Source organism: Corylus avellana, chromosome 4, assembly GCF_965113065.1.
Source record: "Corylus avellana chromosome 4, dhCorAvel1.hap1.2, whole genome shotgun sequence".
NCBI classification, from domain to species: domain Eukaryota; kingdom Viridiplantae; phylum Streptophyta; class Magnoliopsida; order Fagales; family Betulaceae; genus Corylus; species Corylus avellana.
Window position 1 is genome coordinate 3,686,027 of NC_142493.1, and position 60,948 is coordinate 3,746,974.

Sequence of the window (60,948 nt, forward strand, 5' to 3'; positions counted from 1 at the left end):
CCACCCCCTTGGCCAAAAAAAAAAAAAAAAAAAAAGGGGATGGGGTGTTTTTGGGGGTGGCCGAACCACCCCCAAGGGGCTGGGGTGGTTTCGGCCACCCCATACCGGCCGTATGGGGTGGCCGAAACCACCCCCAGCCCCTTGGGGGTGGTCCGGCCACCCCATATGCACCCCCCGTTTTTTTTTTTTTCTCCCTTTTGGGGGTGCCCGGACCACCCCATGGCCAAGGGGGTGGTCCGGCCACCCCCAGACCGGCCAAGGGGTGGCTCTGCCACCCCCTTGGCCAAAAATGGGGTGGTTCGGCCACCCCATTTTGGCTAAGGGGGTGGCTCCAGTTTTTTTCTTTTTTTAAATTTTTAAATTTTTTCTTTTTTAAAAAAAATAAAAATTAATGCCTAAAACGACGTCGTTTTAGGCTGGGTAATTTTAGGATACAAAACGACGTAGTTTTGTGGAAGGGTAAAATGGGTATAAAACATTCAAAACGACGTAGTTTAATGTTAAAGGGGTCCAAAGTGAGAGAAAATAGAAGTTCAATGGGCTTAAATGAGAGTTTTGGAAATTCAGGGGGGGTATTTCAAATCGGCTGGAACTTCAGGGGGGTTTTCTGAAGTTTCCCCTAAAACAAACAAGCAAAACGGGGTCGTTTTGCTTGAAATTTGGGTTTCCTTACATTTACCAAAACGGCACCATTTTGGTAAGTGTTAGGAATTAAAAGAAAAAACCCTAGACCCCACGCAGGTGACCCACGAAAAAACCCCCAACCCCAGTTTATCTCTCTCCCCAAAACCGCCGGCCACCACGTCGTTCTATCTCCGGCAACTTGTAAATCTTACCCATAACTCAATCTTTTTATTGTCTTTCATGGATAGATGTCGGATCGGTGTTGTTTATCTACGAACGTGATTTTTTTTGTTTGATTTCTACAATAGGTAAGAATTTTTCGGTGGCGCTTCGTAGCCACTGGATGGTGTGGCCGGCGGTGATGGATGGTGGTGGCAGGGGCAGCCAGTTTTGAGAGAGAGAGGGGCGTTGTGTTTTTTTCACTTGAGGGAGAAGTTTGCCAAAAATAGAACGGCATGGTGGCCGGCGGTTTGGGGGAGAGAGATAAACTAGGGTTGGGGGTTTTTTCTGTGTGAGGTCTAAGGTTTTTTCTTTTAATTCCTAACACTTACCAAAACAAAGCCGTTTTGGTAAGTGTAAGGAAACCCTAATTTCAAGCGAAACGGCGCCGTTTTGCGTGCTTGTTTTAACATGATTTTTTTTTTTCTAAAAGGGCATTTTAGTCACTTACCCTTGTCAAAACGACGTAGTTTTGAATTTTTCATCATATTTGATAGTAATAACTAACGGAGTGGCCAAATTGCAACTGTTTGGTAGTTGGGAGGCTACTTTATCACTTTCTGAACATTAGGAGGCTAAAATGAAAACGGCTGGTAGTTTGAGGGGTTTTTTTATATTTTTCCCAAATTTTTTTTTTTTTCATAAAAGGGCATTGTAGTAACTTACCCGTAACAAAACGACGTCGTTTTGCAGTTTCCGTCCAAACTGACGGTTTTGACTAACGGAGTGGCCAAAATGCAATAGTTTGATAGTTTGAGGGGCTACTTTATTACTTTTGAAACATTAGGGGAGTTAAATCGAAAACGGCTAGTAGTTTGGGGGGCTTTTTTTATATTTTTTCCTTTTTTTTTGACATTTTTTATATTTTTATTAAAGACATATCGCATATTTTTATCAAAATAATTGTAGTATTTACTTACCTTGTTCACTCATTTATAAACTCTGACATCTTAGACTCTCGCTATTGCGAAACATAATCTATTATTATACACAACATTTTGAAAGGCTAACCTATGTACGTTAGACTAAACCATTATTTAAAACCACAATTATCCATTCTGGACATTGTCGAACATTCGGTCAGATACCATGGAACCATAACGCATGCAAAACTCTAAAACTCAAACCTAGTACATATCAAACCTAAACTAAAGCTTCTAACAACTCAATAAAAAAAAACATGTTAAACCGTATCAACGTGATAAATCTTGAAAAAATAAGAGTAAAGTCATAACTTTTTGGAAAGTCATTGCCTTTTAAGAGAAATAAGTTATAAATTCATTATGTCATACTTAAGACTTGTAAAAATCATGCTAAATCACATGGTTAGAGTATAAGCAATATGAAAAGCGATTATGGTTCAAGGTTTACCTTAATCAAGATTGATCAACACCAAAAATGCTTCTTTCTCTCTCTAGAATCTCCTTCTCTCACTAGGTTTAGGGTGGGTGAGGTGCATGCTGGATGAATGGGGTCTGAAGGGTCATGACTCGTGAGGGGTGTTTTTATAGAGTGGTTGGAGTGGATAAGATCGAGTGATGTGGCTAATAGGTTAAATTTGTTTTTCAAGCTTCATTGAACGTTTGGTGTACTACCTTCAAACATTTGGTGTACTGCTGTACTAACGGCTCTTGGGCTTTACTCAAACATTTCAAATAATCCTCGAACGTTTAAGTCTAGGGTTTCGTCGAACATTCCAAGGAGATATCGAACGTTCGACCAAGGTTAAAAATATTTAAATTGTTTTGGGGGTTTTCTTTTTGAAAAAAAAAAAAATTGTTTGGGACATTTTAAATTACGAGTGTTGTTTTATAAAACTTGACTGAGTCAGATTAAATAATTTTTACTTTATATTATTATTTCGGCGTATTACACTCGCAAAATTTAAGTTTAGTAATCTAAGTGTTCGTGTGAATCCTCTTTCTCTACTACGACTATATTTGTAAAATTTAATAATGTTACAAGTGGAAATGATGAGTCCAATGCCCGTAAGTAAACACAATTTTAACTAATTATGTTCATGGCATGAGCCTTTATTTAAATAATAATATTATGGGGTAATTACTTTTTACTCCCATGAATTACAGCGCCTTGGTACTTTCTCCCCATGAACTACCAACTATGACACCTGACCCCATCAAACTACCATCTTATGACAAAAAGCCTCATTCCCTCAATCAAATGAGTTAAAATTGACGGTCAACAGTCATGTGCAAGCCATGTGCCATTTTAAAATTTTTTTCTTCCACTTTTACCCTCATTTCAGACCGAGAAAATGACGCTTATATCCTCCTAAACCCTAATCCAACACATGAGAACAATTTAAAATAAGGGCAAAAGTGGAAGAAAAAAATTTAAAATTGCATTTGACTTGCACATAACCGTTAACCCTCAATTTTAACCCCTTTGACTGATGGAAGCGGGCTTTTTGTCATAAGATGGTAGTTTGATGGGATCAGGTGTCATAGTTGGTAATTCATAGAGAGAAAGTGACAAGGCGCTGTAATTTATGAAGACAAAAGGTAATTATTCCTAATATTATGTAGTATACTCTTCTTGTACAACTGCCAATTATCTTTAATTGAAGTTGAGTACAAATGCTCAGCATATTCTCTAGTATTTGGATGATCCTTTTCAACTTACCCTTAATTTATGGGTGGTAGGCTGAACTAAAATGCTTTTACTGACTTTTATTGATAATATTGAAATAATCGATGGAATTTAATATGGTATTGTAGAGTTGGTACTCCACGTGGATAGAATATAAAAGAATCTTCTTTCGAATTTCTTTAATTTTCCTTTTAGAGCCTAGTCCCATAAACAATAATTAATTCTTATTATTATTTCAGAAGAATCTCTTTGACCTAATTAACAATCTTATCCTCTTATTAATTCTTATAATATATTCTTTCTTTTTTGTTTTTTTAATTTCACTAAAGACCCCTGAACTTCCACCGCATTTAACAAACCCCCTCCCAAACTTTAAAATTTTTCAATTTGATCTCCTGAACTTTCAATTGCTCTCAATGTGGACCCCTCCATCAGATTTTAAACGCTACATGACTTTTATACCCCTGCCTTTTGTATAAAATTTCAAGTTTACCCTTAATTCCAAAACTTTTTTTATTAAAAAAAAAAAACAAAAATCATGGATATTTTGGTCTTTTTTCGTATTTCTAACAGCTAAAATTGACGGAAGGGTCCAAATTGGTTGCAATTGAAAGTTCATGGGATTAAATTGAGAGATTTTGAAGTTAATGAGGGTTTGTCAAATCGAGTGAAAGTTTAAGAGTCTTCAGTGAATTTACCCTTCTTTTTTTTTTTTTTTTTTTTTTAAGTACTTGTTAGTGCTTGCTTAAGCTTTGCTAAAGGAAGCAATTAAGGAATTATTTAAAAATTCAGATTTTTTTTCTTTTTATGGAGGGAGGTCACAACTGTTTCTAACACTTTTCAATTATATAACAAATTAAGCATCACTATAATTTGAAGTGGCAGAGACTTGAGCAGGATTCTATTATGCATCTTTATATTTTCACACTTCTTTAAGTATTCCAATGGGATATATTAGAATATTATCCAAAACTTTTCCAATGGGATATTCATATTCTGAATTTTTTCAACTGGATTCCTCTGCAGCAAATCAACTTATAGAGCTTTGAATATTTGACATAATTCATGAACTCCTCTACCACAAAATCAACTTCTAGAAGTTTGAATATTAACCATGCTCTTGCCACTTCCCTTTTTCCATTTTGTATTGCTTAGAACAAATAAAATTACCAATTGGACCAACAATAAACATATTTCAAAGCATAGTAACCCACTAGAAAAAGGAGAGCATATATATAGTAACAAAATATTCATAATATTTGAATTTCAAATTAAACATAATTTATTTGAGGGGTTCAAATTAAACATAATTAAACATACTTTAATAAAAACAAATTCTGATGTATTGAGGGGTTCAAGTTAATGGGCAGCTCTCGATCGAGGAAGCTAGGGGGTTGTTTTCATTGGTGGCGTCGTTTCTTTATTGTTCTGTTAAATTCTATCGCTTAGGAGATTAAGGGTTTTTGTTAATAGGAAAGATTCAATATGGTGTGGATGTAAACTTTCGTTTTGGTGTTATGTGCTAATGTGGCCGGTTTTATTAGAAGGCACAAAGGACATGGTTTATTCCAAGTCTCTGTAGAAGAAGTTATTCTCATATCAAATATATATTTTTGATACTTTTCTTATTGGCCGGATACCATAATCTACTTATGTTGACATGATCACTTGCCATTCATAGACCGTATCGTATTCTAATTTATTTTCCTACATAGATATTTCGAATTAATTCTTTGGTTTCATTCATATTGTATTTCTATTCTGACCAGCATCATTCTACTATAAATAGGCATGGCTTGTGTATAGTTAAATACCATAAAAATATACAGTTCAGTTATATATATTTTCTATAATTACTTCTTCGTGGTTTCAAAGCCACTTTTTTATGGCCTTGCCTTCTATTTTTTTTTTTAATTCAATATCGGAAAGAGGGTTATAAGGAAACAAAAACCAAGAGGGGGTTGGCTCCCTAACAACATGCCTAAACAAATCGCAGTGCTTGAAATAAGTACAGCTAGATAATTGGAAATGGGCCCAAAAATGGTTTGGTCTACTATATCAATGTTAAAATTGAAAAGCAAAAGGAAAGAGAAGGATAGACTGAAAAGCAATGTTAAAATTGAAGAACAAAATGCTTCGATTGATTGATAGTCGTTAATTAGAATGTGTGCCTCAAAGTACTTCAAGAATTGAGATCCAAGAGCTTCGCTCATAGTCTCCATCGCAAGACGTTTGAATAGAGGTCTTCTATTGTCTACTTTTTTATTATTAAAAAAAATTATTTATTTATTAAAAAAATAAAAATAAAGAAATGAGAGAAATATTAACTTCATGTCATAATTAACCCCTTGATATGAGCAATAATATTAGAATTTCCGAAGGAGATGTGTAGTTATGACAAAGCTCTTCACTTCTTTTTATATATGGGGAAAATATATATTTACCCTTGAACTATCCACTCATTTACATTTTTACCTCCAATGTTTAAACTGTGACATTTGACCCTTTCAAACTTTCAAATTGTTGCAATTCGATTATTCTGACTTTTTTTTTTCCCAAAATGTCTCCATCCCTAGTTAAAAAAAAAAAACAAAAAACAAAAAACAAAACAAAAAATTAAAAAAATTAAAAAAAAAAAAACATATTTTATTAATAAAAAGAAATATGCTGGGGTGGCAGAACCTCCCCCGGGTACAAGGGGGTGGTTTGGCCGCCCCTTGGGCCAAACCCTCAAAAACAATTTTAAGGGTTTGGCCCTAGGGGCCCTGAGGGTGGTTCGGTCATCCCCAGGTGGGGTTGGCCATACCACCCCCATGGCCTAAGGGGGGTGGTTCGGCCGCCCCCTTGGACCAAACCCTCAAAATTTTTTTTTGAGAGTTTGGCCCAAGGGGGTGGCCGAACCACCCCCAAACGGCCGGCCTAGGGGTGGCCGAACCACCCCCAACATATTTTTCTTTTCTTTTCTTTTTTTCCTTTTTTTTGGTTTTTTTTTTTTGGATTTTTTTATAAAAAAATAAAAAATAAAATATGTGATGAGGCATTTTGGAAAAAAAAAAAAAAAAAAAGTCAGAATGGACGAATTGCAACAATTTGAAAGTTTGGGGGAAGAGGAGTTAAGTGTCACGTTTTAAATATTTGAGGTAAAAGTACAAATATATAAGTAAATAGTTCAAGGGAGTAAAATATATTTTCCCATATATATATATATATATATAGACTAGATGTGGACTGAGAATGTTACAGATGATAGATTGATGTAACATGGTTTATGAAATGCTTTGTTATTAAAAAATAAAAATGATAATTTTAAAAAGAAAAAAGTGGAGTTGAGAGGATGGTTCGACCACCTCCAAACACCTTAATTAAGGAGATAGTCTGGTCACTCCCTCAATCTTAATAGGGTGATCCGAGCGTCATAATTAATTAACTTCTTCCTAATTTGTGGTATTATATTTTGTGTCTATTGTTGATTTGGACTTATCGTATTGTTGATATGATATATAAAATATACGAGACTAAGACAGCAAACTATACCCTAGTAGCCACTACAAAAAAAAAAAAAAAAAATAGTGACACTTTAATAGGGATGATTTTTTACCAAAAAACGTTACTTTTTAAAAGGCAACGCCTAGAACGCGACGCTTCAGCAATGTCAAAATATAGGGGGTCGCAAAAATTGGAATTGGGATGTTTACTGTTCAAACATCCCTAGTTAAGGGAGTTTTCATACAAGACGACACCTTAAAGCTAAAAGACCACATTTTAGCTATCTATTTGAATCTTCTTCCTTTATTATTAAGGTTCAAGTGTTATTCAATAGCAATTAAAGGAGAGAGGATAAAATATTTTTTTTATTAAAGGAGAGATGATAGAACGAATTTTATATTAATATATATACGTTATGAATTGTTGAACTACACTACTCAACAAATTTGTTGAGCACTGTAACTGCTCAACAATTTTTTGACCATTGTAGCTAGCCGGATGGGGTGTGTCTTTTGGTTACATGACTCAACAAAATAGCCAAAAGCCAAATGTTAATGCTTGAAAACCATCTTAAGGCCTAGCTAAGATCGATGTAGAGCATTCACATCCGGCTCAACAAATATTTAGTTAAAATTTAATTAAAAAATAATAATTTTTCTATTTTGGTTACACTGATCAGCAAACCCTTAGCTACTTTCGCTAGTCGAATGTGAAGCTTTTTGCGAAAAATAATAATAATAATAATAAAAACCTTATAATTTGGCAATTGAGGACTTTTCTTTTTATATATTTGACATTTCATAAAATAATAAGATTTAAAAGCGTGGCCATCTACTTCAAGGAAATGTCAAACAGTTGAATAATTGAAGCAGCGATGTCTAGCTACAAAGTCAGCTCAACCGCATTTGTCCAAAAAGTCATATCTTGTTTGACTTTACACCACTTGATTGGTCATAATTATTTGCTATTAATTCTTATGTGTTAATCACCTCATAATTAATACTTAAATCTTAAAGGTTTAAGGGAATTTTTCAAGTTCTTAATTTTTAATTTATTCTCTATCAATGAATTAACTACAACATCAAGTAAATACAAAATATTCTTGTTCATCTTTCTTATGTCGCTGGCTAGTGCTCATCATCTCATTTACTCTGGTCACTGTTGGTTTGATGGTTGTTTTCCTTGTTTAGTTGTTTTTGAATAAGAGTTTTTCTCCTTAGATCTGCTCTCATAAGCGATCTACAGGGAGAAGGTTGTAGATCTAGACTGCCTAGGAGCAGATCTAAGCCTTTAGTGGCTGTTTTTTTGTTGGTGTTGGGTTTTTTGTTTTATTTATTTTTGTATCTTTGTTTCAATAAGGTTTATCCAGACCTTTGAGTTGTAGATGTGAAATGTTTAGCATGTGGCTTCTCCTCCAAGGCCGAGGAATATGAGATACCTATGCATTGAATTGAGTCTCTTGAGAACATATCTATTGTTACAACTGTAAATTAGTCATGAGTTAGCAGAGATTGGTATCATAGATAAGTTTTGAATATTAGATTGATATTTATATATCTATGATCTAAAACCCTGTAGCTTCAGCTATGATTTTCTCAAAGCTTTTGCTTTGTGATGTGAGAGTGTTTTGCTCGTGATCCTTCACTTAATGAGACTGAGACTGGAATATTTTCTCTTCAGAAAAAAAAAAAAAAAAAAAAAAAAAAAAAAAAAAAAAAAAAAAACGAGGTTTGAATTTCCAATTAATGTGTGAAAATTCTTAATCTCTTAGTATTAATTTCATCTAGAAACTATAGATTAAATTTTATTATCTTTATTATAATATATAAAGCATGGTTACAGTCAACTCTTTTTTTTTTTTTTTTTTTGGTAGAGATAAAAGACATGTACACTATAGTTTGTGCACCCCACTATTTGTGTGAAAGATACATATGCATCATTGGATTAAGGAAAATGTACAGCGTGATTAGCAAGATGCAATACACAATTAGTGCTATCTAATTTATATCTTATATTATAGCATAGGCTTCTTCTCACTTTTCAATTTGAAATTTGAAAGTAAAAGAAGTACAAAACCTAGATCAGATCTTCTTTAACAAATTAAATTGGAGGAATTTTCTTCAACACACGAACAAATTCACGTGACATGCATTTAGACACATGTCAGATTAATAAACCAAGTTAAGAAAAATTTCTCCAATTTGGATGGAAACTTTGTCCTGCCCTTTATAGGTTGGGTTAGGATGAACCACATCCAATGGCTTGTGATATTACTTACTTTAAACAAAAAATTTTGTTGTCAGTTTACTACACATACATTTCTTGTCCATCTCCGTACAAGAAATGTGTAAATCCACCATTGAATCATGCGAGTCCCACAGATTCAATGGTGGATGGATTTAAAAACAAAAAACAAAACAAATCAGATAGATAAGAGATGTGTAGGAGAATGACATCAAAAGCGTCTCTACTTTAAAATTACATATATATATATATATATATATATATATATAGACAAATTGGATTAATGAAAACTTTGGCCAACTAAGTAGTAAGAGAGGAGAATTATATGGAATGTTATTTTCTAGCATTGGTTTCAATCTAAGCATGTCGTTTTCAGGTTGTAGTATTATCTTGTTTATCTACATATTCATTAGGGTTTGATTTGGGGATGTAGATTGATTAAAATTTTAATAATATTTATTTTGACTTTTAAAAAATTTCAATAAAATTTTCTAATTCAATTGTTAATTTATAGACACTCATGCGCTTTTCATTACCATTGGGTGCATAAATTTAATAAGGATATATTCAAGTAATAATACTCTTTTAATTAAACTACATATCAATTGTTATTATTAAACTTTTAATTTAATAAGTTAATAATACATTCATATCGATTGTTGTTTTCTAGTCTGGGTTTGAATTTAAGCACGTCATTTTCATGTTGTAGTATTCTCTTGCTTAATTATCTACGTATTAGGGTTTGACTTTGGAATGTAGATTGATTAATAGCTTAATCATATTTATTTTGACTCTTTAAAATTTCAATAATTTTTTCTAATTCAATTGTTAATTTATACACACTCATATGCCGTACCAATGGATATGAATTTAATAAGGATTCAGGTAATAAGACTCTTTTAATTTAACAATATTATCCAATTGTTATTATTAAATTAATCCAATTGTGAGTATTGACTTTGGGGGAGTGCTAGGGAGCCAAACAAATGAACTCAGAAAAATTTTCAAATTGACGTGGCAAACCGTGAGTGGTAAACAAGAGGAAGATAATTGCATTTTTTTTTTTTTTAATTTAAAAACCATTGCCACGTCAGTTTGAAAATTTTTCTGGGTTTATTTGTTTGGCTCCGTACCACTTCTCTTGACTTACTCATTAAAAGTTTGAAAAAGAAAAGGAGAAAATAAAAATGGTAATGAATTGTTTCTTTCTAGAACATTTAATTAGTCAATAGGAATTTCTTGAATGGGGTTGATTTTTCTTTTTTTTCTTTTTTTTAGTACATGGGGTTGAAATATTTGTGGTATTCCCATATTTATTTATGTTTTTTTGCAGTGATTCCCTTATTTATTTATGTATTTGTGTTTGACCCTGTGAGGTTCAGGAGATGAGTAGTCATTTATTTTATGAGTTTGACTTTAGCATGTCAACGAATTATCGATTTAATCATAATGATTATCAATTAATTTTTTGGTTTACACCTTGAGCACTCTTTTATTTTATTTTTAATTTGGCTCGTTTTTATTAGTTAGTTTGACTTTGGTAATATAAACTAATTAGTACTTTAATTAAATTCTTTGTCAAATATATTTTTTAATTCAATGTTTTTATATAACTTTAATATGTTATTTTGTAGTATGTTGGATTTAAATTCCACGAAACTTGTTTCAGCTTTTAATAATTCTTTTAACTTTTTGTTCGACTTTGGAATGTAAACTGATAACGTCTAATTAAATCGATTTTCACCCTGAAAAAAAAAATATTTTCAGTTTTTATTTGAATGTTCAAAATAAGGTGCGGAATTAGAGGTGGCAAACACGAAAATGGGTTTTTCGCTCTTCATTTTTGCTACTATTAGAGAGTCGAAATGATCTCCAACACCTTTCGGACAGAGACCACTTTCGCCCAGTCGAAGGCGAGATCAGGTGGAAGTTTGAAATTTTTAAGCAGATTATTAAGCAATGTTTAACGCAAAATATTCTAAGAGCATTACGATCTACCGCTCATAAATATTATTAAAACGATGAAGAATCTATAGAAAGAATGACGAACGACGTTGTTCTTCGTCTCAAAAAAGAAAAAAGATGTCTTCGTCTTGATGGTGAGGAACGACAGTGGTGGAGGTTTGTGAAGACCGAGAGATGAATACGAAGTTACGAAAGGACGATGTAACGCCACCCACTATTCTCTAATTTAAAAAATCGCCCCCTCATTTTTTTTTATTTAATTTCTTTTTTCATTACTGATTATTTATTCTTTTTATTATTTCTATTTTATCTCTCAATTATTTAAAGTCTAAAATAAACTCCTGAAAATATCTCCCTCGGTCCAAATAAAATCTCCCAACGGTTATAAATCCTACTTAATAAAATTAAAAGCTAGTTTAAATTCTTTAATAACAAAAATCAAAGCTTATAAACTAAAATCTACCAACCAAACATATTTCCTCCGGTTTCCTGTTGAGAATTATTAATTAATTTAATCACCATAGAAGTGGATTGGGGTCTCTTTTATATGTAGCAATTCTATCTTTATTCTTTAGTTCACTGGTTTGAAAAATGCATGATAATAAGATCAGTGACAGACCAATCAAGAGCGTCTAGACTCCTCATCTGCCATCCGATTGGCCAATCATATTGCATCCCAGCACAATAATTTCCCTCCAAATATTAGCATAAAAGCACCCAGATGACTAGATGCAGTTGAAGCAAAGAGCAACACCAAAAACAAAACCTACAAAATTTTTTAAAAAAAATGATAAAATACCGTTCACTTCCAAATTCTGAGATTGAAAGGGGGTTATGAGATATACTCCACTCAACCTGCAATAGACTCTTAACTGGGTTGGTAAAAGACAAGGAATTAGACACTACCAAATCTACGGGTCTTTTACCAAGAGATAGGTACCAAATTGACGTAGAGCTGATTAATTGAAGAGAATCGGAACAACTAATCAAGATACAATTAATCAACTTAACATTCGTTCGTTTTGGTAGTTATCTATTGTTAAAAGAATTAGTACTGATACCATTTTTCTAACTCGATATACTCTATATATATAACCTTGGTCTTGCATGTTTATTACCAAATAGAAAATTACAAAACAACCCAGTTTGAACAAATATTTTCCTTTTAACTTTCAAGTCAATTCAAAACAGACCTAGAAAACAAGGTAAAGGTTTTAAAAAGAACAGGAGAAAGAAAAAAGAAAAGGCCAAGCAAGTATATGCAACTTATCGCCATCATCGGCACTGAAATGAAATTTCCCTACAAACCACTTGCATGTTTCACTGAAAACCAGCATCATGTCCAGAGAGAGGACCAGAACAATAACACAAAGCAGCAGAAGCACCAGTAACCAGCAGGTCTCCATAAATGCAGAATCACCTGAAATGCATCACAACCTTACTCATATTGACTGCTGCTCCTCATCAGGCAGCAACTCCATGCTAAGACCCCGTTGCACTAGTCTGTAATACAAAATACCCATAGTTGCCATGCATGCCCTGCACAAGATCATTAAACTTGTGTTAGTGAAGAAAAAAAAAAGTGATTTTTGTCTTGTATTCAACTCTTGCAGCAGTTTATTAGTAAAATTTAATCATGACGATGATGGTGATGACTGTCTAATTTAGTTAATGGGTAGGATCGAGAAACAATTTGCTCTGATAGAAGCCACACTCAATATTACAGATAGACATTTTACCATCATTTATTAATGTGTGAAAAAATAAAATTAGTGGTCCAAGAAAATGATATTAGAAGATCATGCAATAACATCACAACTTAGAAACTTATCCTACAAGTTATTTTGGACTACCTAAAGCAAATTTGAGGACCACTAATAACTCAACTACTAAATCTAGTAACTAAACGTCCATTTATCGAGTCCTTCCCCTTTTCTTCATGTTGTTTTCTATTTTTCTACTGTTCTATCTTAGCCTTGAAAAGGTAAAAAATTTTACATGATTGCAATAATGAGCAGGACTTTTCTGGGATCCATCCTTGATGATCTTTGATGTCGCACACGACCTTCAGGGACATCATTGGCATTTGATGCATCCTTCCGTGGGGGTGCTGTCACTGGTAAAGTTGGTAATGCACTTGACCATAAAGGAAGCAAAGCTCTTAAAAACTTGTGTCGAAATGGACCTACGAATGAGAAACCCACAGGAAGATGACGAAGTCTGTTCAGTCCCAGAGTTGGATGGCTTTGTTTGCCACATTTTCTGTGAACAGATGTCTTGATGAAGAAAAAAACAACTTGAATTCAATTCTGGAAAGCTATCTACTTACCCCTTTTAGCATACTTATTACGATTCCCATCTTCATCATCTGCATAATATGAAATTTCAGAGTTTTGCCGTTCAACTTGGAAGACACCCTTTCGTGTTGTAGCACCAGGCTGGATTGAAATTAACACAAAATTATATGAGATTTTTGCTTTGAGTAAGAATGTGTAGGATAAAATAATATACTCAAATAAGAACACACATCATACAGACATCCAAATTGCTTGTATACATGCATATCCATGCTAATTTGCAAATCGAAACATAGGATAAGTTCACAAAGACTGCCTCTGGTTGGCACCTATAAAGTATTTCTCTGCTTTTAGCTTTGGATAAGCCAACATTTGTGTTAGCCTATCTTGCTTGAACAGTTTACATATGACAGTTTCCTGTGATATTTTCCACAATTATCAAACATACTATCGCTTTTGCTACTACTTTATGGCAAGTGGAGAGAATGAAAAAATAAATGTTGCATTTTGAAAATCAAAAGCAAAAAGGAAAAGCAAAAGTTGATGGCAAAATCCTAATACACCTACAGGGCTTGAGGTCTTCATGAAATTCCCAGCCGTGCTAGGACCATCTATCTCCACAATATCTGTCACTAGAAGTTTGGAAGACCCTACGCCAGTTGCAGCTGAGTATCCTTCAATTATGTTTATTTGATCTCGTTCTACCGAGGGCAATGAACTTGCATTGTTCTCCCTGCCTCCAGTAGAAGATGCTGTAACTAGAGGATCTGAGGCGAATGCAGGAGGAGGACCACGAGGTTCTGTAGCTGCTAATGAAACTGGATAATTGCCAAACAAATTCTTCTCCAGACCGGTCTGAATAACAGCAGACAAAAGTTATGAAGATATAATGACAATTAAAATGAGACAGTCAAGGCAAATGACTCTAACGCTAATGCAGAGGATGAAGAATCTACAAACACAGACATCAGACCATTCCTTTAAAAGAAAAACACAAAAGGATCCAATTATCCTGTCAAATACACCGTTGGGTATCAAATTGGCAGCCATAAATACTAAGGGAAAAACCTGCTCCTTAACAAGACTGCAATTGCTACCATCAAATAAATGAGACTGAAATGACTGATCTACATTACTTTCCACCCAGTAGCCATATACATCAGGTCTTAATTAGCATGTCAAATAGATCACAGTAAAATTCAAGACTAGATGAATCTAAAAAGCAATCTCAAATATAAAAGAAATTATAGCATGCTACTTCAAGACACAAAGAATCATTCATAAAAGAAAGAGTTTCACCTTAATGGGTTGAATCCTTCAATTGTTTCCAGAAACTAATGCCCGCTCTTATTGTGTGATGCAGAATAATCCCTTCAATGACTAAAGCCTAGACATGCTAACATAGTCTACACGTGAGAATAGGGTGGGCTGGGCTGGCTTCAGGCCAGGCCTCAGCTCGAATTAAGAGTCAATGAGCAGGCCTCGGCCTGGCTCAAGCCTGGATGTTGAGCCTAATATTAACGCCTAATAGCTCTAGCTAAAAAACCCAAGCCTGGGATCAACAAGAAAAGGAATATGCAACCACAGCTGTACTTTTTGCCAAGGTTTTGTGGTGGAACATAAGAGACAGGTTTACAAGTTTGGGCCAAACACACACGCACACCCAAAAAAAAAAAAAAAAAAGGAGCTTTAGGTTCAACTGTTTGACACTTCAAAGGAGCTACTAATGGGGGGAGAGAGAGAGAGAGAGAGAGAGAGAGAGGCAGCAGGACTTAACATTAGGTTAAAGGCCCAACTCAAAGGGTCTTAAATTTTGACCAAGCCCAAACAGTAGTGGTCAAGCTTTGTTGGGCCAGGCAGGCCACCCAACCCATGATCCGTTCTAGCATAGACAAGCCTACTCAAGGGAAGATTGGAAGGATTCTTAGGAGGCACCTAGCAACTTTGGAAGTTGAGAAGAGACTGTCTCACAGGGATGGATCCATACACAATACAGAAACAAGTGACCCACTAACTCAGCTTTGTCTTTACACACGAAAACAATGACATTTTAATACGGAAAGGATTTTCAGTTTCTTCGTTCCAGATTCCAAAGAACAACTTAAATGCTTCAGTCAAACACAACCAGCAAGTATTTGCTCACTCAACTTTTACCAAAGAAGAGAAAGATGAAGGAAAAAGGAAGCGTAGTTAAATAAGAAGAAATCCACCCTTTGCGGTAAGCTTTCAAACGATAAAACATGGAATGATTCAGTGACTTCAGCAAGTACCATTATGGATTGGAATTCACTTCTTCACACCTCAGAAACGTTCTTTACCATCAGGCATAGACAGAAATTCATTGTATCTCCCCTGACTCTGAGTACATTGCCAAGATATGCCTAAAAGGCAACCCTAGTATCTCACCTCTCTAAAACACCAACATTAGAAGGTCATTCCATATATTTGAATCTTTTCCAAGTCTGAATCAGAGAGTTAACAGAGAAGTGACTCCACCAGAGACAAAGGCAATCATTAAGACCCAGGATCACCTTGTCTATACCATTACCAGAAAGAAAATAAAACGGAACAGAAAGGCAGAGAATAGAAGAACCACTCTAAGCACACATTTATCACAATCCGTTCTCAAGATAATGAACCATATCAATTTAGGGTGAAAAGGAAAACAACGTTAGATTATTCTAGAGAAACCATTGACATAATCCCCATTTCCCAATGACAGCTATCGGCGCGTGCCAATGCTCTCCCTCACTTGCTTTCTCTCCATTCTCTCTCTCATCTCTCTTCCTCTCCCTGGGTTTCCATCAGTAATTGGAAAAAGGTTTGTACTCCTATTCAGCTTGGAGGGCTAGGGATAAGGAGCTTGACTACTTTCAATCCAGCTCTATTGGGTAAGTGGTTATGGAGGTTTACTGAGGAGAGAAGCTTTTTGGCGTTAGATTGTAGATAAAATGTATGGGAGTCTGGCAGGTGGATGGTGTCTAAGGGGGTCACCAAAGCTTATGGGGTGAATCTTTGGAAACACATTAGGAGGGGGAGAGATGTTTTCTCTAGTTTTACTAGTGTGGAGGTGGGTGATGGCTCCTGTACTAAGTTTTGGCATGGCTTATGATGTGGGGATCGTCCTTTGAAGGAATCTTTTCCAGAATTATTTTGCCTTGCAAGAAATAAAGATGCAATGGTGGCTGACCTTAGGAGTGGTAGCAATGATATGATTCATTGGGACATTAACTCACAGGTTGGTGCATGATTGGGAAGTGGACTCTGTCTCCTCTTTCTTCAATCTTTTGTATTTCGCTAGGGTAGGTTGGGAGGGGGGTGATAAGCTTTGTTGGACGCCTTCAAAAAGAAGACCTTTTGAGGTCAAATCCTTTTACAAGGTCCTTCTTCCTAATGTTGACTCCCATTTTTCCTTGAAAGAACATTTGGAGGACTAAGGCTTCTTTGAGGTTGGCTTTCTTTACTTGAACAACTTCCCTTGAAAAAATTATCACTTCGGATAATCTCTGCAAGCAAGTGTCAAATCATAGTGATAGACCGGTATTGTATGTGTAAAAAGAGTAGGGAAACCATGGATCATCTTCTTCTTCATTGTGATGTCGTGAAAGAGTTGTGGATATGTTATTTCAGATGTTTAGGCTAGAGTAGGTTAGGCCTAGATGGGTGGTGGATCTTTTGGCGTGTTGGAATAGAAAAGTTGGCTAGAATGATATCAATATTGTTTGGAACGCAATTCCTTCCTTTTTAATGCGGTGCATTTGGAGAGAAAGGAATGCTCGAAGTTTCGATGACCAAGAGAGAATGAGCTCGGATCTACAGACTTGTTTTCCTAAAACCCTATTTGTGTGGATCTCTTTTACTGTCTTTCTCCATGTCTCTAGCTATGTTGATTTTTGTTCTCTTTTTTCTCGCTATTGATTGTTGGGTGTTTCTCTTGTATACTTCATGTCTACTTGATTGTTGGGTGTTTCAGATGTTTAGGCTAGAGTAGGTTAGGCCTAGATGGGTGGTGGATCTTTTGGCGTGTTGGAATAGAAAAGTTGGCTATAATGATATCAATATTGTTTGGAACGCAATTCCTTCCTTTTTAATGCGGTGCATTTGAAGAGAAAGGAATGCTTGAAGTTTCGATGACCGAGAGAGAATGAGCTCGGATCTACAGACTTGTTTTCCTAAAACCCTATTTGTGTGGATCTCTTTTACTGTCTTTCTCCATGTCTCTAGCTATGTTGATTTTTGTTCTCTTTTTTCTCGCTATTGATTGTTGGGTGTTTCTCTTGTATACTTCATGTCTACTTGGATTGCACCCCTTGCACTTTTAATGAATTTCCTTTACTTATCAAAAAAAGCAAAACTGAATGAGACCACAACTACACGAGACAAACGGCAGCCATTCACACTAAGATTGAGCATATCAGGATCATACTTGCAAAGGAAGTTTTGTAATTAATGGAAGAAAAATTAACCACAAAACATACGTAAGTAGTTTGCAAGACTATGATCACTTGAGTACTTCTCTTTGCAATATGTAAGATCCAAGCATGGACCTACCTGCACAATAGCTTCCTTCAGCAATGAATGAAGGCGGGATCCTGAATCTTTCACAGTCTTGGGAGGCCATATCTGTGAGAGAAAAAATGTGTAAATGAACCATGCCGAACAATAAACATCCCCAGAACAGAGTTCAAACCAATGCCGTAATCATAGAAAGATGTTCTGAACTAAATACAAGTAAAATGCCACAACCAGATGGCACAGTTTATTGGTCACTGAATACAGATCAGTTCTAGTCATACTTTTTTTTTTTTTGATAAGTAGATCATTTCTAGTCATACTTAATGATTCATCACATGAAAATATTTTAAAAGAATATGTAAATATACAGTAACAAACTTCAATTTTTAATTTTTCATAAACCATACTTTAAGACATTGAAAGCAGGAAATAAATGAAATTAAAATTCTAAGATAAATCTATGATAACTTCAAGAAGTATCTTACCGAAGTGGAACATGCAGGACACACATATCCAGCGGGTGCCGTATGTGAAGGAAAACTCTTGATATGTGAAACCAAGCAATTTGTGTGTAAAACATCTGAAGCAAAAGATAAATAAATAAATGTAAATTATGTCATGCAGTAAGAGTTCTACAGGTTTTCTTTCAGAGAGAGAATTTCAATGTCGGAGGCAGTGACTAAATCTGCAAAATCACATACGCAAACAACCCAGTCGAGTAGTTTGAGAACCAGCCCCCTCCTCAAGCACAGCTTGACACTGGGAGCATTTAGGAGGCCAATCATACTCTCCATCTATTACCCATTCTGAGTATGTACGGACCTAGAGAGAACAACAAGATAAACACAGATTAGGCTCTGAAAAACCTTACAATATTGTCGAAGACAAATTTTCATTACAAACAGAAAAGTAAAACACGATGAATTGAATTTTCATCTCTTCCACGAATTTTACACACAAGTAGCAGAAAGTAGATCCAGTAAGGGAAAAAAAAATGATGGCATTAAAACTAAAACCAGTGATGAAGTAACTGATGTTAACTAAGAACCACTAAAAAAGGAATATAATGTCTTGGAAATGCACAATATATTTTGTATGAGTAAAAGCTTTTTCTTAAGAATAGAGTCATTATAGTCATTGTCTTGAGGACAACAATGCTTTATTTTTTGATAAGTAGGATAACAATGCTTTATCAGGTTGATTGAGCAATCAAAGGCCAAAGCAAATCTTTAGAAACAAATGCAAAGTGGGAGAACCACCAAGACAGTTCTCTTCTGCGAACGTATACCTATCACATAGTTTAAATGGCATACTAATATCAAAGCAGAGAAATAATATGTTACTAAATTAAAACAAAAGTACACAGTTCGTACACATGCACAAACTATCACTTACGAAAACTCTCAATTGATTTCAAGTACTCTGTGTCTAAAGGAAGAGATTATCTGGGCAATGATAACAGAAACCATCACAAGCACGATATAACATGAAGAGAGAGAGAGAGAGAGAGAGAAAGAGGAAGGATTCACGCATAACGTTCTATTCAGATTTGCCAAACTGAACTTGGCCTTCAAAGAAAACAGAGTTACACACTGAGTCAAGAACATCATACAGCTGAACCTATTCATCATTCAATATGCTCTCTCCCTCCATCTATCTTCCTCTTTTTCCTAAGGTAGAGTATCACGTTCTATTTCCTATTTCAAACCCTTATAAGCTCTTTTTTGTACAACCGCAACCAATTGTTTATCCAAATCCAAATGAAATCCAATCGTGTGATAACATAAGAAATATGAACTTTTATTGCCCATACAATCAAAATGATTTTTTAAAAAATAAATAATCAGAGTCCAACATAACTACGAGCAACAAATCCATGCCAAAATAAGATTACAATAAAACAACTAACAAAAAAACTAAGATTAACATAAGAACAACGAGAACAATAATTACAATGAATTTACCACGCATATTTGGTGCTCCGGGAAACAGATACATTCTCCACAAACCGGGACCTTGTGCACGAAACAATACAATTTGGTAGCCTGAAACACCAAAAAAGCCCATCACATACATTAGGTGACATACATTGCCGTCCAATTTCTACACATACATACACATTGACATAACAAGCTTAGAAGAGCCAAATTTGAGCTGGTAAATCACAATATATAATAAAATGGAGAATAGAAACTTAAGCAATAAATTAGAAGTCAATACTAAACCAAATTATGCCTTCATTTCTTTTCTTCTTTTTCATTATTTTCCTTGTTTCTTCGAATTGAGCCACGAAATTTAGATATATCAATGAGAATTGAAAACAACGATCCCTACAACAGGGTAAAGATCTCGTTGGATTTCGAATTACGAAGCCGATCCGATCCAAACCTCCGGCCAAAGAACCAGCGCAAAAACTATCAGAAACAATGAAAAAAAAAAAGAGAATTCTAGCGCTTACCTTTCGGCATTTGCAGACCACCATATCATTCGCCGGTTCAGAGCCTCAAATCCCAGCCGATCAATTAGAGATAAAAATGAATTCTAATCTCACGTTGATTTGGTGAACACTATTAGGGTTTAACGCACACAGAGAGAGAGAGAGAGGCTTCACGGAGCAGAGTAATTCTTCAGCTTCTTCTTGTTGTCTAGATTTGCGTGCTCGCCATGGGATCCCGTTCGGTTTTCTCTGGGATTTTTTTAAGAAAAAAATAGAAATTTTTTTATTTTTTATTTTATTTTTTAGATACGTTCGTGTGGTGTCAAGTAATAAATATAGGATTATATGTCATCACTTTAATTCATCTCATTTAATTAAATTACTTAAAATTTTAAATTAGAATACCACCCATTTAAATAAACAGGTAACAAAGCACAACCTAGGTAAAAAATGATTAGAGTACTAAATTTTTTACTAAGAGAACTTTACCTAACTGATATAGTGACATGTAGCTCATTTATTGGTATTCGTTACATTTCTCTTAATTAATTATTTTGTTTATCTCTAATAAATGAGTTACACATCAATTTGGTAAAGCCTTCTTGATAAAAGATTTAATACCCCGAACATTTCTCTTTACTATAAATTGGTTAAATTTACTCAAATACATCTTCAAGGGACATTTCTCTTTACTATAAATTTGTTAAATTTACTCAAATATGTCTTCAAGAGGTAGCTTAATCGACTGGGACCATGCCTCATGAAGTGAAACCGTAGAGGTCACTAATTCGAATCCTCCTCTCCTCTCATTATGGGAACATGCAAAAAAAAAAAAAAAAAAATTACTCAAATGCATCACAAATAATAGAACAATTTCATATCTTATAAAACCTCTTCGCATAGCATCAACAATAATAATTAACATAATGGAAAGGTAGATAAAATTGAAATGTAATTTAAATTTATTCACGTTAAGGAGGTTGAGTTAAGTAGGTTGACTCGAGAGTGACTCATTTATTAATCAGGATGATTCAGTTTGACTCCCAATCTTATCATATTAAATTATAACTCACTAATTTTGTAGCGTATCAAATTCATCGGTCATGTCAAAGGAAAATATATATAAACTCATACAGTTTTAGGGCCTATTTGGGCGTTTGAAGGACCTAAAAGTGTTTTTAAGACTAAAAAAGTCCGTTTGAAAAAAAAAAAAATACTCATTTGGTAGAAAAATTAAAAGCGTTTTTAAATATCCAAAAAGCCTAAAAATTGTCAAAACGCACTTTTGACAAAAGTTTAAAAATGAAGCTTTTGCCCAAAAACTCATTTTAACTTAAAAACTCTATTTTTTAAATGTAATCTCAAATTTAGTGAAACAGTCAAAATGATGGTTGAGGAAGGGCCAAACAATGGACCAAACTAACTAGTGTGGAAAATTCAAGACGCCTAGTATGCATCCAACGACGTACGACGAGTCGTTGAGAGTGACAATGAAATCATGTGGTGGGAATTAGTGGGCTTTGGACTTCGATCAAAACTTCTAGATTTTGTTTCTCAAAAAAAAAAAAAAAAAACTTCTAGAGTTTGCAATTCAAGTGTGGATTTAGAGTATTCTCAATTAATACTTTATATTTTAGCTAAATTTTGGTTTTTATTATTATTATTATTATTATTTTTAGTTTAACTAGTAGTTAAGCAAAAGTATCAAAATAATAAACTCTCTAAATTTTACTCAATCATATTTAAATATAATTTTTATTTTATCATCATTCTTTTTTTATTCTCAAAAGTACCACACAAACCCATAAAAGTGAGAAAGATATTACACTCTTATCTTCTTTAGAGTAAGATATTCAACTCTTATTCCAATGGGTTAACATGGTAATGTTTTTAGTCCTTAAATCAGCTATTGCTAAAAAAATTAAAAGTTGATAAGCAATGGCACATAAGCACAATGCGATGGGGTGTAATATATAGTATGTATCATTACTTATCTTTTTTTTTAATAGAATAATTATAGAAATTACATTTTGATCCTATAACTATATTATAATGTTGACATTGTAGTTATGATGTAGATGACCGTATTACTTACCAATAGGTTTCTAAGGCTTGACTACAAAAAAAAAAAAAAATCTCAAGACTATGCTAGAACCAGGCCCAATGGCTGAGTCCACACCAAGCTCAAGACCAACAACTTGATGCACCTCCATCTCTATAGAATGCACCATGGGTTATCTCCACCTAAAGTTTTAGGCACTCCCTCATTCATACTCTTATACTCTCTTACCATTTTGAGTTAGCTTTCCTTTCCCTCATTCTATTTTGACTGAATCGAGCATAGGAGTGCCTCCAATTTCCAAATCGGCAAGCCTTCTAACACTCATTCATTTCTTTTACAAACATAACTCTTTTGTGAAAAACGGCCTGAGATTACCGTTGATGATCAATGAATTAATACAACCAACTCATCAATTTCTTTCCACAATCACATCATCACTGTGAAATAAAAATCATTATTCTCTCTATCATGTGATTTATAGCATTGCTCTCTTCCATATAAATCATGATTTGAGAATTATCATGGTGGTTAATTTAATGGTCCATGCCTGATTAGTATTATTCGTCTTGAATTCTCATTGATATCCTAATTCCTAATGGGGTTGAGTCAGGCTATGGCCCATTCAAACTTGAAGAAGCGATTGCGATTCTCACCGTCTAGGCCTCCTTAGCCATGTCTGATTAGTATTAGTAGCCTTGAATTCTCATGAGTGCCTTAGTGGAACTGGATCAGGTTATGACTCATTCGGACTTGAACGAGCGCTTGTGATTTTCACCGTCTAAGTTTCTCATGTGCGACTTTCAGCGAGTAAATACTATTATGTTCACGCCGAACTAAAAAATAGCTAATACTCTGGCATGTGAGGGAATGTACAGTAGCCACACCCAAGGCAAAAGGTCTGAAAAGTCCAAACGCTTCCAGACCATTTCCGTCCCGTTTGAATTTAAATTTCCTACCCTTTAAAAAGTTTGAAAAATCTTTGGGGGCTCTCATCACAGATCCATTTGAATCTCAATCAAAACCCAATCTCTGTTGTTATTATTCATTTTTTCAAACTCACCTTCCCTCTCTCTTTCTCTCTCCAAAAACCCTAACTGATCTCTCACTCTCACTCACACCCTCACTCAGTCTCAGACAAAGTCCCAAGCCAGTCAATCGCGCCATGACAGCTGTCCCACCGCCGGCCCCAGGCCGCGAGCTCGCGAACCCGCCGTCGGACGGAATATCCAACCTCCGATTCTCCAACCACAGCGATCACCTGCTCGTCTCCTCATGGGACAAGGTATGCCCTCACCTCTCCTCTCCCGTCCCGCCACCTGCCTCTTCTTCTTCCTCCATCTTTTCTCTGTAATCCTATTCCCAAAGCTCATAAAAAATTCAAATGTAAGCTTCTGTCTCTCTTCTGATTGGTCAGAGCGTCCGATTGTACGATGCGAGCGCCAACGCGCTGCGAGGCGAGTTCATGCACGGCGGTCCAGTCCTCGACTGTTGCTTCCACGACGATTCCTCGGGGTTCAGTGCCAGCGCCGATAATACTGTGAGGCGGTCAGTGCTTTTTTTTCTTATTTATTTTTTATTTTTTGGTTTGGTTGCTGAGAAAGTGTGGGAAAGGAAAAAATAAGATTTGAAAATGTTGAAGCTAACTTCTTCTACTGTACGGAACTCAGAACATGAAAACATATACCCAACCGAGCTGTGTTCAATTAATCGAGGAAGGTGTTGTTTTCTGATCTAATTTTATGTTTGGTTCCTGAGGAAATGAGAGAAACGGGAAAGAATATGCAATATGTGAAGCGTAGATCCCATATTATATATGAACGTACAGGGTTCAATTATAATAAAATGTGTTTGCTGGGGTAAGATTTTAAATATTTAAGTAATTTAATAGACCATAAGATTTCAAGATATTGTTTTCGGTGTCTGTGAGAACAAGAAGTACTTGTTTTTGCTCGTTAGGTGCTTGATTTGTGCTCTATTTTTGTCGACATGGTTTATGGTTGACTTGTCTATTCTACAGATTTATTTAGAAATTCAGCATAAGGTAGCCAGTTGATTTGACCATTTTCGTTTAAAGAGTTTATACTGAGCTTTTGACTTTCTTATCCAACTGAATTTGCCTGAGGCTTTGCATTACTGTCTTTGAGATCTATTTTCTTAGATCATTGCTTCTATCTGGTTTTCGTGATCTAGTTTGTAATGTTGATTATAATTTTGGGGACATTCTTTTGTCTTTCAGGCTTGTTTTCAGCTCTAATAAGGAGGATATTTTGGGAAGGCATGATGCTCCTGTGCGTTGTGTCGAGTACTCTTATGCAGCAGGTTTGTTTTTGTAGTACTCTCATCTCCTTTGCTCATCTAACTTTCTTGTAGTTGTTTTTGATGAAATGTGAGGATTTGGACCAGCTTCTGCTTGCAACGAAAGAGCTCAGGCCATTATTAGATAATTTTAAAATTACCTAAGAACCATTATTGTCTGTCATGCAAACCAAATTGCACTGGTCTAGATTTATAGTAAATCATGTTGAATGTTAGGGATTTCAATTCAGTTGTAGAATTTATCATAAACCCTGTCAAATCTTGAATGACCCTGATATATGCTTGGAACGAGATGCTATTATTACTTATCAGGAAAAACAAGGGTGCTAGTATTACGATAATCTTAAGATAAGCAAAAACCAATTGAGACTGCAAATGCAGACATCTGTCAGGCACTTTCCAAGAAAAATTGCATTGAACTTTTAACTTATCAGTATATTATGCAAGTTGAAGATTATAATTATCTTAATAAATGTAAGAATTTTCAACGACATGGTTCCTTTTGAAATTATTGCTGAAAAATGTAAGGTAAGATATCAAGGTTATTGACCCCGTCTCTACTACAACAGGTGTAACCGTAAGGGTTGACAATTGTAATATTCCATAAAGTTGACTGAGGCTGAAGTTCAACTTGTTAAGATACCCAAATACATTAAATGTACATGGAGCTTCCAAATTTACATGATATGGTGTTATTGACATTTCTGGACATTGAAGTCACACTCATTTCTTCACTTCCTATAACCTATCTTGAGCTCTTGTAGGGCTGGGGAGTCAAGAAGTTTGCCCTGGCTAAATTCTGTTCTTGGTATCAAACCAAATGTGTTGTTTGGTTGGCAAATGGTAATTGCATTACAAATAATGATTTTAAATAGTTGGTTACAAGTGACCACTCTTCCTGGTACTGTATGTAAGAAACCAATTATGCCTAGGAACCATTTACTGTCCAAACTGGCATTGCTTGGTAATATCTGCTGCGTCGATGTCTAGGAAGGACAACCAATGCAGTTACTAATTTATGCGAATAGATTCTTTACAGACTGGGTTTTGGGGCCTTTATCGAATTTTGAGATAGAAATTAAGGATCCCTTGTTGGATTAGTTGCATTAATTCCATGGATGGTTTTTGACATTTAATGACAGTAATTATAAATTAAGATCCCATTGTCATTACAAACAGATGCAATTACCAATTTATCGCATCAGATTCTCTTACATATAGAGTTGTTGGGCCCATTTATTCCTTAGAATGGTGATGCTATACTGGGTATCACTTGGTAATCAAATATATATTATTTCAAACAGAGCCATTCTTGTTTCATTTGTTCAATAATTCACAGTATGTAATATTTCCCTTGTTTGTCAATTGTATCAGGGCAATTAATCACGGGTAGTTGGGACAAAACCCTGAAGTGTTGGGATCCTAGAGGTGCAAGTGGGCAGGATCGCACTCTTGTTGGGACATACCCACAGCCTGAGCGTGTTTACTCACTTTCTCTCGTTGGAAATCGTTTAGTTGTAGCAACTGCAGGAAGACATGTAAATGTCTACGATTTGAGAAATATGTCCCAACCTGAACAGCGAAGGGAATCTTCATTGAAATATCAAACTAGATGTGTGCGCTGTTATCCCAATGGAACAGGTAATTTCTGACTTTCTAGAGTTTTAAAGCATTACCTAATGAATTGACAATCTTTTCCTTGCAGTTGATGTCCTAAAATTAATAAAATCATATGGCTTTGTGGTTAAACACCCTTACCCAGCTATTTTCTCTTCTCTCTCTCTCTCTCTCTCTCTCTCTCTCACTTAAAGACCGGTTTCAGAGTTTATTAATATAAGGTTTGCAATCAAGTCAATTTCTTGAATTTGCTGCTATACCAGAGGCAGTTGCTCTTTTCTTATGCTGTATTGTGTGAATTCCTTTTAATTGACTAAAATAAGTAATCTTCCCAAAAAGTTTCTAGTATATCTATTTGATAGGGTATGATGTATCCTCCAAGAATAAAGCTTTATTAATTTGAATTGTGTGTTTACTCTGTCCTGCCCAGCGGCTACTTAGTCTTGTGTTCATGGTCAGTAATACAGCGAGAGAATAAAACGGGTTTTCCATAACTATTTGGTGTTTCACCAAGTCTTAAATCTCTAGATTTTGTAGGTCCAATGCAATGTAATGGAGTATTGGGTTTGAGAGCCCCTACTATCAGGATGGGCTGTAAATCCCTTATTTTACAGCATCCAATTAAAACTTGCCACGTCGGGCTTAAAACACAAAATAAGCTAGACCTGAAAACACAGAATCTTTTGAAATCTCCGTTTGTCTTGCCCCATGAAGTCACCGTTTGTCTTTCCCATTCAACACCCTAAACCCCTTTCAACAGAAACCACCGGAGCCACTGACCTAAGTCTGACTTTCTTGAAATTTTTATTCCTACGACTTTCCTCCCACGTCCGTCGATTTTGCTGGAGAATCGCCTCTCTGTATCACTCTCTGCAAGATTAGGTTGAAAATTCAAGCACTGGCTCCAGAAATGTGAGCAACTGTTATAGATTTGGCCCTTGAGCCCCAGGTTTCAATGAGATCTAATGGTGTAACACATGGTTTTGTGGATTCGTAGAAAGTGGGTGTGTTGGATAACATAACAGAGAGAACCAATGCCCCTTTCCCTTTCACTCTCTTAGAGAGAGAAACCCCCCCCCCCCCCCCCCCCCCCCCCCCCCCAAAAAAAAAAAAAAAAAAAAAAAGGAAAAGAAGAAGAGAGAACCAGAACGCCTTTGGGGAGTGAGAATTTTGGGAATCAGGTTGCAATTGCAGTTGAGTATTGTTGTACAATGGCCTCTCATATGAATGTGGTGTAGTTTTTTTTTTTTTTATACGTTGGTTTGGGCTTAAAGATTCAGTATGAAATCACCATTCTATTTTGTGTTTTTAGATGACATGTCAGTTTTTTATTGGATGCTGTCAAATAGGGTTTTACAGGCCATCCTGATTAAAGGTTTTCTCATTGGTTTTCTCTTTGGAGTAACTGTTGTTTGAAATATTACTGTGTTTTGCTTTATTATTATCAAGTACGAAGCTTTGTCTCAAAAAAAAAAATATACTCTGATTTACATAGCACAACATAGTTGGAAATTGAGGGTCAAAGAGGACAGGTACATAGCCAGAAGCTTGTATTTGGTCAATGGGCTCTTCAATCATGGGAGGGGGTTATAGCACATTAGCACTTGGCTAAAAGTTAGTCCACTTGTTTTGTCCATATGATGAACTCATGCTCCCTATTGTCTTGATTTTATTCCACCTCATTTCTGTATGCAGGATATGCTCTTAGTTCCGTAGAAGGACGAGTTGCAATGGAATTTTTTGATCTCTCAGAGGCTAGTCAAGCCAAAAAGTATGTGCTGATCTTTTGATATGCCATTGACAAGATTTAAATTATTTGAATAATATGCCTTGTATTCATCAATTTTTGCAGTTTTCCAGCTTCTTGTGTTTGCATAAAATATGCCCGAGTATTTGTGCACCAGAACTGATGAATTATCAATTTTTATGTCGTTTCTTGCATACCCTTGATTTCACAAATGAGTGTATGTAAATATACTTAAGTGACACAAAGTACTTGAGGCATTTTAAGTCTTCCCTACGGCTCTGATTCTGTAGTATTATCTATTACAAAAACAGTTCTTTAACATTGTGGAGGTGTGTTTCTGTTAGTTTTCAACAATTATTGCAGTGTATAGTATTTTGCTTGTTATACATTGTTATTTAAATGACTAGCAAGGTCATGTTGTTTGCCTTCTTTTGTGGCTGGGCCAACTTGTTAGGAATTGGCTGGCCTCTTATGGTACTATTGCATGAAAATGCAGGCATGCCTATATGTTTATTCTGCTCCATGCCTCTCAGCTAGCATTTTACTTGCTCAAGACTTATAGCTTTGTGCAGGTATGCATTTAAGTGTCATAGAAAATCAGAGGCTGGAAGGGACATTGTCTACCCAGTAAATGCCATTGCATTCCACCCTGTGTAAGTATTTGATATTGTTTCTGCATTGAATTCTTGAAATTTTTAACTGATGGAACACATAAAGGATAGGCAAAAACACCCCATATTGGATAATGATTGCATTTTTGAATTCTTTCTGCATTGATTTTTTTATGAATAAATGATTGCATTGTTGAAGATCATTGTCAATTTAGTTTCCTAGGTATTACCTGTTTTCGCTTAAGTGGATACTTTAAAACAAGAAGCACATCCCGGGTTGTTACGAATAAAGGCAAGAATCTGTTCTCATAATAAGTGAAAGAAGTGATAATTCATGTTATAATAGGCATGGAGGGGAGTAAGAATTTTGTTGACCTGAAAGAAATCCGTGGTCACTTGGGAACTTGATGCGCTGATACATGACATAATGTAAAACAAAATACATAGAAAGCAAATATGCAAATATAAGAATTTAACCAAATTTCATATGTTCTTGCACATGATTGGCTGATGTGGATAACCTATTGTAAGTAATTGAACTGAGAAGAGTGCACAATTGCCCTTTCAATTTGGATCTGAAGTTGGATAAATTACCTTTGAACTGAGTTTGACTAATTAAGTTCACATCCTGAGATTAAATATAGCAGCTTCTTTCTATTATACTCAAGTAGTTACTAGTCCATTCTTTCAAATTGAACCTGCAGCTATGGTACTTTTGCAACTGGAGGTTGTGATGGTTATGTGAATGTGTGGGATGGGAACAACAAGAAGAGGCTGTATCAGGTAAAAGTTTGCTTGTGTGATACTAAGGTCTTGATTTAAATTCTGGCAAGCTTGAATTTATTGGAATTTCTGTTTTCTCTTTCCTAGTACTCAAAATATCCGACAAGCATTGCAGCACTTTCTTTTAGCAGAGATGGCCGCCTTTTGGCGGTGGCATCAAGTTACACATTTGAAGAGGGAGAAAAACCGTAAGTTCAACTCTCTCTCTCTCTCTCTCTCTCTCTCTCACAAACACACACACACACAAACATATTATATCTTATGTGTTGTCTTTTCATTTTGCAGTCATGAACCAGATGCGATATATGTTCGTAGTGTAAATGAAATAGAGGTCAAGCCAAAGCCGAAAGTGTACCCTAATCCGCCTGCATAAGTCAAAACGTAGAATATCCTCTTTGTTCCATAGTAGCCCCGTACGTATAATATTTAATGTTACTCTGTGATGCTTCAATTCTAACAAAGCTTGTGAAACCTGAGTTGGGAACTTATGTCCGAGTAAAGTTATATGAGTTTCTTTTAGCTTCGTATTCTTTTTTAAAGATGCTATGAAATCCCTTACAGGCTATGGTCGATGTACTTGGATGGCATCCACTTTGAGGCTTGAGCCGGAGATGGGTTGGTCTTGAAGATCTCATGTCTTTTCCTATTTTGGTTAGAAATGACTAACCAAGCGGAGTACTGTATTCTTTTCTTTTTTTGGTCAAAGATTAGATAACCATAATGTACATCTGAATTATATACCAATGGTGAATTGGATCTTGGATTTATATCCTGTAACGAAGTGTAGACTACAAGCAAATTGTGTCGTTGATTGGCGCGTGAGATTTGGTCGGTAATCTAGCATGCTTATGAGCTTTTGAAGCATCCTTGCTATGATAAGCTTGGACTCTTAAGAGCATTTCCAACAGATTTTTTAAAACACCAAAATTCTTTAAATTTTATGTTGGTTTCTGAGTTTTTGCATTGAGAGATTGTGTAATATGTTTCTACTTATGTTGATGTTGGGTTTGGTTTCGAAGGTCAGGGTTTTGTGATGGGGGTGTTTCCGTTTGTGGATTTGGCTTTGGTTGTGTAAAACCCGTAGAAATCTTATAATTTTTGTAACGGTTCAAATTTAATTTCTCCTTTTTTCTTTTTTTTTTATGAAAAACTTGAAATTAAATTTAAACTGTAAAAAAAAAAAAAAAAAAAAAAAAATCTAAGAGATGGTATTTTTTTTATTTTTTATTTTTTTTGTGTTTAACAGCTCCTAAGCCAAATCCTCTATTTGTTTATGGGCAGATTAGTTGCCGTTTTCATGTTTTTGGTGAAAATCTGTGTTATTATTGTTTGATAAGTTGGAAAGAAAATAATTATAAAATAAAAGAGAAATAATTTTTAAATAAAATAGAGTAGAGAGCTCACCTCCCGTGTACTCTCGATGCTAGTGGTGCAACTAAAACTGCCACTGCATAGCAAAGGCAGCTTGCGGAGCTCTGGGTTTTACCTTGGCCCCCCCTGCCCCTACACGCCGTTTTTTTTTTTTTTTTTTTTTTTTTCAATTTTAAATTTTTTTATTGTTATTATTATTCAAATAAGGGAAAACGGGTTACATGAGATCAAACAACAACAAATGGGTGGGCACCCTAACAATAAAACCCAAACGAAAAATACAGTATAGATTAAAAAACAGTAACAAAGAATAGGCAATGGTTTCATTCATGATTTTTGAGGAACTATAAAAAAAGCTGGGTCTTTCCAAGGGCCGCACAAGGCGCAAAATGACTCAGTTAAGAGTCCTCATAGAGAAGTGGTTGTTGCAGGAGAAGTACTACAGTAAACTGGATGGAAGTCATTGATGGCCGAACACCAGCCACAAAAGTCTCCACAAAATCAATACAAATTGAAGCAGGGAGACAGTAACCCACAAAGAAAAAAAGACAGCAAAACACAACAAAAATTACAAAAAAAACAACAGAGAAGGAACAGAAAGATAATAAAACACTATAAAAAACCTACAACAGCGAAGGAGCATGGGTCTAGAGATGTGAGGCACATGAGAGAAGACTCCACGCGCCGGCACGTGTTGGCCGGAGTGGGGAGCGGACGGGATTGGCTGGAAGTGGGATGGTCCATGAGCAAGGTGGTGGAGCACGCCTGCCGGTACGCCTGACGAAGGATTACAAATCTGACTTTGAAAAAATCAGATCTGCAAACCTCTATAGAACTGTGAGGTAGCCAACGATGGGGAGAGGGACTGAGGCAAAGGACGGGCCGACGGTGGAGGGAGGGCTGCAACGGTGACATTTGGAGGAAAAAGGAACAACAACAACGAAAAAAATTGAGAAAAACTACCTAGAGGGGAGAAAAAACGAAGGAAAAGTGAAAAGGGAAGAGGGAGGGAAGGAGATTCATCCCTCCTTCCTGGAAAAGCCACCGGAGGTGGAGGAAAAGCCATAAATAGATAATTAAATCACCACTAAACCCAAAAACTTAAGCCAATAAGAAGATTAATTTAATAAATATATTCTAATAGTAACAAACAAATAATATCTCAATAAGAATACTCTAAACGAAGCCTGATAAGTCATCTATTACAATGTTAACCTCGAATAAACACCACCATAAAATTTTCCAAGAAACCCAATAAATAAACCAAGTCTAATTGTCATAGCATAAATACTGTATATTCTAAATGAAGGCCTCTGCAAATCTTCACAACTCGAGCCACAGAATCTATATGCCTTAAGGGAGTTGAAAAACACAAATATTTATACCATTTCCAAAGAAACTTAAATCAATACTGCAACATCAACTTTACCAATATTTTATGCAAACATTTCCTCAATAAACATCCTCAACTATAATGTTTACAAATCAACATAGAAATCCAATATATCATAAAACATTGGTATGCATCATGTTTGTAAATCTAGCTCGACTCACACAATTTCAACATGTACATATAAACATATTTCTCATATTTTTCGAAAATAGAATATAATGGGAACATATATGAACCCAAATATACTTTACTTTTCTAAAATTCATAATATTATTTTGAAAAGTCATATTGGGTATTTTAGGAACAATCTAGAATGAACTACTTCCACCACTTACCTTGCAAGCACACCCAACAGCCAAAATTTCATATTCAAAGTTCACAAACATCTTCCAACCGCCTCAAATAATTCAATTTTCGGGCCTATCCAAAACAAACTCCATCATTCTAAATCACCATTCAACTAGAGACTACTCTCTAACTTAAACCGGAAGCACAACAAGCAAGACAAAGTTATAAGAAAACAAATAATGTTATGATTAATGTATTTATGGCCTGTACATGAAACCCAAAATCCACTTCCAACAACCACACTTGACTTGGAAGTAGCTAAACCACAACAACCCACCTCATAATTTCTTTCAACATTCTTCAAAGAACCTCAATAGTGTTCATAAATGGCTACCCAAAACAAAGCTCCAAGTTATAAAATCAAGTTAAACTAGACTTCAAACTTCTTAAGCAGCTTTCCAATATAGCTACTAATAGTTCCAGCCCACCCATTAGCAATTAGAAGAACACACTTTAAGGTTCAAATAAAGTTTCCATTGCTGCTAGGAAAAAAACGGCTTTCACCAAGTTTAGCAAAAATGCAAATTTTAACTCAAAAATCTCACATTTAGCGAATCCAATGAAACCCAACTAAAAATTGATGGGTCCATCATCAAATAACATTAACCATTATTTTTATCATAAACCCATGCAGTGTTCTAACCGTAACATGAGGGATAACAGATTTTTCCGTATAGACAATAGCTTGATTGCCGAGGCAGTGTCGTTGTTCAATGCCCCCTAGTCCCTTCAGGTGCGGCTTATTCGAAGTTGTTGGATAGAGAAGAGGACATAAATTTCTGGGATGGGGATGAAGGAGGTTTTCCTTACCCTTTGAGCGATTTCTCTCCTGCCACCTGCTTGGACTGGGCTTTGATAGGGGATCCATGTGAGGAGATGGATGTCGAGAGGTTACCCCTCGGAAGGTTAAAGGTAGAAGGGAGCTTAGGAACCTAGAATGCTCCATCAACTATGAGGTTAAGGGAGCATTGTCTAGGCGGGAGAAAGGTAAGACTCACGTTTTCTAGTGATGAGTGCCTTGGGGGGGTGTCGGGCTTTGTTGTTTTGTGGGTATTGATTTTGAGGGCTTGTCAGGTGTTTGGTTTTGTGGGTAGTCTTGCTGTTCATTTGGGTTCTTGCTCACTTTGAGCCTCTTGTGTTTACTACTTGTGTACTTAGGGGCACATTACACTTTTTAATAATATAAACTTCATTACTTATTTATATATATATATATATATATATATATATATATATATATATATATATATATATTGTTACAAACTATTTAAATAATGAACCATAAGGGAAGGGAAAAAAAGAAGAGAGCCACATAGATGAAAGTTGACTTAAACTATTTCTATGTGTTGTTTCCACTTCCAAGGATATTATCTTTTTCTTTTTCTTGATCCCGAGTTTCTCTTTCAAGTTTTAATGCGTTGAAGTGCTCCTCATATGTTAGAGGTTCATGTTTATGTCGTTCCATTCAATTAGTTTTGCACCTCTGGCATCTTCTATAAATTGATTGATCTTAAGTTGTTTTTTTGTACATACGACACAATTTAGATTTAATTTTGAACATGAAAACAACCACAAGCACAGTAATAATAACAACATTAACCATAGTCAAATAAATATCAATATTATAATCATTGCTGCCCCATGTGAAATTTTCTAAATTGACTTGCAAATTCTACGCATTGCATATATTCAATGATAAAAAGCTGAAGATCAATGTCAAAAGATAACAAGTTTCTGAATGTAAAATAGATTTAAGAGGATATAAAGTTGGTTCATAAAAAAAAAAAAGGAAATAAAGCTGAGAAAACCTAATTTCTTATGCCAGAAAAGCAGGAGCTATTCACAATCCGCAGCAAAAGCACCTAACACCCTGGATACCTAGGAGGGAACGTATCAAATCATCAGAAAAAAAGAGAGCCAATTATATTAAATAATACGAATGGACAAGGGCATGATATTTTCAGAAGGGAAATGCTAAGTGTTCTTTTAGTGTTCTCCCAACTGTGATGTGGCTTGTAAAATCACCAATAGATTAAAAGTTAATAATGATAATCTCAAATTCAACGGTAATTTTAAAAGCCACATCACAGTTGGGAGAACACTAGAAAAACACCTAGCATTTACCTTTTCAAAATTGGCAGACACAAAAGAAATTCAATTGCAGATAGAGAAAATGGAAAGATAATTATTTTTTCTTAAGCATAATATATGGTAGTATGACAGCTCAAACATGATAAATATGAGACTAGTATAGAAAGAACAAAACTAAATGTATGCTCCTCTGCCAGGGAAACCTACATTTATGACTTATGTAGGTGCAGATGTGCGAAGTTGATAGACAACGTGAATAATGTACTAGAAAAAAATAGAAGTGGAGGCCATAAGTAAATTATAAATAAAGAAATAGAATATATAAGTAAAAAAAATATTAAGAGGAAGAAGACTATGTGGAAATAATATTGTTCAATGAGAAGCCTATAAAGTCTAACAATTACATATTAGTTAATAACTAGATTGAACCAATGAGCTTTAGCTCAAATGGTACTTCCTCCCTTTATAGCAAGGTAGAGGGTGAGGTTATGGGTTCATGTCCCACTGGGTACATGTATCACTTACTAATAAAAAAACTAATAACTGAATTGAATATTGCAAATTGCAAGAGAGATATAGGAAAAATGATACTACAGAATTACAAATATAGTAAGATAGTATTCATCAAAAAACAAACACAGTAAGATAGTAGGATAGTGATAAGATTAATACGTACAACAATACCATTAAGGTTTTGCATTCTAACAAATATCCATTCCCTATTGTCTTTCCCTGCAAATTATTTAAAAGAAAGAGCTGTCTCTACTGGTTATCAATCTGACTGAACTTTGGGATTGATATAACTACAGGATATTTGCTGCGTGAATGCATGAATTCTAAAACTTCGCTCAGGGATTAGTCATCCTATGATGCTGACAGATTATGGCATAAAGAATTCATTTGTAAATCCACAAATTATTTACATCTTGGCTGTTTCTCTTGGAAACATGGCAGTTGGTCACCTATAACTTTTTTGATAAGTAGCAGGTTGTTACCTATAACATCATGTCAGAATAGTCATCCCTAAAGGTTTCTCACTTTGGCATTACAACAATAATAAAATAGTGCAATGGTAGTGCCCTAGGGATAGACGGAGTCCATATGGCTATAGAAAGCGTATGAGAGTCCTCCCTCCTAAGTTCTAATAGCAAGCTTTTCAATCTAAAAGGAATGAATCTCACAGTTGAACGCACCAAAGATGAAGAGGCATGCTTTCTAAGCATAGAGCATAATTTCCTGACCTATGTGAAATACTGGAAATTTTAACTGTCAAACATTAAGCCATCTTTTCTGGGCAACCTTTACCTGCTTTCCTTTCTGAGCTTACTACCACCAGACGAATTTCCCTATCTCCCCAGTTCTCGGTCAGCTAAGTCCAGTAGAACAAGGCTCTCCACATAGGAATCGAAATAAATCATCTCGCCACGAACGTCAACGGGAGGATCCTCCAAATATTGTCGTCCGCTCCTAGGTCCAAAAGAAAGCAACCTGGTACCCTTCTCCATTAGAAGTTCACCACTCTTAGTAAAGCCTATCACCTTGCTATGTGGGCTATATAGCCCAACGGGAAGATCAAACAGCTTAGTCCAAGATTCCGCTACTCCATACTCTTTCATCACCCACACCGTTGTAGATGTCTTCTTACCATCATAGCCGTCACGAATGACAAGCGCAAGCATCCCATCACATAGCGCCACAGTAACTTTCAAGTCACCCGGCCCTTGGAAGCCCTTAGGCATTCCCACTTCACCGAAGGCTTCATCCTTCATATTAAACGACATGATCACAAAGCTAAAGGCTCTCAGGGCGGACCAGTGGAGTGACCCATTCACGAAAACCGATGGGGACAAATCCTCAGTTATGATGCAAGGAGGAACCGGGGCCGTAACAGAGCGCCATATGCCGGTTCGAAGCGTATAAATCTCAACGAGAGGTCGAAGAGTTCTGTAACTAGAATACACGAGCCTCACAAATTTGTAATCATCGGTCGTGGGATCATACCCAAACCCAACAGAGTGGTCTAACGGAATCGAACCGTCAAATCCAATATTAGGCTTGGGAAGGGTTATGGCTATTTGAATGGATGAGTTCCAGAGAACACATAATTTTGAACGTTTATAGGCAAGACCAAGTAGGCCGTTAGATGAACCAACTAAGACCAACTCAAATTCATTGTTAGAAGGATCATACAATTCTCTGCGTTCTGATGGGTTTGCAAGGAAATCCTCCTTCTATTCTTCTATTTCTTGATTTGATGGGTACATCAGGAGGGTGCCTATGCGGCCATAGTTGGCGTAAAGGCAGGGCTGGTGTTGGGAGTTGGAAAGAGAGCGACTGAGGTGGGTGGAGATGAAGTTGGGGGTGGAGATTAGAGAGCACCATGCCTTTGAAACGCACCTGAGTCTCATGAGCGACTTCCCCGGCATTCGTGAGAGTATGTCGGTGATAATCTCGTGTGGGAGACGGTCCGACATCGTGAGAGGATGTCGGCAATGATCACTGAGCGACTTCCTTTTCTTCCAACTACTTCTCTCAAGAGCAGTACACAGTGACGATTAGGGCGGGTATCCTTTTCTTCCAAATACTTCTCATAAACGCGAACACAGTGACGATCTAAATCTTCCCATCTGCAGCAATTAATCAAACCCAATGAAAACAAGAACACCCAGAAACCAAAAACAACAAACCCACCATTCAAAAAAAAAAAAAATCAATGCTCACAAAGAAGATTGCAAAAACTAAGCTTTTACCTGGAATTACGTATGGCTGCATATTGTGGGTGATTCAACTAATTTTTTGTGGGTGCCGGGTATACCGTAGAAGGGTTTAGGGTGTAGTCGGGTATTTTATACCGTAGAAGGGTTTAGGGTTTAGGGTGTACTCGAGTATTTTGTTGAGCTTGGTGGGGTGAATTTAACTTTAAGCTACATGACTCAACAAAATAGCGGACGTGAATGCTTAGGGAACCAAAATGAAGACGCAAGATTTGTATTTTCCTACAGCAAAAAAACAATTAATAATAATAATAAATAAAGGATATTTTAGTCCTTCCCCAATATTCCTTCCGGTGCAAGTTTTGTCGGGTTCTTGAGTGTGCATGGCTAGAGTAGAGCGTACTTGAGATTGTGTTTGAAAAATAGAGCTTTTAAGTTAAAAAGTGTTTTTGGGCAAAAACTTCATTTTTAAAGTTTTTTGCTAAAAGTACGTTTTGACAATTTTTAAGTTTTTTTTACCCTTAAAAACGCTTTTAATTTTTTTATCAAATGAGTACTTTTTTTAAAAAAAAAAATGACTTTTTGAGTGTTAAACGTACTTTTAAGCTTCTCAAACGCAATCTCAAACAGGTCTTAAGTGGACAAAGTCTGGAGATTATTTTGTCCAAAAACTAATAAATTAATTCATACCGTCAAATTTTGTCCAAAAACTTAACCAATTTTGTTAGTCTAGAGCCAATAAAAGTACAACATGTGTTTCTTTAATTACCGACTAAAGAAAATATTATATAATTTTTCACTTCATGTATATATTCCACACCATCTCATCCGCCACATTAGAAAGGTAAATAAAGGAATATATATATATATATATATATATATATATATATATATATATATATATATAACGTTTCAGTACGCAGTCGTCTTCTTCACTTGGATCTTTCACCGAAAAATCGCGGTTCTCACTCTTAACTTCGTTTTTTTTTTTCATTTTCCATCCATATTGTATTTTTGGAAATTTTAGTATTTTCTTTTGAGGAGAAAGGGGAGAGGAGGGGACATTGCAACCCTTCTTGTAGATCAGCAAAGTACATTAACCAAATTAAAAGATCAAAAGACATTGCAAAGATAAGTATACTTTGTCGTTATAATAAGTAATAAGGGGACATACATCTTGTAATATGTTTTGAACCACAAAAGAAACAAATTATTAATTATAAAGGTCTTTTTTTCTTTTTTAACTACCAACTTGTAAATATATCATACATCCGATTATCTATTATTTTTCTATACCACTTAATATTAACTCTTTTCTAAAGAACGTGTTATGTTATGTTAGTCTTCGTTGTAAGAAGTTTATTTTATCGTTTTAATATAAGTCGAACTTGATGCACATTATAACTTGATCACACATTTTGTTTGCATAAAGCAACAAAAGAATGAAAGAACAGTTAAAATCACAATAAGATAGTTCCAGCAACCACAACATTCGACAAGAAATCAACTGAGTAAGTTACGTTTTAATCCATTATTTTATAACCACAAAAGGAAGGAAAAAAATAAAAAAAATCTATGTCCAAGACTATTTGAGAATAACACTTCAAAATGTAGCAACTGCAAATGTAACTAAAAATAGGTAGCATATATACAACAACAACAACAACAAAAAGGAACCAAAACTTAATCTTCATATCTTTTTGGTCGGGAAAGTGATTAAACATTATACATCCTCCAAGAAACCCACGTACGTATACAGCACTTAGAGAAAAGAGTAGTGAAGAAGTGGCTTGTGGTGGTACCATTAAGTAGCAGGAGTTCAGCTGAAGCCCCAACGATTTGGATAAACCCCATCCATCAACTTTTCCTTTCTATGTTTATGGTTTGCTACTGCTCTTTTGATGATTACCTAAATCCGGAGGGAGCTGCTTGGGGACCAGCTCCTGCTCCTCTTCTTGTAGCCTTTGATTGAGCAAGCATCTCATCATAATTCTGTGCAGAGAAATTATAATTAGAACTAACAAGGAGGATGAATGAGTGTTTAGAGAAAAACAGAAACGAAGAGCAATGGAAACATTACCCTCTTCTCAAAGGCGGAATCTCTTGAGTCGATTATCTTGTCCGCAATGCCGTAATCTATGGCTTCCAGTGCTTGGAAATATTTAGGTCGTTGGATGTCTTTGGCAATTTCTTCCTTGGGTTTCCCAATTCCTTTTGCTAATAGTTCAATGTAGTACTCTGTATTTGCATCCAGCCCTTTGGCCTGAAAGAAGCTTGTCAATGAAGCTGAGAGAGAGAGAGAGAGAGAGAGAGAGAGAAGAGTGCAAGTACCTTAATCCACATATCTATTACAGCACCACCTGATCTGTTGACTTTCGGCAGATATAATTTTGCTGCAACAAAAAGAAAGAGAGAGAGAGAGAGGAACAATCAAATTAAAGAAGACAATGGAGCTTAAATGCATATATAATGCAGGCACATATACCAACTATAAGGTCCAACTGTTTTACATATACTAGTCGATCAGCAGGCGGTAAAGGTGAAAATGAAAAACTAGACAAGTCGTAGGTAAGACGCAATTAGTTCTAATCTCATTATGGATTTTGAAAGAAAAAAAAATTTGAAAACAGTCAAGTGATATTCTAGGTGAAATAAGATTGGAAAGGCCTCAAACACATGGGAAATGGATATGGAGAAAGTCGACAAAAGGAACACACTCAAATAATCAAAAAAAACTACCCAGGAAGGGAGATGAACACAGACGAACCTTGTACGCCACTCAGACAATGACAGCAAATATAAAGACTTTTAGCTCAAGAGTAGATAACTCAATGCAATTAAACATGCAGTTATCCATCTCTCTCCATATTGTCCACATAAGGCAAAGGAAGGTCACTTTCCAAATAACACTACTTTTACACCTTCGAAAGAGACCTTTTCAAGCAAAGTACATCCCCACCACTTTCCTAGCCATTACCCATTGAAACTCAAAAATCACATAAACAAAGGACGAAAAATCTCTAGCAATCTAGGACTGAATTAACAAGTGATCAACCATCTCATCACCATACTTGCACGTGCAACACCAGTCTACAAGGACAACGTCCAATTTGTTCACATTCCAACTTAATATACCAGTCCCATCAATCACTGGCATATTCGAGCATAATTAATCAAAAAATGACTCCAATGTGTCCAACTCCCAATCATGGAACAGGGTAAGAACAACAAATCTAACATTAGCGAGGTAAGGGTGTAGAGTAGCAATATTAAATGTTCTTAATTAAACCAAATTTGTCCATAATAGGACATGAGTCACCATATGTAAACAAAGCTTTTGGCACAGAGAAACATGGGAGGAAAGAAAGGTATTTAAGCAAACAGAAATACCTAAGACAAAATTTGAAGCAAAAATATCTGACTTCTTTTCCTTTTAAGAAAAAATCTTTGCATAGTCCATGCAGCAAATTATGAAGCTTACATAACATACTCATCTAGAAGGCTTTTATCTCAAAGCCAATGGTCTGCATGTATATACACATGGAAGGCTCTTAGAAGGTTGCTGTCCTTGCAGCCTTAGGAATACACAACTTTAGAATAAGAAGAAAAAAAATCTAGAACTAAACAAGGAATAAACCATTTCATGCCAGACACAATGTGAAATCAGCTCAATGAAATTTTCAACCACAATCAAATTCCTTTCATGTTGCAAAAATGTAATGGACTTTCTACTGACAAACTCGTGATCTGAAATAGAGACCAAAGATAAAAGCTGGCCCACCAAATTCAAAAGTGAAGATTAGGGGGTATAATTTGCTTTGGACTGGGAAAGTTAAAATATGAACCTATCGACGAAAAACACAAATGACACAAATGATAAGCATCCCTTTGAGTTTTTTTTTTTTTTTCTTAAAAAAAAAATAAAAATTAATATGATTTTAACCAAAAACCCTACCCCAACCCCACACCATTCCTTGCCATCCTTTGTGGGAGTCGCATATTATAACCATAGTTGGCTGTCAATGGCTTTCTGGTAGCTTAACATACTGCTTCAAATTCCTACATATATCGATAGAACAGTAGGACTGCTGTAACCAAGAAAGACCCCTTCTACTACATTGAAACCAGAGATTATAGATTGAGGTTTGTCCAACCATAGCAAGGCAAACAGACTTTTAACAGAAAAATTGTCTCATTTGTAAATTGTAAAAGATAGGGTTCGAAAATTGTGAAATTGATCAGTTTTCTGCTTCAGTTAAAGTCAATTACTAAGTTATGTGTTTGTTGATCATGAATACAGCAAAGGAATGCAGAAATGGCATTCTCCTTATAGCTTAAAGGGTGCAGAACAAATGTGCAGAAAGTAGTCATTCTAATCTTTTGAACTTTTGAGAGAAGTAAATCATACTGGAGCAATTTGGCTGTACAGCACGATAACCCTTTGCTCCAAGTGCTAGAAGCATCGCTGCTTGACCATATGCCATGCCGCAGTTTACAGTATAGACATCTGATTTGACATACTTCAAGCAGATGGAGAAATGCATGCACAGGTAAAGTAGGTAGGTTAAACAACTAATATAAAATGATAAGCTAACCAAAATACATATGAAGAAAATTGAGCTTAACCCAAGCCACCCAAATGGAACCAGACCTAGCAAAAAGGCTCTAAATATGCCTAAGCATAGAGGATTGATTCCATACTTCAAGCATCTTCAACCCCAATGCATTCAAAACCATCATAGGAAAAGTTAAGACAAGTAAATCGTCTAACCCTTTTTTCCTTGTTTGGCGGCCTACTGAATAATGGACCAAACTTTTCGTTGGTCAGAGGAAAAGAGGAGGTCGTACGCTTAATTTGCTTTTGAAGAGTATGATAGACCAGAAAAATACAGCATACTATTCTTCAAAGTTACCCTCTTCCAAATCTCAAAATAGTTGGCAAACATTAAATTGTTTGCGTGTATAGACGACCCCTGTTTTTGTGCCTATAACTTTTCCATACCTTTAACTGAAACTGAAGCCAATTTCTCCATCGTTTGGGCTACCACACAAGTTAAAAACAGCAGCCATCTCACCACCCGCAAGCTTCCTCTGGCAACATTTTTGTCAAACTCAATGCAGCCATACCCAACGTAATTCAAGGTAAAAGCTTCAAATTCCTCTAGTTTCTGCAACGTTCTTTTGAGCATAGATTTTTTTTTTTGGGGTGTCTTGAGCATGACTCTTCTTTTTGGGCATTCTTTTCTTTTTCTTTAAAGAAGGGATTTTTATGTGGGTTTTCTGTTTTTGGTTTGTGGGTATTCTTGTTTTCGTTGGGTTTGCTTAAGAGGGGAAGATTTAGATTGTGGGTGTTTTGAGTTTATAAGAAGTAGTTGGAAGAAGGAAATATGAATGACATAATATTGGTGAATAAAGAACGAAAAATAGTTGAATAAAATGGTCAAAATGATTCTTACCGGTAAAATAGCTAAAGAATACCGGAGAATATATGGATAAACGGAATATTTTATTTTTGTGTGATTTGAACTGTATACAATGAGATTTATTTATAGTTGAATAAGGCCAGACAAAATAGAAAATACAATTATAGAATTAAAGTACTATATTACAGAATAATATCAATATATATACAAGAAAAATATATTAAATCAGCAATTATAGTGATTATCAGAATATATTCTGAATATATTTAACACTTACAATAGGGGAAGTGATACTTCTCTGGTCTTCTTAGAACTAAATGGAGTAGGATTTTCTGATGTTTCTTTGTTGCAGAATCTGAACGCTTAACTCTTGACGCATGATAAGAAGAAGGTTTGAGAATATGGTTGTCTTCGCCTTAGAATTGGTATGCCTATCAAGGAGCAGAGACCAAATGTGTGACCGCTGAAACATAGTCTTGTAGTTTATAGGGGTTTGATGGGCATGTATGAAATGCTGGGTCTGGTAATCAAAGACTGAAAAGGCATGCAATAGCCTAGGTGGTTACGGTTAGTGTTTTTGATTTTCAAAACCTCTAACCGTTAACTGCTAATCACCTTTATATACAAAAACACTGTCCATAACTGCCTAGGTTATATATATATATGAAATGTTTTGGTTTTTTTTTAAAAAAAACGATTAGCATTTTTTAGAATTACTAACCGCTAAACGCCTAAGCGGTTGGTAGAGGCGATTAGTAAATTTTACTAACCGCCTTTTCAGCCCTACAGTGTTACTGAACTATACGATGGTTAAGGGTGGGCACGGGTTGGGGCAGGGCGGGTATCGGTATTCTTCTCACCCGCCCTGCACAGTGCGGGTTCTAGAAATCCCAACCCGCCACCCGAGCACAATGAAGAATATCCGCGTGGGTTCGGTTGTTGTGGGGCGGGGTAGATCGGGCCGGGTTTTGTGGGTTGTGCGGGTTGGGTTCTTTCTTCCTCAGATCCATCCTCTCCTTTCTTTCCTCTGCAGGTTTCTTCTCCTCCTAAACAAATACAAGTTACACAACCCCTACATCAGAACCCTTGAATCAAACCTAAACCAAAAAACTTGAAATTAAATTTGGACGAGGGAGAAAAAAACTTGAAATTTGGACCAAGAACTTGAAATCTCTTGAGAGGGAGAAAAAAACCTGCATCGTGGTCTAGAGGTGGGAGCGGCGCAGTAGCCCGTGGCCTGAGGATGTCAAGCGGCGGCGTAGACGAAGAGAAAAGCAGACGAGAGATGGAGAGAGAGTCGCTAATGAGAAAGAGAGAATAGACCAGAGAGAAAGCAAGAGAGACCATAAAGAGTAGGAGATGGAGAGAGCAGACATGAGAGGAGAGAGAAGACACAGCGTAGGAAAAAAATGATTTAGGGTTAGGGTTTTTTTCTTTTATACTTATGCGGGGCGGGGCGGGTACCCGCAAGAAAAAAATTTCAAAACCTGCAACTCGCCCCGCCCCGCGCGGGTTGGGTAAAATCCATCCGTATCCTCAAAAAAACACTTAAAATCTGCTCGGGGTGGGGCGGATCGGGGCGGGTTTGCGGGTTGGGCAAGTTTTTGCCCACCCCTAACGATGGTTATGGGGTGATAAATACAGAACTTATTGTTAATTGTAAACAAATAAACATTCTTGATGTGTTTGTATCTAAGAAACTATTAGCAGGTTAGCAGAAGAAATTGAGGTGCTGATCAAGCATTTAGAGCGGTCATTAGTGGCTTGTGTGCATAGTAAAGGATAGGGAAGCATTTGACAGCTATGTATGTGCACTAATGGGGTGTTTGGAAGAATCTGGAGGAAATTCCACTATTGTCATATCTTAGTTTGGAGCAATTATAGAAGTTACTCTTATGTTCTTTTAAAAATGAGGTAGTTTTTAAATTTACAATTTGGTAATAATTCAATAGTAATCAATTACCAGCGGAATGGTGATTTTATAAGTTACAAGAAAACCTTTAGAGGAAAAACGAGGAAAAAGCTTGGTATGAATGAGAATGGTGAAATAGCGTGGTGATAAATTTTATACAAAAGTCAGAGGTATAAACATCATGTAATGTTTAAAATTTGACAGAGAAGTCTACATTGAAAGCACTTGAAAGTTCAAGAATCCAAAGTGAGATTTAAAAGTTTAGGGAAAAATTTGTCAAATCACATGAAAATTCAGAGAGCTAAACTAAAGTTTCCCCTCCTTTTTTTTTTTTTTCTTTTTTAACTACCAACTTGTAAATACACCATACATCCGATTATCTATTATTTTTCTATACCATTTAAATATTAACACTTTTCTAAAGAATGTATTATGTTATGTTAGTCTTCGTTGTAAGAAGTTTTATTTCATTGTTTTAATATAAGTTGAACTTGATGCACATTATAACTTGCTCACACATTTTGTTGGCATAATGCAACAAAAGAATGAAGGAACAGTTAAAATCACAATAAGATAGTTGCAGCAACCACAACATTCGACAAGAAATCAATTGAGTAAGTTTTACAAATATTGACGTTTTAATCCATTATTTAATAACCAAAAATGGAAGAAAAAAAATCAAAAAATCAAAAAATTTATGTCCAAGACTATTTGAGAATAACACTTCAAAATGTAGCAACTGCAAATGTAACTAAAAATAGGTAGCATATATACAACAACAACAACAAAAAGGAACCAAAACTCAATCTTCATATCTTTTTGGTCGGAAAAGTGATTAAACATTATACATCCTCCAAGAAACCCACGTACGTATACAGCACTTAGAGAAAAGAGTAGTGAAGAAGTGGCTTGTGGTGGTACCATTAAGTCGCAGGAGTTCAGCTGAAGCCCCAACGATTTGGATAAACCCCATCCATCAACTTTTCCTTTCTATGTTTATGGTTTGCTACTGCTATTTTGATTACCTAAATCCGGAGGGAGCTGCTTGGGGACCAGCTCCTGCTCCTCTTCTTGTAGCCTTTGATTGAGCAAGCATCTCATCATAATTCTGTGCAGAGAAATTATAATTAGAACTAACAAGGAGGATGAATGAGTGTTTAGAGAAAAACAGAAACGAAGAGCAATGGAAACATTACCCTCTTCTCAAAGGCAGAATCTCTCGAGTCGATTATCTTGTCCGCAATGCCGTAATCTATGGCTTCCAGTGCTTGGAAATATTTAGGTCGTTGGATGTCTTTGGCAATTTCTTCCTTGGGTTTCCCAATTCCTTTTGCTAATAGTTCAATGTAGTACTCTGTATTTGCATCCAGCTCTTTGGCCTGAAAGAAGCTTGTCAATGAAGCTGAGAGAGAGAGAGAGAGAGAGAGAGAGAAGAGTGCAAGTACCTTAATCCACATATCTATTACAGCACCACTTGATCTGTTGACTTTCGGCAGATATAATTTTGCTGCAACAAAAAGAAAGAGAGAGAGAGAGAGAGGAACAATCAAATTAAAGAAGACAATGGAGCTTAAATGCATATATAATGCAGGCACATATACCAACTATAAGGTCCAACTGTTTTACATATACCAGTCGATCAGCAGGCGGTAAAGGTGAAAATGAAAAACTAGACAAGTCGTAGGTAAGACGCAATTAGTTCTAATCTCATTATGGATTTTGAAAGAAAAAAAAAAATTGAAAACAGTCAAGTGATATTCTAGGTGAAATAAGATTGGAAAGGCCTCAAACACATGGGAAATGGATATGGAGAAAGTCGACAAAAGGAACACACTCAAATAATCAAAAAAACCTACCAAGGAAGGGAGATGAACACAGACAAACCTAGTACGCCACTCAGACAATGACAGCAAATATAAAGACTTTTAGCACAAGAGTAGATAACTCAATGCAATTAAACATGCAGTTATCCATCTCTCTCCATATTGTCCACATAAGGCAAAGGAAGGTCACTTTCCAAATAACACTACTTTTACAGCTTCGAAAGAGACCTTTTCAAGCAAAGGATAGTTCTAGATTTTTTTTCTTCTTATTCTAAAGTTGTGTATTCCTAAGGCTGCAAGGACAGCAACCTTCTAAGAGCCTTCCATGTGTATATACTTGCAGACCATTGGCTTTGAGATAAAATCCTTCTAGGTGAGTATGTTATGTAAGCTTCATAATTTGCTGCATGGACTATGCAAAGATTTTTTCTTAAAAGAAAAAGAAGCCAGATATTTTTGCTTCAAATTTCGTCTTAGGTATTTCTGTTTGCTTAAATACCCTTCTTTCCTCCCAGACACAATGTAAAATCAGCTCAATGAAATTTTCAACCACAATCAAATTCCATTCATGTTGCAAAAATGTAATGGACTTTCTACTGACAAACTCGTGATCTGAAATAGAGACCAAAGATAAAAGCTGGCCCACCAAATTCAAAAGTGAAGATTAGGGGGTATAATTTGCTTTGGACTGGGAAAGTTAAAATATGAACCTATCGACGAAAAACACAAATGACACAAATGATAAGCATCCCTTTGAGTTTTTTTTTTTTCCTTAAAAAAAAATAAAAAATAAATAATATGATTTTAACCAAAAACCCTACCCCAACCCCACACCATTCCTTGCCATCCTTTGTGGGAGTCGCATATTAAATTATAATCATAGTTGGCTGTCAATGGCTTTCTGGTAGCTTAACATACTGCTTCAAATTCCTATATATATCGATAGAACAGTAGGACTGCTGTAACCAAGAAAGACCCCTTCTACTACATTGAAACCAGAGATTCTAGATTGAGGTTTGTCCAACCATAGCAAGGCAAACAGACTTTTAACAGAAAAATTGTCTCATTTGTAAATTGTAAAAGATAGGGTTTGAAAATTGTGAAATGGATCAGTTTTCGGCTTCAGTTAAAGTCAATTATTAAGTTATGTGTTTGTTGATCATGAATACAGCAAAGGAATGCAGAAATGGCATTCTCCTTATAGCTTAAAGGGTGCAGAACAAATGTGCAGAAAGTAGTCATTCTAATCTTTTGAACTTTTGAGAGAAGTAAATCATACTGGAGCAATTTGGCTGTACAGCACGATAACCCTTTGCTCCAAGTGCTAGAAGCATCGCTGCTTGACCATATGCCATGCCGCAGTTTACAGTATAGACATCTGATTTGACATACTTCAAGCAGATGGAGAAATGCATGCACAGGTAAAGTAGGTAGGTTAAACAACTAATATAAAATGATAAGCTAACCAAAATACATATGAAGAAAATTGAGCTATTTCCACGGGCCTTTCTTGAGCTCCATTATTCTCTGTTTCACAATTAATACAGATGCAAATAATACCACATAAGAGTTGATGATAATACTTACAGACATCATGTCAGCTATTGCATATGCCTCAGTTTCTGATCCAACAGTCTCCATCTTCTCATTCTAAATGAAATTAACAGAGATGAAATGAAGTAAGTACACAAGCTTGAACAATAAAATATAATTCTGAGAAGTATAATTTTCCCAATCAGAATTTTCATATGGAGGAAAATAAAAAACAACAAATTCCAATGCTAACCTGTGTTCCAGGTGAATTTATGTACAAATAGATAGGCTTTGAAGGATTATCATAATCCAACCACATAAACTGTGCAACAAGGAGCTCAGTTACTGCTGGTACGATCTGCATCAAGCACACATGAAAATATCAAGATGGCTCAGATCAAAAGAATAGAACATGCCATCATAATTAGATATAGTATAGTGGCTCACCGGCATGCCCAAATAGATTATCCGAGCATCTAAGAGCAACGAAGGCAAATCAGGAGGAGCAGTTCTAGGTCTTCCATATCCTCTGGCTCCTCCACGATACATACTTACACTCATACTATATTTTGGAGCACTCTTTTCACCCGTGCCGGATAGACTCCACATCCCTCCATGGTCCAAATAGTTCTTGGCAGACGAGATGCTATCCTGTCAATAGTTGTAAAAGATAAGAACTCCTGGGAATAACTGACTTTGCTGCAATAAAATTTATGTTCTACTGGGAATCCACTTCCAACAAGCATAATATGTAATGGATTTTCTTCATTATTATATCATACGCCAATCAGATGACATAAAGGAGTAAGCAAGAAGTGAGAAGAACCTCTGTAACTCTTTCAGACTGCCTTCGGACGGGATTATCTTCTGTCATGAACATGTCCATTTGAGAAGCATTAAGGCCATAAAGAGATTGGGGTGCATTCTTGTAATTGTTCATCACTACCAAAGAAAAAATGAGGTAAAGGTAAGTAGCAATTTCAATTGTTTTTTTTTTTTTCCCTTAGGTGTGACTTTCATTTAAAGAGCTTTTCAGCAAGTACAGTCCCTTCTCCAAAGTAAGCAATACACCCAAAACAAACATGGGCTAGACATGATATGAACAAGCTAACACAAACAAGATGAGAACATGGCAAGAAAAGAAAAATAATCATGTAAGCATACTTTTAGTAGCTCTTTCTACCACTCCATGAATCACCTAGAGTCGTATTTTAATAGAACCAGATCAGTAACTATGCATTCTCCAACTGCTTGTGATTCCAAGTTGTTCTCCCCAAATAGTCTGCTGTCATAATGTAACCGCTACTCATAAAGCGACTAAACATTTCTAACAAAGGCATGAAACATATGAACTTGGGTTGTTGCACCTTGGAAACTCAAACTGAAAGAACAATCTATATTTTTGGTTCCAGTTCAACTATAAGTAGGCTGATATTTTAGCTAGCCGCCTTTCTTTACAACTAATAATAAGTCCAAATCATAGTCATTAACATCAATGGTTAGTGGCAGAGTGACACAATTATGAAGGAACAATCATAGTAATTCTGGATTAGGACCATATAAATTTTCCTTCAACTGTAAAGATGGGTAACTAATACCTAATTATATTTCAAAATATAACATACTCCACTATTTACAAAGCCTTCCATTCTAATTATCAGCTCTCCAAATTTAACTTTTAAATTATTAAAAAGAACAAAAAAAAAAACCTGAATAGGTAATGCAACGATCCTATCTACATGTAACAGATGCATATTTTGTTACCTATACCAGATACCATCGCAAAGAAAACTAACCCCTCTATTAGGTTGGTGAGAAAGCCCAGGAAAAAAAATTGAGGAAAAAAAAAACCCGTAAGTTTAGCTCTTGGAAACATCATTGGTTTATTAGTTTCCAATAAAACTCACCTAAAACAAAGCCATGTAATTGAATTTTACTTAACCCATTTCGTAGTTTCACATCTCAAGCAAAGAACCCACGAAATATCTTCGATTAAGATGAATTTAATTAATCCCAAAACAAAGAATAAAACTGAAATGAAGAGTGGCAAATTATATAGGAAAGATGGTGACTTAGAGAGAGAGAGACTAACATCCATCTTTGAGATTTTCTTCCCTGAACTGCTTGGGAATATGGTCCAAGGACTTGGCAAGCGGGGACCTGAAGCACCTTCGAGCTGTGCTCTTTCTTGAGTGAGCGATAGAAGCAGAAAAGAGCTTGGTGCCGTGGAGGAAAGGGGACTTTTGGAGCCCAAGAGAGGTACCCACTTGCCCAAATCCTCGAGGGTCCTCGATGGTGGGGGACGGTGGAGCTGAAAGCGGGGAGAGAAGCGAGGTGGCCATAGAGAGAGAGAGAGAGAGAGAGAGAGAGAGAGAGAGAGAGATGCCAGAAGTTTGAGGTTTTTCTGTGCAAAGATGTGTGGATGGGTGTGTTTCTGTGTCATAGAGACAGTGAATAGCCCATGGGTTAATGGGCTTGAGTGTTCCAAATGTTTTTTTTTTTCTCTGAAACCTTGAGTGCATAATAGATGTTTGAGTTAAGCCCCGGTTAGATGACAATGGGGCCAAATCTAGCATGGCCAAGCCTTCATAGAATTCATTCAACAATCAGCCCAAGCTTGGGACAAATTACACCACTTGGGCCAACTCAATTCTTTGGAGGCCAGTGACACAATATCGATGAAAAATATTAATAAAATTTGATTGGTAAATTTAATTATTTAGTGACTAACATAATAAATATCACGTAAACTGTCATGTTAATTTGTAAGGGATTTTGTAGTAAAAAATTGTGGTAACACTAACAAAACTTTATAAGGAATCTATATGATGGCATTTACTAATAAACAAATTAAGTGAAAGAGAGCATCACAGAGACAGAGCATAACAGAGTAGGGGGAGGGAGTTACGACTCCCTCCTCCCCACCCCTTTTCTCATTCCCCTTCCCCCTCATTTTTAACGTCTCCACCATAGATTGATCAAGGCATGTATGTCAATGGTCCTCAGAGTGTTTTTTAACGGCGCGAAGCTGGCTGACGGTAGCGCGTGGAACGTGTGAGGGTGTGTTGAGTTTTTGTTATTGTATTTCAGTTGATTTTAAATAAAAATGCATTCTCTCTAAATGTGTTTTTAGTAGCGATCTATGGGATAAAATTTTATTTGTTTTCTTAGGTTTTATTTTCACGAATTTTTAAAAATAACGGAATTAGTTTCTGGTCAGTCTTTTGTTTTCTTATGGTTCTTTTTCTGAGAGTAAACCATAGACCGATTACAAAGAAGTTATTAAGCATAAAGAAGAATTGTCATAAGCGAAGGCAGTGGCGGAGCCATACGTTTCAGAATGTAGGGGTCGTAAAAAAAAAAAATTCGCATCCTAAATTTTTTTTTTTTTTGCGTCCTAAAATTTTTTTTCACACTGAAAATTTAGTAATTCGCACAATATATACATCACAAAAAAATATCTATAAAAGTTCATAAATATGTACTCAAATTGATATATTAGAAATATAACATGTTGACACTATATCAAAAAGACAAAAATACAAAAAAGTGTCTAGAATTGCACTTTAGGGTCTTTTAGAAGTACAAAATCATCAAATATCAAATCTAAATCGAAGCTCTCAGCAATTTTCCTTACAATATAAAGAACTAAACTATTTGCAAGAAAATCATCCTCCATTTTATTGCGTAGTCATATTTTAACAATTTTCATTACTAAAAATGCTCGTTTGGTAGTTGCTGTAAACACTGGAATAGTCAAAATAAGACAAATCAATCTATCAATAAGATAGTATGTCTTTGATTTTTCTGTCTTTGCCAATCCTTGGCATAATTCTACAATAGAAGACAAATTTTGTAATATCGGATCGGGCCATTTGTAAACTAAATTCATTTTGTAAACTAAATTTGTGCTCCTGAAAGTTCATTTTGTAAACTATATATATATATATATATATATATATATATATATATATATGGAGGGGCCAGTTGCAGCGCATTGGACCCTATTTAGAAAAAAAACAAATGAACTTTCAAGAGAATGGAGGGGCCCTATTTAGAAGAACAAAAAAAAAAAAAAAAAAACTCAATAAATTAATGCTGATCGACAGCCTAGTGCTGAAAGTGTGAATGTTTTTTCAAAAAAACCCTTTTTTTTTCTCAATAAATTAATGCTCATCTTTAATTTTTTTTTTTTTTCAAAAAAAACTTCTTGGGGGCCACGGCCACCTCTGGCCGACATGTGGCTCCGCCACTGAGCGAAGGGGATTGCGATTAATAAAGCACTAGTAACGGAGATAAAAATGCCAGGGAATTAAGGACCTGGCAGCGGATAGAAATGTGATTCACTATAATTTGCTGTAGATCTGAAACTGATTGAGATAATGACTTTTCATAGATATTATCTTATATCATAGATAATATTTGAGTTTTAAATATTCCAAATTATATCTTTGACATTGTATGGAGCATTTTGCCTAATTTAATTATTATATCAATGAAGAAATAATTCCTTTAAAAAAAAAAATCATAAATTGATATGACTATTGTATTATTATACAAATTTACCTTTATTCCCCTTCCCCGCATTGAAATAGAAAGGAAAAGAAAAAAAAATACAAATTTACCTTTTGCAAATTTGGTTATAAAATGCCAATTAATATATACCATATATTATACTAAATACCATCATAAATAATTATGTCAGTCTCTACCAATTGAGTAATTCTAAAGAGAAATGATTAGTGTTATAAATTTATCATTAGATTTGTAAATTTATGTAGATCTCACATAAGTCTCACATAAGTCAATGGTGAACCCACAAATATAATGATTAATCTATTGAATTTGTAGGAGAATTATTAAAAGAAAACGCTAGGTGTGCTTCTAGTGTTCTCTTGATGTCCGCCAAACTGTGATGTGACTTTTAAAAATATCGTTGAATTTGAGATTATCATTAATTTTAAAAGTTACGTCACAATTGAGAGGACACCAGGAGAACACTAGAAGAACACCTATCGTTTCTCTTAAAAAAAATATATATGAAAATTTTTTTTGCACCAATCATTTATCAATTCTAATTACTGTACTTTTTGTTTTCTTTTTCAATAAAAAACCAAAATTTAGGAAAAACCAATGGAAAACGTCTATGAATAGTCTTAACACCATCACCATCCACCCATCAAATGTGAAATTCAACTTTATATATATATATTTTTCTTCAAGATGTCATAATTGCAATTACTTAGTAGAGAGAGAATCTAAACTTCTAGAGATTGACAAAAAGGTTTATTCAGTTGAAGGTTCCCCATTTGGTTAACCAAAAAAAACTATAATATAAGTGATTATGTGAGGCATGACTTCATCAGCAGCCTTGCTTGTGCCGTCTTTCACTAAATGTTACTTTCACCAAGTTTCTTTTGATGTTTCCATTTGATTTTTCAAGCAATTCATGTTTAATTTTTTTAAATAAATGATGAGTTAATAAGTTAATATAGTATCAGTCTATCATAGCATAAGTCTCAGTTTAAACCTTGTTTGTCTTTGTTATTTATCTCTTAATTTTAATTAAATATTTCACTTGTTGAGCTTTACTTATTAAAAAAAATTTGAATACACATATTAAAAAAAATGGAAAATAACTTTTTTAGTACTTGAGTTTTGAAGTTTTTTAATTTTTTCTCCTAGGTTTTAAAACATGACAAATTAGTACATCAGATTTTAGAAAAGACCGAATCATCACTTTCAGTTTGAAAAATTCTATGGGGGTGGCCAATCCATCCCAGGAGGTGGCCAGCCACCCCCAGTTTGACCTTCAGCCACCCCCAAGGCCGGTATGGGGGTGGCCGAGCCACCTCTTGGTTCAGCCATTCCCATAGAATTTTTTAAACTGGAGGTGGTGGTGATTCGATCTTTTTCAAAATTTAAGGTACTAATTTTATCATGTTTTAAAATCTAGAGAGAAAAATTAAAAAATCTCAAAACTCAGGTACCAAAAAAGTTATTAACTCATAAAAAAATTAAAATATAAATAAATAATTAAATTAATTTGATGCTTTTGAAGAAGTAATTAACAATGGATTAAAATGAAGTGATTATGCGAGACGTCACACGTGACATCAGCTAGCTTTGCTTTGTTTGCGCCGTGTGCCAAACTTTGACGCCACAATAAAGAGTTAACGTGAACCACATTGCCACAAAGCCACGTCTTGATCATTTCTTTACAGCCATCCCATTGGCTGAAACACCGCAAGTCCAGTGACGTGTCCATTGTCCATTGGCTTCCCAGAATAGAAAGCTGCATGACATGAGTCAAGAATCAAGATGAATTATTACGACCTTTTTGTTTTCATCCAAAATGAAAATCCCAATCTTTATCTGAAACAGCATGGCTTCAGAGGATCGATGACGTCTTCTGCATAGAAGGATGAGTTGTTCATTTGGGACGCACAATCAAGCATTCAAACGAATACCTCTTAGCGGAGGTTGTTGTCTTTACTGTTTGGAACTCTTAATTGAGTCTTTTTATTATTTGTCAATCACTTTGTAGGGCTCTATGAAAAGTTCAATTTATTTATGGTCCTTCTCATCATGAATAAAACCATTGCTTATATTTTGTTACTGTTATTATTATTGTCTATGCATTATATTTTATCATTTGGGTTTGTTGTAAGGGTGTCCACTCTTTTGTTGTTGTTCGATCTCATATAACCTATTCTCCATTATTTGATTAAAAATGTATATATATATATATATAAAAAAAAAAAAAAAAAAAAAAGAGATCCGAAATTCTTTTCAACTATAATGGTAACATGATTGTCTCAATTAATTATTGGATCAATCATTGTTAAAATAAATAAAGTTAACAATTGGTTGTGATTGTCACATTAATATTGTGGAATCTCATGATACTGATGTGTCTATTACAATCAAGACTGATTTATATAGTCTAACACTCATACTTCGACACAACTCAAACTGACACGCGACATAATTGTAGGCAATTTTTGACATTACTCGCAAACTTGACATAAATTCAGTACAAAATTAGATAGTTAGAATTGAGATGTTTAACTCATTTAATTAAACAAGTCAGATTATGATTGCCCTATATAATCTTATATACACATTTCGACACACCAACACAAATTGTCACCTTTAATCACAACCAACTCTTGAATCGGTCCTAGTTAAAATAAAACTTGTTTCTTTAGAATTAGAACACGTGTCTTATAACAAGACACGAGAGATACGTATTTCAATTGAAATTGAACTCTAGCAAAACCCGTGACAACCCAATTAGCAACCTAACTTTTGGGATCAGCCCATGGTATGTTTGATTAAACCCTCAATGTTAAGCTAATTATTGATGTTATATTTTAGGATTTGGGTAAGAAAACAAGAATAAGAATTTCTGTCCACCCAGACCCACTAGAGTCTAGCTAGAGAGAGCTATCGCAAGTGAGAGTGATCCTCGGACTTCAGCTGTGTGGGAAGTAATACGTGGCAAAGAACAACGTCAGCAGTGGCCACTTGGCAGCATTAAAGAGACTCCCAACAGATTGGACGGCATAAATTGCTTGTCGGTTATGCCAAACATGTGAAAGTATCCGAAAAGAGACCTACTTATTTGCCAAGTGTCTTCGTCGAAACGCTGCCGCGTTGCTTGCCGTGGCGCCAGACGGTTGGACATTACCGTTGGCGTCGGTGAAACTTGCGTGTGGGTTAGTAACTTAGTGTAGTGTCCAAGTACACTCTCCCCCGATGCCTTTTTTAACCTTTTTCCTTTTCAACAAGCCTCCTCCCTTTTCTTTCTTTAAAACATTTTTTTTTTTTTCTTCTTAAAATATAAATATTAATAAATTGAGTAATACTATATAATACATCTTTATCTACTCTTATTTTATTGGCTAATGTAACAATGTTCATCAATTATTGAATCAGTTAGATTTATTGCATACTACATTAACCAAATAAGATGTTAAACTAATGATTATATAATTAAATATATCTCTTATTATCAGTTTAAGTTTTTTAAGATAACTGGTAATTTAACATGGTATCAGAACCAAATGTCTTGAGTTCGAACCTTGACTCCATCAAATCACCCTCTATTTAAATTAAATATTCCACATGTTGGGCCTCACCTATTAAAAAATAGTTTAAACTCACACGTGAAGGGGAGTGTTAAAGTAATGATTATGTGATTAAATATATCTTTTCTTATCAGCTTAAACTTTTGAGATAATTGGTAATTTAACATAAGATGAACGTATAGTATATAACATTTCTCTAACAAACAACTTAATCATAAAACATTCTTAAAAATACGAAAAACAACTTTCATTTATGGTCTCTCATGTTTGATATGCATTTGTTTCTGTCTCTCTTTTTCGGTGTCCCAACGGATATAGTGCTATTGGTAAAAAAAAAAAAAAAAAAAAATTATATGGCGTTTTTTGCTTTTTGATTATGTGACATAAAAATTAAAATAATTTTTAATGATTTTGAGATTAAATTACTTATTCCAAAATTCATCTAGAAAAAAGTGCTTCTCCTCTCATCATTAGCCAAAGAAAATGTGAGTAAAATGTAATAAAATAAAAGTAAGAAAACGGTAGATAAAAAGTAAAACAAATAATTAATATGTCTTTGTAAATAAATAATTAATATGTCTTTGTTGCATAAACCTACTCAACAACATATAATTATATAATTAAGCTTATGGAAAATTATTTGATGAATTGACTTAACAATATAGGAAATTAAGAGATCTCTCTACTTTTGATGAAAATAGAGTTGAAGTAGTCCTAACTCGTACAACAAGAAAAGTATAAATCCACGATCCCTTGCCAGAATTGCCATCTCATTCAATGTATCAAGGAAGCACGAGGGGCCTGTTTTTTCTGGAAAACAACGACGATTAGTCATAGGAATAATAATAACACGTGGCTTATAATCGAAGTTTCCCCCCAAGTCTAGCTGTCTTTCTTGCCACAAAGCCCACCAACGAAGAACTACCGAAATACAACCTCAATTTCAAACCCAATATTAAGAAAATGAAAATTGGAAATTAGTTTTTTAACGTGTAGTACACAAGTAAAATGCTACTATTCTTTATAATATTCCCCGTAGTGGAAATGTTTATAACCAAATTGACTAGTTGCTATAAAGGAGGAGGAATATATATATATAACTCCAAGTTATCACAATTTTGCTAATATATATTTTTCTAAAAAGAAAAATTCATAGAATTAGGCAAGAATATAAATATTTATTATTTTCTTCACGAGTGTTGTTAGGAGTATTACAAATTTTATTATACTTACAACGCAAGTCACTAAACAATTAAGCAAATATAACCACTTAATTGAGGAGACTCGAGCGGTCTTAAGTTGTCTTCAATAGTGAAAGGTCACTCATGTTAGGCAAGCTGCCAATAGGGCGGCGCATCCGCTTGAAAAGGAAGCACTCTCTCTTTGCAAGAAACAAATTTTTTTAGAGGAACTTCTATATTATATTGTTGATTCTATCTAAATTTGTAAGAAAAACTTTAATCCCCAAATATTTTCCTTTTTGAGATGGATGGTTAACAATATTTTTGAAGAAATTCAAATGTCATATATCAGATCACAGAAATAGCAGTTTGCTCTTTCAAAATTATATCACGGATACAATCCACGGTTTTCCCCAACCAATCCTTATCCATGAAAGACTGTTTTGCCACATTTGATAGCAAAAGGGCCGCACCATTAACATTTCTATGAACAAAATTAAATTTTCACCTTCTAAAAGACTGCAATACATTCTGCATATCCGCAATTACATGTTCAAATCTTGTCATGTTAATCTCTGTTGAACATATTGTCTTTGTCACAACTTGGGCGTCACCCTCAAAGATGAAATTTTGGGGAAGGAAATGATTTTATAAAAGAGAGACTAGATCTGGTAGTAGCTAATTCGGAGTTGTTTACAACTTACATGTCATGTAGAATTAATGAGAATATTTCTCTTACCTATATATATTTTCTTTAAATGTTTAGGCTGTTTAGCTTCTCTAGATCTCGTTAAAGGTCTATTTGAATTTTAGTATGTTTTTATTGTTGATTTGTGAAATTAATTTAAAGAAATAAAAAAATAAATGGTGCGAGGTACGTGGGAAAAGCTCTTACAATTATGGGTTCATACACTTTCATTATGCATTGTGTACGAACATGTCGAATTGTTTTTTATATTTGGACGTAATTTAAAATATGAGTTTCATGTTCCTCTAATATATATATATATATATCATAGGGATATTTTATTTACTCTTCAGTGGGCAGAGGTTCATCCAAGTCAACTCTAGTATTAGTGAACATTTAATATTTAATAGGATTATAATCAAAATCAGATAAGGTAGATAAAGCCTTTTAATTGCAAGCAAATCCTTTAGATCTTGGGATATCTTGCACATTTTAAAGAAGCGTGTCCAAATCATGTAATTTAATTGAAAATTGCTTGGGATTCTAAAATTTTTTACTAAAAAGATGTGGCAATTTATAATTGATCATAAGCCAAATTAAAAATAAATAAATAAATAAAATAAGGGTTAATTTTTACTGCCACGTTGTCCCGTTGTTTGATAATCAAATAAAAAATTTACTAAATATCATTATTAGTCACTTGCAAACTCAAATTCTTTAAGGGGTTCATTTGGTTAGGCATCTTGCTTTTTTAGAATAAAAAAGTAATACTTAGTTTGGTAATGCTATTTAGAACAGCTGTTTGCATTTTTATTTTTATATTATATTACAATAAATAAATAAATAAAACCCTAACATTTTGAGATATTTACCTTTTGTTACCAACCCATACTTATAAAAGTACAACCATGTCCGTTGACTCTATCAAAATTGAGTAATGTTAGGATTCATTTTTTTATTATTTTTTTATTCTCTTAAAGTTGACGTGGCTTTCAAAATCACTATTAGATCAAAGTTCAAGTATGATTTATCTAAAATTTAATGATGATTTTAAAAACCACATCAACTTTAGGAAGATAAAAAGATCGTCCTTAGCATTACTCATCAAAATTATCCAATGGATTTTCTTTAAAATGTTTAAAACAAACAAACAAAGTCTTTTCAATGAAAAAAAAAAAAAAACCTTGAAATTTTATCATTTTTTTCTAATGCTTTAAAATGTGATAAAAAGCATATATATCCTTGTGAAAGTACTACCCCTAATAGACAACCAAATGATTTTTTTGGTTTATATCACCTCAAAATACTTGTTTAAATAAAATTAAAAAAAATAAATAAATAGAAAAGGTAGGATAATGATAAAAGGACAAAATAGGGTAAGTGAGAAAATACTTGGCAGTTGTGTCTCGTACTTGGTGGAAAATGTATCCCTTCCCCACAATTTCTAGCAATCTTCCAACCTGTTATTTGGAAGCGAAAGCGTGCTTTACACGCCATGTGACCCAGAGTCGGTCCACCCCCCCCCCCCCCTCTCTCTTTATTTATTTATGTATATATATTGCCGAGTATGTGTCTGTGGGTTAATTGGAGCAGGCGTAGCAAATTGTTTTGACTTGGAAGAAGTCCGCTCGAAGCTCAGTCGCCACCCCACCACCACTCACACTCTCCCCCCATCTTCCTCTCTCTTGTTATAGTTGACCGACTTCACTGCCCCACCAAACCCATTACCCATACGCCCTCCTATATAAACTAACTCCCTTCTCTTCTTCTACACATTCAGTCATTCACACACACACTCTTTTCTTTCTCTCTATTTCTCTTGTTCTCCAAGAAAAAAAACCCACTGACCGAGATGGCCTTGGAAGCTCTGAATTCTCCCACCGCCGCCACTCCTTTCAACTACGAAGAAGAAATGGAGCGCCAGTACGCCGAGCCATGGGCGAAGAGGAAGCGCTCCAAACGACCCCGTGTCGAGAACCCACCTACCGAGGAAGAGTACCTTGCCCTCTGCCTCATCATGCTTGCCCGCGGCGGCCGCGGCTCTGCCCCCGCTGAAACCGCATCTCAAATATCGTCTTCACAAGCTGCGCCGCCGCAGCCACCGACCTTGAAGCTCTCCTACAAGTGCACGGTCTGCAACAAAGCCTTCCCTTCCTACCAGGCCCTCGGCGGCCACAAGGCCAGTCACCGCAAGTCCGCCGCCGCCTTCTCCGAGAACACCGCTTCCGCCGCCACCGACAACAACAACAACCCATCGACTTCATCCGGAGCCGGCGCCGGCGCCGTCGGCACGAGCGGTAGGACCCACGAGTGTACCATCTGTCACAAGACGTTCCCGACCGGGCAGGCCTTGGGGGGTCACAAGCGCTGCCACTACGACGGCGGGAATAATAGCAATACCAACAGTGGCGTGACCTTCTCGGAGGGTGGTGGCTCGAGCCACAGCCAGAGCCACCGTGGGTTCGACCTGAACCTGCCGGCCTTGCCGGAGTTCTTGTCCGACAGGAAAATTCATCGGCTTTCGGTAGTGGATCAAGAGGTGGAGTCTCCTCTGCCAACAAAGAAGCCCCGTTTGTTCTCGACGGATTCCTCGCAAGATTGATGACCCGACCCGAATCACGAAAGCTTTCAATGATTTTTTTCTTTTCTTTTATTAAAAAAATAGTTAAGATTGTTTTTGTTTTAGGCTCTGATTCGATGAATATTGTTTCTGTACAGTGAATTTGTTCATTGTTTGTGGAACTCTTTCAATCTCTCAGTCTGATATTATTATTATTATTATTTATTATCATTTATTCATTCATTTATTCCCAAATATATACAATAATTGCATGTAATTGAGTTC

General features: G+C 35.4%; 5 protein-coding genes across 7 annotated transcripts; 2 read left to right on the forward strand and 3 right to left on the reverse strand.

Moving 5' to 3' along the window:
- Window positions 1–12,221: 12,221 nt before the first annotated feature.
- LOC132178563 (RING/U-box superfamily protein) lies at window positions 12,222–20,683 on the reverse strand. Its single transcript, XM_059591006.2, has 9 exons — window positions 20,419–20,683; window positions 19,925–20,005; window positions 18,662–18,782; window positions 18,446–18,540; window positions 17,997–18,068; window positions 14,013–14,300; window positions 13,478–13,586; window positions 13,147–13,333; window positions 12,222–12,687 (listed from the first exon to the last, which is right to left on the reverse strand). Exons 1-9 carry the CDS (start codon window positions 20,440–20,442, stop codon window positions 12,591–12,593), a joined length of 1,074 nt encoding a protein of 357 aa, XP_059446989.1. The 5' UTR covers window positions 20,443–20,683; the 3' UTR covers window positions 12,222–12,590.
- Window positions 20,684–23,387: 2,704 nt separating this feature from the next.
- LOC132179947 (mitotic checkpoint protein BUB3.2) lies at window positions 23,388–30,397 on the forward strand. 3 transcript variants are annotated; one of them, XM_059592768.2, is made up of 10 exons: window positions 23,388–23,741; window positions 23,874–24,004; window positions 24,696–24,778; window positions 26,150–26,416; window positions 28,088–28,163; window positions 28,712–28,792; window positions 29,455–29,533; window positions 29,621–29,721; window positions 29,819–29,914; window positions 30,095–30,397. In XM_059592768.2, exons 1-9 carry the CDS (start codon window positions 23,622–23,624, stop codon window positions 29,904–29,906), a joined length of 1,026 nt encoding a protein of 341 aa, XP_059448751.1. In that variant the 5' UTR covers window positions 23,388–23,621; the 3' UTR covers window positions 29,907–29,914; window positions 30,095–30,397. The 3 variants fall into 3 exon arrangements, with proteins under 3 accessions (XP_059448751.1, XP_088372247.1, XP_059448750.1); XM_059592767.2 differs by having other exon boundaries at window positions 23,389–23,741; window positions 29,819–29,946; XM_088516121.1 differs by lacking the exon at window positions 30,095–30,397 and having other exon boundaries at window positions 29,819–30,052.
- A 3,892-nt stretch (window positions 30,398–34,289) lies between these two features.
- Window positions 34,290–37,673, reverse strand: LOC132176921 (F-box/kelch-repeat protein At3g23880). Its single transcript, XM_059589080.2, is given in 3 exon segments — window positions 34,290–34,523; window positions 36,042–37,363; window positions 37,487–37,673. A coding segment is annotated over 1 exon segment (1,128 nt). The 5' UTR covers window positions 37,211–37,363; window positions 37,487–37,673; the 3' UTR covers window positions 34,290–34,523; window positions 36,042–36,082.
- Window positions 37,674–45,473: 7,800 nt separating this feature from the next.
- CLPR1 (CLP protease proteolytic subunit 1) lies at window positions 45,474–50,508 on the reverse strand. Its single transcript, XM_059592606.2, has 9 exons — window positions 50,234–50,508; window positions 48,968–49,083; window positions 48,589–48,792; window positions 48,395–48,499; window positions 48,196–48,258; window positions 47,888–47,999; window positions 46,231–46,292; window positions 45,982–46,164; window positions 45,474–45,893 (listed from the first exon to the last, which is right to left on the reverse strand). Exons 1-9 carry the CDS (start codon window positions 50,481–50,483, stop codon window positions 45,807–45,809), a joined length of 1,182 nt encoding a protein of 393 aa, XP_059448589.2. The 5' UTR covers window positions 50,484–50,508; the 3' UTR covers window positions 45,474–45,806.
- A 9,172-nt stretch (window positions 50,509–59,680) lies between these two features.
- Window positions 59,681–60,745, forward strand: LOC132178803 (zinc finger protein ZAT10). Its single transcript, XM_059591358.2, has one exon. The coding sequence runs from the start codon at window positions 59,956–59,958 to the stop codon at window positions 60,703–60,705; it is 750 nt and encodes a 249-aa protein (XP_059447341.2). The 5' UTR covers window positions 59,681–59,955; the 3' UTR covers window positions 60,706–60,745.
- Window positions 60,746–60,948: the final 203 nt, after the last annotated feature.

Excerpts from the sequence above, each read along its gene's own strand:
- LOC132178563 (XM_059591006.2), bottom strand. The coding sequence starts at position 20,442 with ATGGTGGTCTGCAAATGCCGAAAG. Across the intron at positions 18,541-18,661 it reads TACTCGACTGGGTTGTTTGC|ATGTTTTACACACAAATTGC; the intron begins GTATGTGATTTT and ends CTTTTGCTTCAG. Across the intron at positions 13,587-14,012 it reads TCATGAAGACCTCAAGCCCT|CCTGGTGCTACAACACGAAA; the intron begins GTAGGTGTATTA and ends ATTTCAATCCAG.
- LOC132179947 (XM_059592768.2), top strand. The coding sequence starts at position 23,622 with ATGACAGCTGTCCCACCGCCGGCCCCAGGCCGCGAGCTCGCGAACCCG. Across the intron at positions 26,417-28,087 it reads CTGTTATCCCAATGGAACAG|GATATGCTCTTAGTTCCGTA; the intron begins GTAATTTCTGAC and ends TTCTGTATGCAG. Across the intron at positions 28,793-29,454 it reads GCCATTGCATTCCACCCTGT|CTATGGTACTTTTGCAACTG; the intron begins GTAAGTATTTGA and ends TTGAACCTGCAG.
- CLPR1 (XM_059592606.2), bottom strand. The coding sequence starts at position 50,483 with ATGGCCACCTCGCTTCTCTCCCCGCTTTCAGCTCCACCGTCCCCCACC. Across the intron at positions 46,165-46,230 it reads TAATAGATATGTGGATTAAG|GCCAAAGAGCTGGATGCAAA; the intron begins GTACTTGCACTC and ends AGCTTCTTTCAG. Across the intron at positions 45,894-45,981 it reads ATTCTGCCTTTGAGAAGAGG|AATTATGATGAGATGCTTGC; the intron begins GTAATGTTTCCA and ends TTCTCTGCACAG.
- LOC132178803 (XM_059591358.2), top strand. The coding sequence starts at position 59,956 with ATGGCCTTGGAAGCTCTGAATTCTCCCACCGCCGCCACTCCTTTCAAC.